At 48.6% G+C, this 69,069-nt stretch overlaps 4 protein-coding genes across 6 annotated transcripts; 3 read left to right on the forward strand and 1 right to left on the reverse strand.

Annotated features, from left to right (window-relative positions):
* Positions 1-1,808: 1,808 nt before the first annotated feature.
* Positions 1,809-8,363, reverse strand: SLC2A10 (solute carrier family 2 member 10). Its single transcript, XM_074888138.1, has 5 exons — positions 8,272-8,363; positions 4,660-6,036; positions 3,526-3,648; positions 2,850-2,985; positions 1,809-2,191 (listed from the first exon to the last, which is right to left on the reverse strand). The coding sequence occupies exons 1-5, from the start codon at positions 8,273-8,275 to the stop codon at positions 2,095-2,097; spliced, it is 1,737 nt and encodes a 578-aa protein (XP_074744239.1). The 5' UTR covers positions 8,276-8,363; the 3' UTR covers positions 1,809-2,094.
* A 5,963-nt stretch (positions 8,364-14,326) lies between these two features.
* TP53RK (TP53 regulating kinase) lies at positions 14,327-15,823 on the forward strand. Its single transcript, XM_074888218.1, has 2 exons — positions 14,327-14,683; positions 15,200-15,823. The coding sequence occupies exons 1-2, from the start codon at positions 14,335-14,337 to the stop codon at positions 15,676-15,678; spliced, it is 828 nt and encodes a 275-aa protein (XP_074744319.1). The 5' UTR covers positions 14,327-14,334; the 3' UTR covers positions 15,679-15,823.
* Positions 15,824-15,862: 39 nt separating this feature from the next.
* On the forward strand, positions 15,863-50,958 carry SLC13A3 (solute carrier family 13 member 3). 3 transcript variants are annotated; one of them, XM_074888217.1, is made up of 14 exons: positions 15,863-16,580; positions 17,790-18,023; positions 33,347-33,612; positions 33,976-34,139; positions 38,969-39,035; positions 39,759-39,944; positions 40,852-40,977; positions 43,306-43,401; positions 45,179-45,283; positions 46,285-46,382; positions 47,590-47,702; positions 48,061-48,222; positions 48,575-48,712; positions 49,327-50,958. In XM_074888217.1, exons 3-14 carry the CDS (start codon positions 33,377-33,379, stop codon positions 49,510-49,512), a joined length of 1,677 nt encoding a protein of 558 aa, XP_074744318.1. In that variant the 5' UTR covers positions 15,863-16,580; positions 17,790-18,023; positions 33,347-33,376; the 3' UTR covers positions 49,513-50,958. The 3 variants fall into 3 exon arrangements, with proteins under 3 accessions (XP_074744318.1, XP_074744317.1, XP_074744316.1); XM_074888216.1 differs by lacking the exon at positions 15,863-16,580 and adding an exon at positions 16,801-16,942; XM_074888215.1 differs by lacking the exons at positions 15,863-16,580; positions 17,790-18,023 and adding an exon at positions 22,659-22,827.
* Positions 50,959-56,042: 5,084 nt separating this feature from the next.
* Positions 56,043-59,449, forward strand: OCSTAMP (osteoclast stimulatory transmembrane protein). Its single transcript, XM_074888474.1, has 3 exons — positions 56,043-56,150; positions 57,064-58,108; positions 59,114-59,449. The coding sequence occupies exons 1-3, from the start codon at positions 56,107-56,109 to the stop codon at positions 59,447-59,449; spliced, it is 1,425 nt and encodes a 474-aa protein (XP_074744575.1). The 5' UTR covers positions 56,043-56,106.
* Positions 59,450-69,069: the final 9,620 nt, after the last annotated feature.

Genomic DNA, 69,069 nt, shown 5'->3' on the forward strand with positions numbered 1-69,069 from the left:
ACCCGCTCAAGAGGCCCAAGGGTCCCCATCCCTCCCCTTCCCCTTGCCCCCCCAGGGCAGCCCCAGCTGCCCGCCGCCCCCATGCCGGGGTGCCCCTCCATTCTATTCCCGTTCCCATTCCCGTTCCCTTTCCCATTCCCATTCCATCTCCCGCCCTTCCGGGCTCCATCAAGGGCAGGGGCACGGCACGGGGGGGCAGCGGCGCCCCTGCTCTGTGGAGCGGGGGGGTCCCTCTGGCTCAGACGCTGTGCTCAAGGGGTGAGGTGGGCTGAGATGTTGGTCACTGGGGGGGTGAGGGGTGTGTCTGTCTGTCTGTCCGTCTCCCCAGGGTGACACACCGGGGCCGGGGGTGCGGCGGGGGCCGGGCAGAGCTCCCAGTGGCGGAGCTGGGGGAGGCCGGTGCCGCGGTGCCGGGGTGTCCCCTCGCGGCAGACCGGGCGCGGTGCACCCCCGGCCCGCTCCTGGGGCCGGCCCGGTGCGGGGGGCTCAGTGCCCCCCGGCGATGCTGGGGAGGGCGGCAAATAGTCACAGCCCGTGAAGAGAAACTGCTTTTGAGCTCTGGTGCCCCTTCGCGGTACCCCGCGTCCAGCCAAACATACAGAGGGGTGCATGCAAGCATCCCCCCTCCGCCCCCACCCCCCCGGGCAGGCACCCCCCACCCAATATACCACCCTGTTACCAGCGGCCACAGTCTGCAGCCCTAATCTGGAGGCTGGCTTTAACTCCCAGAACAGCACTGATGCTTTTTTCCCAGGTAAATCAGAGTCACCCTGGTACAGCTCAGTATTGACGGGCTTTTTCTGCAGGAAGCGAGCATCCGTTTTCTGTTTTACAGGTGTCCTTGTGTGCCCTGAGGTGACAGCACCTGCAGTGCATGAGGGACTTCAGAAACACCAAATTCCAGCCACAGCAGAGGTGTGGCGGGGAGGCCAATGCAGAGGTGGGTGAGGAAGGCTGTGGGTGATCCCCGTTGCTCAGGGGGAAGAGGAAAGCACATCCCAAAGGTGATCCAGGCAGAGACCTGACAGCCACAGCCTGAATTACACCAAGAACAGATCATTTTCCCATGCTTTTGTGGCTTCTCTTTGAGACAGGGGTTTGGGCGACATGGCCACATCCTGTGTGTTTGTCCCTGTAGTACCAACCAGGTGGCCCGGTGTATCAGTCACTGGTCCCTAAGGAGCTGCATTTTCAGGGGAAAACCCCAAGCTTTGGGACTTAGTTCCTTCAGGGGTTCAAAAGAGTGTTCAGCAGGATACCTGCTCCTCCCCTCTCACAAGGTTTTGGGAGTGAGTGTGGTGTTAGTGGGTGGCTTTTTATAATGTATATGTGTCAGGGGAAAGGGGTGAATTAATCAAAGAATGTACATTTCTAAGAGGTGGAAAACTTGTTGAAGGTACCAGAATACTGCATGCATTTTTGTACATGCAAACCCTGGTCACAAATGCAAACCAGGCTCTGTGTACAAAAGAAAGAAGCCAAACATGCACACGAGATGTACTTCTACACTTGTGTAGGCCTGGGCCTTGGGCAATCAGGTGGGTGAGCTGCTGGACCTTGACCCTTTGGGAGACCGTGGGTGAGCCAGCACTCCTGCCTCCACTAAAACAGTGTTTATCTGCATTAGCTCCCACCTCAGACTGCAGGCTCCTACACAGGCATTATAGAGGGCAACAATATTAATGTATGCTGCTGAGTGTTTGACACATTCCTTCTGCAATACTGTGCTCTCTGTAAGGCATCAAGTATTTCAAAGGACTGGAAAATAATACACCTTGCTCACAAATGAACTGCACGGATGGAGAGCATTGTCAGACAAAGTTGTGCTTTAATTCCTGTGTACAAAACAATTAATCTCTTAAATGATAGGAGATACAAACCATGAAAAATAAAAGATATCAAAGAAAGGACATGTTCCCTGCCTGGGACCTACAATCCTCCAAGGACAGCTATTGGCATGTCCCAAGATCTAAGGCACTGTGGTGAGGACCCTCTCTGAGCAGAGGTCACCAGTTAAAGGCCATGGAAAAGACCTGTGCAGATGGCACAGCCTGCTCCTCTCCTCAGGGCGATGCTGCGGGCATGTCACTGGTTTCATTTGCTGTCAGCGTGCTCCACTCTCTGGTACTGCGCGAGTTTGCAGCTCGCTCCTCTTCCATGTCTCTGCTTCAACACGTTTCCTTCCCACACCCTGCCGGGCAATGGCGAAGGTCAGCTGCAGCCGCTGCTGCTTGTGGGGAGCCAGGAGCCAGGAAGGGGGTTACAGCAGTTACCCCTCCCTGGCCACCCGCCGTGGGGTGTGTGCTCCCTCCCCGTGGCCGCGTGGCTGCACAACCTCCCTCTGCTCCAGCGATGCTTGTCCTGCCACCTCCTTCACAACCAGGACTGCACAAGTACCACTCCCTCTTCCCTAGCCCATTACAGGCTTTGCATGGAAATTACCAGGTGAGAGCCCATGGCCTGTGTTACACCAGGAGATGTCTCTGCCCCAGAGGAGAAGGATCAGTCCAGGATTATTCTAAGGCCGTCACAGTCCTGACCTGCCTGTGCCATGCTCTGATCCTGCTCTCCTCCCTGCACCCACAAGCCCTGGTTTTTAGCCCTTTTCCTCCTGAGCATCGCTAGTGCCCTCCAGCAGCATGGCCGCAAGGCTCAGGGCAGTGACCTGCTGAAGACCCACGCTGCAGCTCGCACGCCCTGTCCCATAGGCCTGCACAAACCTGAGATATTCTCAGCTACACTGACCAGACTTTGCAACAGCCCTGAGCTGCCCGGTGCCATAGACCTTGGGGACTGCTGGTGGGAAGCACCCAAAGCCAGCACTCATGCTGGTACAACAGTCCACGTACCGTTTCCTGGAGAACTGCTGGTCTATCTCCTCTAAGGACTGTCCTTTCGTTTCCGGAACAAAAAGATAAATGAATATAACAGCCATCACTCCCATCAGTCCATAGAGAAGAAACATCCAAGAGAAACCAATAGCATCTGCAGAGAGATTGAAGTGCATGAAGGGTCTGTTGGAGGTAGGTCGCATCGTGGGATACAAAGGAAGCTCAGAGCTTACTGCGAGGTGGTCACTGGTGCCTGACAGGGGCATCTTATTTTGAGAAGCCTTCAAAAGGCAGGGAAGCTCCTTATCTGCAAGGCTTGGACCAGGAATCAGCAAGGGAGAAGGATGGTCCACACCAGGCTTTGCCAGAGCATCATAGTGGGAAGAAGGCAGCAGCTGAGCTGCGAGGCCCAGCAGCACCCATTGAGTGCTTCAGTCAAGAGCTCTGCTAGGAAGAAATGTCGTAAAGCTACTGGTATGGAAGCTGCAAACTCCATGGTTTCCTGATACTGCAGTACTACAGTACAGTCCAGTGGGGATAGATGATTTTTATGAAACCAGTGGCAGAGGGGCTCAGGCCAGTGTTCCTGTCAAGTCCCCAAGGCTCAAAATGCTACTTAATCTCTAAATGGCCTGCGGTGGTCACCTTCCTTAACCAGCTGTGAGAGATGAAGGGATGGGGGATGGCCACTTACCAATAAGGTCCAGGAAGGAGAGGCTGATCAGTAAATTAGCAGCCCAGTTAAAGCTATTACAGAAGGCAAAGGCTCTTCCTCTTATCCCAGCAGGGTAGATCTCACTGAGGACCAGCCAGGTCACTGCACAGATCAGAGAGATGAGAAAGACAGTTGTAGGGGTTAAGGAATTTACTTGGGAAATGGGCAAGGAAGATTTCAGCAGGGGTTTTAAACTCTGGCTTCACCCAGCACCCGCTGCTGGTGGTGTCAAACATTCATCGATCTCAGAGTCAGGTCACAGCAGAACACTTCAAAACCCCCACACTCAGCACTCCACAGAGGAATGACATACCAATGAACAAGCCCAGGGATCAAAGAAGAAAGCAAGGGAGTTGGTCATTCCGTTCAGGGGAGATGAAAAAGATCTGGCATACAAGTACATGCTCTTTGTGAAGAAATGAGAAAGGGGTAGGATTAGGAAGCTGATGTTGCGATTGAGCTAAAACAATATATATGTTAAAGTAGTCTCCCCTATCCCAGGGTTATTTTGCTTGAAATAATTTACAGGGTCACCGTCAAACCCATGAGACTTACTCACGTTTTTTCTTGAGTTAGACTCTGTTTTCTCCCATCAAGGCATTTAAAGCAATAAATGCCAGAAAACAGTAGAGCTCACATGGCTTCAAGAACTAATCTCTGTTTTCATCTGATGAATAAATAATGATTTCAGAAAAAGACCAACTGATATTGAAAAACTTTCAAAGAGGTTCCACTTCCAGTTCTGCACTGACTTTCTTTTTCATACAGCAGAAGCCCCTCAGCCCTCTATTTCCTCCTCGACAGGGAGCTAGGAAGATTAGGTAGTACTTGTGGGATGCTCTGATTTTCCAATAAGCTTCACAGAAAGAAAACATTACAAGGGTAGTGATACCATGGGAGAGAAAGTTATTCTAGTGCTGTACCAGCCCTATAGCTGACAGAGCTGCAACGCTAGAAAATGATTCAGTGGGCTGAAGGGGACATATTTCCAGTTCCCAGACACTGAGCTGCTTGGTAAAGCAGATATATAATGAATGTTTCAAGCAGACTATAACGATGAGCCCGAGTTTTATTCTCTGGGTTAGTGCAAGGATATATAAATATCATACTTACTTGGTCCAAATCCAACTGAGAAGGCACTCACGAAAGCCATCATGCTCAGCAGAGTAATCCAATTTAAAACGATATGTTCCGTCCAGGGAGTACCACCAAAAGGAGGCCCAGTGCTTCTCACTGTCTCTTCTCTGGCCTGACCTACCAAGTCCCTTTTCTGAGTAAGGAAAGAATCGGGAACAACCTCTCTGCTTTGAGAACTGGCAAAGGCTTTTGTAAGGCTCCTCGTAGCAGCAAACCCAGGGCCTGCCTGGCTTTTGCGAGCACCTAATGCTGGTGGGATGGGTGACACCACAGGCTGGGAGGATACAGGTATCAGGGGGTGCGGGGTGAGGCTGTGGGATGCACTGGGGACTCCAGCTGCTTTACAGTCCCTGGCCATGGCCAGCGGAGCAATGCGGCTGGTGAGGCCAATGGTGGTGACGGAGATGGCCATCACCACGCAGCCGGCCATGAGTAGCACTCTTCTGCCAGCCTTGTCTGCAAAGGCCATCGCCACGAGCGTGGCCACCACCTTTATCGCCCCCAGCCCAACAGAGGCCAGGATGGCTGAGGAGTTGCTCTGGAACCCCACTGAGTGGAAGATTTTTGAGGCATAGCCCAGCACATTGGGCTGCCCAGTGAACTGCTGGAAGAGCACCAGTCCCAGGCCCACCAGAGTCCGCCTTCTCATGTTGTCTCTGGTCCTGAAAAGGTCAAGAAATGAGTAATGCTTCTCCTTATAGGGATCCCGCTTTGCTGCTGCTCTGTCTTCAGTGTCCTGCAATTGAATGAGGCCCTTCTGGCAGTCTGAGTCCCACGAGCTTAACTTAACAGGGTTCACTGGGAGAAAGAGGATGCTGAGGAACTGCATGGCTGTTGGGGCAATGGCCAGCCCAAACATGTACCTCCACCCCTCATCCACATCCGCAAAGATGTAATTCAGCGCATAGGACAGTAGGATGCCTACAGTGATACCCGCTTCATAAAGAGACACCAGCAGCCCTCGCTGATGAGCAGCCACCATTTCTGAGACATAGATGCAGCAGGCCATGGATGAGACAGAGATGGCAAAGCCCACAGTCATGCGCCCAATGACCAGCCCAATAAATGACCTCACCAGTGTGAGAATAAGGCTGCCAACCAACAGGACCACGTTGCTGACCAGGATTGCTCTCCTCCGTCCATGGCGGTCAATGAGAATCCCTCCAACCAGAGAGGCAAGGAGAGCTCCGATAAGGAGGGAGCTCACAAGAACTTCTTGCTTGAAGCAGCTGAGGTGAAAGTCTATTTGCAACTGCAGCAGTGCACCGGAGATAATCCCCAGCTCGTATCCAAATATCAGCCCGCCCAGGAGAGAGACCGTTGCAGACAAGAGGAGGACCAGCAGTGTACGACCTGGAAAACAAGCAAGCAATGCTAGGTTCACTTTTCTGGTGCTAGCAGACAAGCTATCAGCATGCACAAGGTGAAAAAATCTCTCCCAGGACACCCAAAGTCTTCCATCTACAAAGCCATGATGCTGAATTTCCCCACAGGTCACTAGATCATGTGTAGAGAGGCACTTGCAGATAGTCACACAACCTACCAGGCCTGCACACCCTTCCACTAACTGCAGGGGCACTCATTTGGGGGGCAGAACTCTGAAAACGGGACTTTGTTACCAAAGTTAAGGCTTGTATTTAAGTGGCAGACAGTGATTTGTAGTGCCTGGAGTTGTAGGGGGGGATCCTCTGTGATCTCCCTTGATTCTAATTACAAAACCTGCTCTGGGCAGGAAACACAGCTTCTGCTATCTGGTTCTGAATTGTTCCGCATTACCATTTTCATGTTTCAGTGCACGTGGCACCATCAGCACTCACTGCAGGCTCTGCATTCTCACCCCCTACCTTATTGCTAAAAACACTGCTTGCAAAAGTTTATTTCTCCTACTTAATCTTGCACTCTCAGCATGACTTGGTGGGGGTGGCCCTGATTTTTTCACCTCTCCTTCTACAGCACACAGCATCCAGGATGCCCAATCCAGGCACAACCTTCTCAGGCTGGTCCAGGACTACAGGACAAACTTCTTCATGAGCCGAAAAGCTCACTGTTGCCCGCCCCAAATACGAAAAGCAATTCTTTGACCTCGCCCTTCCCATAGAGCTGGGCATGCAAGTTCAGTAAGTACGTAAGTTCAGCTAAAGTAAGAAAAAAGACAACAGCAAAAGCAAACCAAAACCAAACCAACCCGCCCCAAACAACCCTACAAAACCAAGGTGCTTGCTGCACACGCTTCTCGCCCTGGGGAGAGGATGAAAGGGTGGCCATGTGTGAATCATTAGTCATGTTACAGCAGGGCGGACTGCACATGGTGCGAGAGCAGAGCTGATGTACCCCTGGGGAGCAGCAGTGACAGCGACCTCCCCACCGCCAGTTACAGTTTTGAAGTCACAGGTAAAGTGCGTTAGCTCAGACGTTTGTGCTGGTTTCCAGCATAGAATACTATCTGTATTCTCACATTGGCTTTGTTTAATTAGAAATACTCACAGTTTCAGTAGAGTGTATGTGGAAAGAATGTGGCCACAACCACCAGACCATGGAAAACTTTCCTCACCCTGCCTAAGGGCTTTTTTTTCCCCCTCACAAGCTGTGTTTAATAGGAAGTGTCTCTATTCAGCCTTTAATTACAGCTAGCAATAAAGGTTATTTCTCAGTGATGGCTGTATTTATATTTGTATTTATTCTGTAACCCTCTGTGTTGCATTTGTGTTACTTATGCCATCCCAGCTACATGCCAGTCCCTCCCACCATGTTTTGTGTGACTACCTGCACTGCCTTCATCACTCCTTGTACACGTTATGCAGATAATTAGAAAAAATATTTGCTCACTGAGAACAAAAGGCTTTGCATAAAGTGGGCAGGCCATCAGTTTCAAGCCACAAACTCAAATGAGGCACAGGCAGCCCCACTGTAAATACCACAGCTGATTCCATCAGATTTTGCTGTATTTCCTGTTAAACTAAATGAGCAGTAATAGTTTATGAACTCTGATTGAAATCCAGCTTTGTATATAGTCTGTTCTGATGTAGCTAGGGAACCGGAGGACTCCTCAGACCCTCCCATGAGGACAGAGAGTCTGGCGGGTCCACCGGGGAGCTGTGCCCGGTCGTCGGGCCGTGCTCCGGGCACGGGCAGTGACCTGTGCCGCTGACCTGGCTGACACCGGGCTGACTTTTTTTGCTGCTGGAGTCCCTCTTTGCAGGCACCAGCGCCAAGAGGCGCCTCTGGCAAAAGCGCAGCGCTCCCCCCGCGCTCCCCGGGGCTCTGCTCCCGCCCCGCACGCTCCCGGGACGGCCCGGGGGGCTCTGCCACGGGAAGTTACTCGTCTTGCATGGTTGCTGCTGGAAGTGCTTAAAAAAATGGAAAGAAAGGGGATTGGGGGGCGAGAGATGCAGTCCCAGTCTTTAGGAAAAGTTGAAAACTTTTTTTTTTCTTTAAATCAACCTTTTTCCTGAGGCTGGACGTGCCCGTGGCCAGCCCGGCTGCCCCGTCCCGAGCGGGGCTCGGCGCCTCCCTCCCGCCGGCGTGGGGGCGGCCGCCGCCCCGCACCCCCGGGGAGCCCCCCGTGGCCCCCCCCAGCCCCGCACTCACCCATGGCGCGGCGGGGCAGCCCCCCCCCCGGCCCTCGGCGGCGGCGGGCGCGGCTCGGGGCGGAGCGGGGTCCGGCGGCCGGAGCGGGGCCGCGCCGCGCCACGTCGTCCCGCCCTGCCTCCCGGCCGGGCAGCCTGGGGCTTGTAGTCGCCCTGCCCGCCCCTCGGGGAGCCGGGGCGGGGGCTGGGGGGGTCCCTCGCCGGGATGTGCCGCTCGGGGCGCCGGCCGGGAGACCGCCTGCCGGCGGGCACCGCCCCGGGGAGCGGCTGCGAAGGGCCGGGGGGAAGGAGCGAGGCTCCGGAGGGGTGGAGGAGCGTGGCTCCGGGGGGGTGAAGGAGCGTGGCTCCGGGGGGGTGAAGGAGCGTGGCTCCGGAGGGGTGGAGGAGCGTGGCTCCGGGGGGGTGAAGGAACGTGGCTCCGGGGGGCTGAAGGAGCGTGGCTCCGGAGGGGTGGAGGAGCGTGGCTCCGGGGGGGTGAAGGAGCGTGGCTCCGGAGGCGTGGAGGAGCGTGGCTCCGGGGTGATGAAGGAACGTGGCTCCGGGGTGAGGAAGGAGCGTGGCTCCGGGGTGAGGAAGGAGCGTGGCTCCGGAGGGGTGGAGGAGCGTGGCTCCGGGGTGATGAAGGAGCGTGGCTCCGGGGGGTGAAGGAGCGTGGCTCCGGGGGGTGAAGGAGCGTGGCTCCGGGGTGATGAAGGAGCGTGGCTCCGGAGGCGTGGAGGAGCGTGGCGGGACGCGCTGCCGCTCGCCACACCGTAACCCCCGGCCGGGGCTGGACGTGCGGCCGCTCGGCGCAGCCGAGGTTTGCCCGCTCGGGGTGGCTGGGGACATTTCCCCTGGGGGATAGTGCTAACTGGCCTGGAATTGAGGATGGGGCAGGGTACGGCTTTGGCTGCTGGAATGACAGCTCTGTCCCCAGCCTGTCTCACTTGAGCCGGGAAGAGGGAGCTCCTGTCCGCGCTGGCTGCAGACCCTCGCCGATGCAGAGCTTCACTCCCTTAGACTAGAAAGCCTCTAGACAGCCCACAAGAGACTGACAGCTTATTATAGTTTTTAGGTAGCTCGGCTGGAAAGGAAAGACAGCCTGCTAGGAAAGGAGTGACCATTTCAAAGCTAAAAAATAAAAGGAGCATGGCTGACTTTGCACTCTTTAACTTTGCTGTGGGAAAGAAAGGATCAGTCTCTCCAGCTTATCTCCTTCCCCCTGCACTGTGCTCCACCAGGCAAAGCATTTCAGTATTCAACTTCCCTTGCAATTAACATTCCCTTTCTCTCGGCTGGAACAGAAACCTTCCTGCTGCCATAAAAGACACTGGGACTTGCACTTGGATGCAAGATTTTTGTCTGAGTCTGAGGCTAAACTCCCAAAGTCCAGCTTGTAAAACAAGGGTTTTACAAAACTGGATATGCCTAGAAGTGCTTTCAAAACAGTTTAACACAACACATGCACACTGCAGTTGCTGGGCAGGTTGCACTGTGACGAAGTACATGTGTTGTTCGGAAGTCTGCTGTAACCCGGCTGGTGTGGGGAGCAGCGCAGGGAAGATGTGCTGTCACGGGCTTGGGGGTGGGCTTGCACAGCCTTCCCAGAGCCATGCAACAGGGGCTGCTGCTGAAGGGTAAGTGCAGATGACCCTAAACCTGCATGGCCAGCTGGGATGGGACTGCAGGTAATATTTCATTTAATCACTCAGTTATAACAACACAATCATTATTCTTCCAAGTAGGGGGATACACGTCATGTCTCTGCTCTGCAGACCAGTGGTGCCAACTCTTTGCTCCAACCCATAGTTTTGGGATGCTTCAAATGTGCAATACTGGATCATGCATATCCTTTCAGCCTTAGTCTGTTGGATATCTTGACTCGCAATATGGGCAGCAGTTGATCAAATGTTTTGCTTTTGTTTCTTCTCAAAGTCATAGTGAATATTAAAAGTGTTTCAAATCACCTACGTGGTCTTTAGACTAAATAAATGCCCATTCATATGCTCTAATTTCAATGGAAATACAGTATGTAAAAATATCAGTTCTAAAACCTTGTACTTGATACAAACCAACAGCTGCACAGGGATCACACATGCAGTGAATAATGGCTTCAAACACTAACTCCAGCCAACAGAAACCAATGGTGCTCATGGAAGGGGCTTTTCAATAGGATTTGTAATTCATGTTGGAGTAGTTTAAACAGCTCTGAAATCACGGCTAGCTCTCATGACACTGAAAGGGAGAAATGACTGCAATTTTCTCTCTTCCTCAAGACCCTGCATATGAGGCCAGTTCGCGGTGGGCAGCACGCGCTACAGCTCTGTGTCTGGGCTCATATTCCAAGTTTTGGGAACATGGGCATGCTGGGGATGCAGTGTGATCTTGCCCATGATCTCTGGCCTCTGCAGCTTTCCCTGGAGCTCAAGCCTAAACATTTTCTGTGCATTGTGTTATGAACTGGGGGAGATGTCACCCACATGTCGTTCCCTACCATGCCAGGCAGAGAGCCAGAGGGGAGCTACAGTCCTCAGCAGCTGCTGGGCAAACCCGCTCCTGGCTACGTGATCTGCAATTTGCATGAATAATTTCTTTCTTCTTAAATGATTTCAGTGTGAGAAGGAAGAAATTATATTTTTCTCCATGGTCACTCACCATTCATTTATCTGCCACCCTATGATTTCTGGAGGCTTTCTGTTCTCTGGCAGGGCAATAAACATTATTAGCACAGACAGCAAGGAGGTGAGGTCCTGAGGAGTATAGGCAGAGCTTTATGGTATGTTTACAAAAGGCGGCCAAAAAGGTGACATCAGTATGTACAGAAATGCAGCTGCTGTGCTGGCGCTGCGTGTGGCTGGGGGTTATGGTCCTCTGAAAAAAAAATGAGAAAACCTGCTATGATATACAGCAGGGATAATTTTTTGGGGAAAAAAAAATCTTCATTTGTGGTTTTTAAAGTAAAGTTTCTTATCGTGCCATTTGTAGTTAATGGGTATTCTGGGTCTGCTGAAGCCAGTAGCTTTGTCCCTAAGCTCCACATGAAAAGGTCTGGAGGGGTTGAATCCACCAGGACTGGCTCACACTTCATGTCTGCCAGCATGTTTCTAACCTTGCTCCCTCCTGCGATGCTTTCCTCCTCCTCTCGAGACTGTGTGTCTTGGCAATACCATTTCCCCATCTGATCCTTATCTTGCTCTTGGCTGCTGGACTTGCGGGGCGCAAGGGCGCGTTCCTGCTTTGCAGCCGAACAACACATCTCCAGGGCTGAGCCGCAGGAATGTGCTTCCTGAAGAGCTTGGCGTTTGAAACAGCAGCCTGTGTTTGGTAACACAACTCTGCTGTGATTACTGAAAATGTTACTCTCTACCTCGGGACTGGAGCAGCTGAAAGAGGCTTTAAAATCACAAGTTAAAGTATAAATACAAGAGGAGAAAGAAGTCTATCCTGAAAAAATGAAGACACAGTGTTCAGCAATGTTCATCACACACTCGAGCACATTTTCTACAATTACAGTTGACCCTTAGGAAGGGATTCAGGCTACCAAACTGACCAAACACAATTCAGTTATTGATGAAAAGTATAATCCACGAGCAGGCACCAGTGTTACAGCTGGCTGGGACAGAGCCAGCTCGCCAGGCACCTGCATTTATTGCATGCTAGTTTACAGCCTAGAGAGCTTTCTCCATATGACGCCAGGCTGCACGCATTTTCTTTTATGTTATCCTAACCCTGGGGGGGTTCACTGGCAATGCTGGTCAGTACCGGTGGCTGCGCCATGGGTCCTGTTTCCTGCATATTTTAGGGATGCCTCCAGCGTGGCAGCCTGTGGCAACCCAGGGTGCTCCCCCATGTCCCCACGCCCCTCTTTTGGGTGGCTGGTCCCTATAGCCCACCCTGTCTGTAGCATCGTCTTGCTGGGGGAATTGGCCAAGATCTGTAGTTCTGAGCTGCGATGGGAGTCAGAGCTGTGAATTCACACTCAGGAGGGTTAATCCCCATGCCCACACTTTGCAGGTTGAGGACACCAACCTCAGAGCCATGAAGTGCCTTAGCGGGGCACAAGGAGCCACCTGAGCCCTGATGTAGACCAAATTCATCCCTTTTCCAGTCTGTCCAGCTCTGAGGATGACAGCCTCCATCCTTAAATAAGCTGCGGGGTGAGGGGAGAGCTGCCCACAGCACTGCAGCCTACCCGATGCCGAGGGATTGGCAGGACAGTGGGGAGGAGCCCACGGGATCTGCCTTGGTTTCCATTAGCTTGGTTTGCTGCGCTGCAATTTTGAACTCAATTACATTGTTTGTAAAAGGAGAGTTTATAAATGCTTGTCACCAGGAGAACGAGGTTACATAATTAAACAATTTACCAGAGTCTGTGGCTTCAGTGCAGTTCTCTGGGGTGATTCAATATTCCAATAAAAATACTGGGTGATACCATAAATATTGTAAATGGCTCTCGATGGTTTCCAAGGGCTATGTCAACTGTTTATTGCATTCAAAGAGAAAAGAATAAGTGAAATCACAGAGAAGATAAAAACTAAATAAATAAAATAATGAGGGAAATAAAGCAAAAATATTTTCTTTTGTATTTTGAAAGCTCTGGAGGATGTTTTTGGCCAGCATGAGAGAAGACCATCATATTTACCAGAATAAGGAACTGAGGACAACTGTGTGCACTTGCTCATAGGCTATATATGTATGTCTGTAGGGGCTGTGCACAGATACTTAGATAAAATCTGCCCACAACACAGAGAAAACCTCCTTGGTTTTTTGATTGTTTGTGATATTTGCAGATTCCATCCACAGAACCCAAGAACACATCTCTTTCCCTGGCCAAGCTGGCAGCTCCTGCAGCCCTGCCATGGTGAGGGCAGCTGAAGGAGGATGCCACGAGTGGGCAGAATTGCAGGATGGATTACCCATATCATTGAAAACTTGGGAAGGTTGTTTAAAAGTTGTTACTGAAGCAAGATAAATATTTGCCAGGCATGATCCCACCATGCAATGACAAGTAAGCTATAAGGAATGTGTTAATAAAATATAAATGTTCTGAAAAGGAAACAAATGTTGTGGATGAAAAACAAGGACAAAATGAACTCGTGGCACCTCCAAAGGCAACAACTGAAAACATATTTACATGGACTGGGCTGAAGTCTCTTCTGTCTTCTGAGGAACAGAAATTGCAGTATGTGCAGATCAGCCAGTTAAGAGTAGTGGGTTTTCAGTGTGCCATAAAAACCCAAATACCGCTTCCAAGATGGTTTGTCCATCTTTTACTAACGTGGAGATGTGGGGCTTGGCTGCTCGAGGAAGGGGGAGTTACCCAACCCACCACATGAGTGGCCTGTGCCAGCACCCAGCACAGAAACCTTGGTGCTGCCCAGCACGGGGGCCCGAGGTCACACCATGCCGTCGCAGGCTGGCAATCCCCTGTAGCTTACGGGCAAACCCCTTCTCCACCCCAGCCACAAACTGGGCAGCTGCGGTGGATCTGTGTGGGCTCCAGGGAAAGCTTTTGGCACATGAAGCGCCAAGAGCCAGCGGTGGAGCCCTGGTGGTGATGTCCTGGGGGTGGAGTCCCCGTGGTGACACCCCAGTGGTGGAGCACCCTGGGGGTGATGTTCTGGTGGTGGAGTCCCAGGGCTGACGCCCTGGCAGGCAGCTCGGAGGTGGCGGTGGGAGCACAAGGCCTCACCTGCCGCCTTGGGAAGATGCACATCCAGCAGATCGCTCGCAGGCCCAGGGGCTGCTGCGGGTCTCGCTCTTGCACTGGAGAAACACGAGAAAACACCCCGGATGGGGAAGGCTCAGGCACAAGTCCTACCATCCTGCAGCTACTCAGCGTCCCCCACCGCGGCAGAGGTAGGCAGAGGGCGACAGGGCTGCCGGGGGGAAGCACAAAGCCGGGCTTCGGCAGAGGCAGCAGCGGGATAAAGCGGGCGGGGCGCGCTATAGCGAGGGCGCCGGGGAGCGGTACCTGCGGGGAGGAGGCGGGGCTGGGGCAGTTCGGGTGCTCCCGGCAGCGGCTGCCGGACGTGGCCGAGGCGCAGGCGCGGGGCGCAGGCGCTGTGTGCCGGCGGGGCCTGGGATGGCGGCGGCCCAGGCGGAGACGGGCGGCCCGTGCGCTGGCATGGCCGGGGCCGCGGGCCCCGCGAGGGACGTGGTGGAGGGCGCGGGACCCGCCATGGACGAGCCTGAGGGCGAGGCGGGTGCCGCGGGCCCTGTGGTGGCCGAGGCGCCGCCGCCGCCGCTGCCGGGGCTGCAGCTGGTGCAGCAGGGCGCCGAGGCGCGCGTTTACCGGGGGCTCTTCCTGGGGCGGGCGGCGGTGGCCAAGCTCCGCATCCCGAAGCGGTACCGGCACCCGGCGCTGGAGGAGCGGCTGAGCCGGCGGCGCATGGCGCAGGAGGCGCGGTCGCTGCTGCGGTGCCGTCGGGCAGGTGGGCCCGGGGGCGGCGGGGCCGGGCCGGGGCGGCGGGAGGCGAGGCTGCCCCGACGGGACGGACACCCCCGGGCGCCTCCGTGCCCCCCGGCTGCCCCCCGGCTCCGCGCGTCGCTCACAGCAAACACCCGAGGGCCTTCCCGCTGCCTCCCGAAGGATGCAGCTGGCTTCGTCTCATCCCGGGGCTGCCCGCCCTGCTTTGTCAGAGTGCCCCCCTGAAACGCAGCTTGTCCTGAGCCAGAAAGCCCCTGCGCGTGTTTGAGCGGGGAGTCGCACCCCGGGAGGGGCCGAGCCTGTTACCACGCTCCAGCTGCCAACTGGCGTCGAGGCTGGAGCAGCACGGGTTGGAAAACGGGGGTTGGCGGGGGGCATGCCTAGATGTGCCTTATCGGCAGCTGGGGGTGCTGTCGACTGCCATTTCTGCTTAAGGGTTGTATTGGTTGCGTTTTGTTGTAAAAGTTTGAAAATCCTGTAAATTAACCGCTAGCGTTTCATTTGTTTTTCTTTTTAATAGGGATTCCAGCTCCAGTGGTCTACTTTGTGGATTATGTCACCAACTCCATATATCTTGAAGACATTGTAGACTCAATAACTGTTCAAGATCATATTAATTCTGTACAAAGGAGCGGAAATGATACCAGTAACCTCCTTATGTTAGCAGAGAAGATGGGTGAGCTGTTAGCAAGAATGCATGATGAAGATATTATACACGGGGATCTTACAACTGCCAATATACTTCTGCGGCCGCCCACAGAGAAGCTGGACTTGGTGCTGATAGACTTTGGACTCAGTTTTGTTTCAGGTCTTCCAGAGGATAAAGGAGTTGATTTGTATGTTCTGGAAAAAGTCTTCCTTAGCACTCATCCAGATACTGAAGTGGTGTTTAAGGCTCTGCTAAAGACCTATGCAGCTAAATCTAAAAAATCTGGTCCTGTGATCAAAAGGCTGGATGAAGTACGGCTAAGGGGAAGGAAGAGATCCATGATTGGGTAGAAGAGAGTGGGCTTAGGGATGGAGAAATGTCAGTACTTAAGTTCTGCAAATATGGTTATTTATATTTCCAGTTGGTTTTATTTCACAGATGGCTATTTTGATAACTGTCTTCAAATAAATATATTTGAATGAGTTGTGTCATAAAGTAAGCAAAGTCATTGTGAGATGGGAGCACAGACAAGAGAGAAAACAACCAGAAGTCACTTCTTTCCTAAATGTTAAGTGTTTCTTCTAAAAAGTAGTTTACAGTGTCATTCCACTCACCATCTTCTTTGTGTGGTTAGAATCAGACAGAGTACTATTTCTCAGCCTGTGGACTACAGGTTCATGGGAGGTAAGAGGGAGCTGGGGATACCAGAGCATCTACAAAAGGTAATTAAGAAAAACAAATGTCTTATTTTTCTCAGAAGACTTTACAACGGAGTGCTTAAATCCATTATAAATGGCTCTACACATCCTGAAAAATGTTAAGAGGACTGAATTCCAGGATACAGGCAATGCTGAAGTACAGTGCTAAACATAAGGAACATTTTCTTCCAGTAGTAATTTTGGTGTTTTTTCACTTTCAGTTGATGGTATTTCCTTAAGCAAATATAAAAGTCATTAATCAAGAACAGTTTTCTGCTGAGAAACTTCCACTTCAAGAAAGAAGTCTGTACATTTCCATTTTTGGAACTTTCTGAGAGGTACTGCTTGTATTGTGATTGCCTGGTTAGGTAGGCAGTAATACTGGGTTTTTTGGTAAAATTTTCTCTATATTACTTTACTATCTGGATTACCGTATCTAAGAGTGTGAATGTAACATGGCCTAGAGGAAAAACTTACAAACACCACAGTGGATGGGTTAGAAGCTATTCAGTCCTCTGCGTTACAAGCAGACTGGGATGCCAGTTGTGTGCTGGGTGAGTGCGTGAGCAGGTAATGATTTAAAAGAAACAGTGAACTTTCTCCCTGCGATTCGCTGTGTTGGCAGCCGCGTTGTCTGTCGGGGAGATCCTCTGTTCCTTTATGCTGTCCCTCGTGCTCTGTCTTGGGGAGCGCAGGGAAGAGCAAACCCTGCAGGACCCCCTTCCGCAGGGCGCGTTCCCCACCCGTTCCCGGCCGCGGACACGTCCCTTCGGGCGGCTCCTGCCAACCCCGAGGGGGAAGAGCCGCAGTGAAGCCGCGCGGGGGTGATGGGCGCAGCTCTGCCTGGCCGGGGAGGCGGGCTCTTCCTCCCCGCTTACAGCAAAGCAACCTGGGCAAACGCCCGCCTGGGGACACGGTAGGAGGGGACGGGGCAAGCGGGAGCCCCGGGGCCCCCGCCCGCAGGGTGCCGGTAGCCCGGGCTGGGGAGGGAGAGGGGCGCCAGCTCGGGGCTGCGCTGGGGGCGCTGCGGGCGGCGCCGAGAACCACAGTGCTCCGCCGCGCGAGGGTGTTTATTCCGCGCGGTGGCGCCGCCGCAGCGCCGCCGCCCCTGAGTCGCAGAGTGGCAGGTTCGCAGCCGCGCAAGTGTCCTAGCGCTGCGGGCTGCCCGTGCCCGGCGCGCATTCACCTCTTGCCAGAGGAGCCGCCTGGGCGAGTGCCCGGTCCCGGCGTGGGGCCCCGGGTTCCACCGCCCAGCCACAGCTTTGGCTGCGGGGCCGGAAGAGCCCCTGCTCGCTGCCCAGCCAGCACCGCCCGCCCCCCGTGTGTGTTTTGTTTTTACTGCGTGGGTGCCCCAGCGGTGCTCACCCCGCGTGGAGCGTGCTGCTGCCCGGGCTGGGGGCAAGAAGGAGGAGCCATATTTCCTTGCTGTGGGGCTTTAGGGGCTGCTGCACACTCTCCTGCCTGCTTGGAGGCCGAATGCAACAGCCCAAGCAGCACCCGGTCACTTACAACAGTGCACCCAGGGTGGCCTGTGGGCTGGAGCAGGTGGATGTGAGCTAATGAGTCCCCTAACGAGGCCTGATCTGAGCCCCGAATCCTGCACCCACTGAGGGGAGGCAGCACACCCAACCTCCCTGTCCGCCATCCCCCACCTGTACAAACACCGCTTTTACTGTCTCCTGGTGATGCCAGGACTGACTTGTGTTTGTAAAGCCCTTTGAAGAAGTCTGTTTCTAACTATCGTTATGTTTATTAAAATGCAGCTCTCCCTGCGGGACAGCGGAGTAGAAACAAAGCTGATCAACTGCAAGTTTTTATGGCCGGCACAGTGCTCTGAGATGAAGCCCCGCGGCGGAGCTGGGGTCAGCAGCCTGCGGAGAGGCCAGCCCTCTCGGGGCACTGGTGCGTGGGACTGGCCTTCTAGCAGGGACTCCTGAACTGGCCTCTGCTGAAATCTGCTCGGGGATGGAGCTTCAAAACAAAGCAGAACATTACTGGTAATGAAAAGTAAAATGTTTTGATTTTTCACCGCATGATAAAACTCCTCCTCGTTATGTAAGTGTTACTTTTTGCACATCTGTGTTACGGCTTGTTGATATTTCCTCTGGATCAGCCTGATGTGTCTGTATGGGTTGCTGTAGTGAATGCTGAGCTATTGCTGTTTGAGGGTGGAAAAATCACAGCAGGTGCATGTCCAGCAAAGAGGACACTATGGACCTGCAAAGTATCCACCGCACATCTTCTTGCAGCATCAGCTCTATCACTGGTTGTGCCTGTGGCAGCAGCTCCTTGGATGAAAACTGCTGATTCCCTGGCTGGTTCGCAAGGCACCTGCAGTTTCCAGTCCTGGTTTGGCTGAGGATAGCTTGGCTTGCTGCTGTGTTAGCTTTCAGTGCATCTGCATGGGTCATAAGCAACACTGAATTATTATTATTGATATAATTTGCCATTGCATTAATAATACTCAGGCTTTATGTCCAGTGTGCATGCATTCTCATAAGGAAAATAGGAGTCCCGTTTTCTTTTTTTACATTAATAATTTATCTGCTGCAAATACAGTTCCAAGCCACCAATATTCTTTCAGAGCTTGGTCTGACTTTTTACAAAGTCCTTTAGCTCGTTTGAGTTTAAAAGGAAAACCGATAAAATAAAAACCTACTCTGTTAAGTGAAATTGAAACAATAATCTTTAGAAAGACGTAAAAATGATCTTTTAGGCTAGAAACCCAAACTTCCTTTTAACTCGGAGTGACTGTTTGTCCTGTTCTGTACTTCCACCGCTGGCCGAAGCCGCCCAGCAGGCAGTCCCACCCCCTTCAGAGTACGGTCCGCACACGGAGCGCGGTCGCAGCTCCGTGTGTCACCGGGAGAAGCGGTGATGTCCTGCTCCGGCGCACCCGGAGGGGCTGTTCTCACCCGCCTTCGCCCCCCAGACCCTCCCGCCTGCCTCCGGGGGGCATCGAGCGGCGGGAGGGGGGGTGAGGGCGAGCGCGTATGTTGCACCCAGCCGCTGGGGGTCCCTCTGCCGCCATCGCTAGCGCTGGAAAAAATCTTTATTTTGGGAAAAATGTTCTTTCAACAGAAAATGTTTCTAATTACGGGCTGGATAGACACTTGCTCACTCTGGATCTTTCTACTGCTTGAATCTTCCTGCTGTTGAGAATGAATTGTCGCAGGGGACCAGCTCCAGGCCTGCCAAGAACAGCTTCATTTCCAGGGGCTTCCCGGCACCCGCCTGATCCTGCCTCACACCTGGGTATCACCCAAAGGGCCATGAACACAAGGGGTGTGCAAATAAGGTCTAAAGAGAGGAGTAAAAGGAAAGAGGGAAAGACAAATATAATGGAAATAGAGGCAGAATTTTCATCATTAGGATTTCCGAGGGAATCGCTGGTTGTTGATGGAGTTGCCTTTTTGTTTATTTTGGTGCCTGACCATCATCTGTGATTTCTCTCACAGGACTGCGGAGGCAGTTTGCAATCTCCGGGTTACAGCCTGCAGTTTGCAGTAGTAACGACAAGTTCTGTTTTGCCCCGTGATGCCATAAGTGCAGAAATGAAATAAGGGGACTTTTGGAGGTAGATGTGAGTTGTAGACCTATAGGAGCACTAAGAGGAAAAACAGACGTGAAAGAAAACACATACAAGTATGGCAAGAAACAGGAATGAAATTACGGTTGCATAATCTGGGTATGCTCTTACCATGACTTTTGGACAGTGGCTGCTCTGTGCAGGCAGTTACTGTGTGTATATGTAAAAACTGTGCATACAAGCTATAGGGTGTAGGTTTTTTGAGTGAACTTTTTTTAGTCTAGGCCTTGATGTCTGCAAGAAATTGATATTTTCCAGTTTTGCAAGATGCAAAACACTGATAACCTTTTGCAACTCTCCTCTCCCATCAGTGCTGATAGGAAACCAAGTTAGTGCAATAAAAGCATAAAAGCTCATTTGTAACCCAGAGTTCACTATGTGAGGGTCACTACAGATAAATAAAGCCTCTCCCTGGCCCAAGAACAAGCTCTGTCACACAGTGGTCCCTTTGGGCACTACGCAGTACCTCTTTCTTTTGTGCTAAGCTACACTTACTCTGTGAGTAATGGCCCAGGAGTGGAGAGAGGTCTGGTCCCAGTGACGGCCATGAAGCATGGGGAGGGTGGCTGCTGCTGGCACTGGAAATGGGGGTGGTAGAGACAGAGTTTACAAGGAAATAAATGAATTAAACGTTAATTCCCAGCTGAAGTCCTGGAAGGCCGAGTGAACCAGCATGTAGCCCCTGCACAATGCTCTCAGCTGGGAAGCGCTGAGGCCAGCATCCGCCCAGAGGGGCCGGGTGGGATGGGAGAAGGGGCTGTCCGGGCAGAGACGTGACTCACGTCTTGGAGGGGGAATGTGCTCCCGTTTCCCTCACCTTCTGCACTGGCAGAAGTTTGTGTCTTTTTAGGAGAAAGAACAGACTGTGGCACTGATGGCTTATTATTCTTCTGAAGCTTTTTTCAATTTACAAGGTTGATTTTGAGAGAAAAAGCTTTGCAGAGCTCCTTTGGTCCAGCATGTGGCACACCCTCATACACGTGCTCCCAGTCTCTGGCTGGTGGGTATACTGGGTAAACTGGATCTGTTTTAAGCAATTGTGATGTTCGGATGGCCTGAATTTTGCTTTCACATCTTCAGTCACCCACTGCCCATCCTCTCCATCATGCACCACTACCCGAGTGATAAAGCAGCTTTTGCTACCATAGCCCACCATGGTGGCAATAAGGTGGCACAGGAATCTCCTACTCTTTTTATCATGACAAATTTTTATTCATGTTGTTTAGCAGTTAAAGAAAAGCTAGATAAAAATCCCCATAGCTTTCTCTCAGCCAGCTCTGTGCTTTCTTTTGGGCCCCAAGAGAAGGTGCATTTGCCAGCGGGGCTGGGCAGCCGCGGGGCCGGGCGCCAGGAGGATGCCGGATCCTCGCTTTGCCAGCGGCCTCCGGCAGTGCCCAGCAAAAGCTTTTGTGTCCGTTCTGCTATTAAAAACAGCCGCAATGGTGGTGCTGTCACCCTTTAGCCCCTGCCCGGGATGGGTGTGGGGATTAACTGATTTGTTACTATTTGTGCAAAATTATATATATGTGTGCTGTTAAGGAGAGGGAGGGGAACAGAGGAGGGGGATCCAGGGGTACAGTCCTGCCTCTAATGCTGGTTGTATCACCACACTCTTCCTCTCTAATTTCTTGTTCCTTCTGTGCCAGTGATTCATGGTTTTTATAAGCTGGAGAGAGCTTTCTTCAGTGGAGTCTGCTTTTTCATCCAGTGCATTTGACTCCCAACTTCTTTGATGCTCTAGGAGTGACCTGCCTGGAGGTAGTAATTCTCCAGAGAGATGGTTATTTGTGAAAAGGGAAAGGTTTCTCTACTGAACATGATTTTTATACATCTTTCATATATATGGGGCCAACTCACCCAGGTTTTGAATATGTTTTAAAGCACTCAAAGGATGTTGGTGAAGTACTAAATCAGGGTGTTATTTTGCTTTCCCTTTTTTCTCCTCACTACTCAGCTTCATTTAGCCTCCAATTGCGAGAATCCAGGCAATGCAAAAAGCAGAGAGAAAATCCAGCTCCCTTGACTTTGATCTCTTGCTCATCTTGATAGTGCATCAGCTCGGTCTGCTGTGATGTTGCCTCTCGCTTGGGCTCCCTGCAGTCAGATGGAGACTGGCAACCTCTGCAGCGCTCGCTGAGATTTACCTTGGTCCAGGCGAGGGGATCCTGTCCTGCCCCACATCCTCTCCCATTTTATTTCTGATGACCCTGACACATGGCAGAGCTGGCAGGAAAATCTGCCCTCAGAGTTAGCAGGGCAGCTTTTGTGTTTTCTCTTTGACTCATGATTGTAGCATCCTTGTTTGCATGGGTCTGGCCTGATTATGTTAAGGGCAGGCAGGGTATAGTCATATGCTACTCACTCGCTTGCTGGGGCTCGCACTTGTGTGAGCCAAGTTTGCCTCCTGCTTTCCTGGTAGTTCCCATGGCTCTATCCTGCTCCGCACCACTGGCCTTTTGTTTGCTTGTGTTCACTTATTTTTAATGGAAAAGAAAAAAAGTGTTTCACATGGCATTGCAAACAAATTGTCAAACTTCTGAGTCACTGGTTAAATTGAATTGTCAAAAGCAATTGCAGCTCCCTGTTTTTCTCCTGCTTTTGAGTTTTTAATGATTTGTGTCCACAGAGGGGAAATGTTTGAGAACTAAACCAGGTATTTAAACTGCTGGATTTGGATTTTTTTTTTTTTTTCTAGCAATCACTTGTACCATTTCTTTATATTTAGATGCACTGAGCCCGAGTTATTAGCACAACCAGATGCTATTCCATGGCCTGCAATACACAGATGGTCAAACTGAGTGCGCTCGGGCGATGCCAGAGTTCTGGAACCGCTTTCGGGACGCCTCCGCTGCCGACCCCCTCCGGCTGCCAAAGCTGCGCGGCCGGGGGTGCGGGAAGGTGGTGCGGGGGGGGGAGACGGACGCGGTACCGGGGGGGGCTGTGCGGCAGGACGGCCGGGGGGCGGTTTAGGGGGGCGAAGGGCGGTATGGCGGGGGCGGGGCGGTATAGCGGGGCCCCTCCCGGCGGGCGGGGCGGCGGCGCTGCCCCCCCCCCGCGGGATAAAGCGGCGGCGGTGGCGGTGCCGGGGGCGGTGGGGCGGGATGGCGGCGCTGGGCGCGCTGGTGAAGAAGGCGTGGAGCGTCCGGCGGTTCGTGGTGCTGCTGTGCGCGCCGCTGGCGCTGGTGCCCGTGCTGCTCAGCCTGCCCCCCAAGGTACCCGCACCCACCTCCCCACACCCCCCCCGGCCCCGGCGGAGGGCACGGCGCGGATGGAGACCACCGGCCGTGGAGCGGGGGGCAGGCGCGGCGGCTTGGGGCTGCCCCCCGGGGTTGCAGATTGGGGACACCCGCGGGGATGGGGGGGGGGGAGGCACTGAGCAGGGGACCCTGACTGGGGTGCACTGACCAGGGATGCGGATTGGGGGGACTGCAGACAGGGACACAGGCTGGGGGGACACCAGTGAGGGTGCACCAACTAACTGGGTGAGGGTACACCAACTAACTGGGGGGCAGCAGCGAGGGTACACCAACTAACTGGGGACACCAGTGAGGGTACACCAACTAACTGGGGGCAGCAGTGAGGGTACACCAACTGGGGGGCACCAAGGGGGGCCACGGACCAGGAGCACAGACTGAGGACACTGATTCGGGGCATGGGCCAAGGGTATGGAGCAGCGTTACAGACTGGAGGTGCAAATTGTGGGGCACAGCCCTGGGGACACGGCCTGGGACACAGCCTTGGTGCTCTGTCCCACCTCGCTGCTCACCTCTTGCCCCGGCCCCTGCAGTATTTGGCCCTCATGAGGGTCACCTTGCTACCTGCCAGGGTCTCCTGGAGGGAGGGGACCACCGAAGGCTGTGGTCTGCCACAGCTCCTCACCCTTCTGCAGCCACCTGCAAGTGTGAAGGGAGCATCCTGGGGTCATCTTAACTTGTTAGGAGAAAGAAGGGACCGATAGCATGAACTGTATTTATGTTGCTTCTATAGACATGAGGAGTTCTAAGGAACCTATGGTTCAGAATCAGCTGGAACTAAGTGGCACTAACTAGTACTCCTTGCTGATACCTAGCTGCATTATTGTAGTTTTCATCAGTCGTGCTCAAAGGAGAGCTGGGGAAACTGAGGTAAAGCAGGTCCATGGCCAGCATCACCCAGCCAGGAGTTCGTAGAGCTGGGGTGGAAGGAAGTGCCCAGGGCTCTGAGGCTGCCTGGCATTGTCCAGTCCCCTTCGCTGTGGGGATTGCCCCCGGTAGCAGTGTGGGCAGGGGGAGAGGGATGCTGCAGGGCTGGAGGTGGCTGTGCAGCGGGGTTCGTGCAGCCGGGTTCGTGCTGCAGGGCTGGGCAGTGCCGGGGAGCTGCGAGTGCCGCCTGTGCCGCTGTGGGCAATTCTTGGGGGACCTTTGGTGCCGTGTCTGAAAAGGCTTTGTGGGTAAGATATTTGTGGTGTTCCGTAGATGTGGAAAAACTGGTCTTCTGGTAAGGTTTGGGCTTTGGCACGTGTGTTAGGCTGCACATTAAGCAACCTGTGGCAAAATTTTGGAGTCTGGAGGGTTTTTGCAGCTGTCCCATGTATGTAGCTCTCATGTACCAAGAGGTCCAACCCGTGGGTGGAAATCCACAGGACAGTGAAGTCACTGGGAAATTTTGTGCCATTGAGTTCAGTATGGGCAGGATTTCACTCTTCCATTCTGACTCAGATCCATTTGAGAATTACTTTGTTTACATCAGAGAATAAGTGATGTTTGTACCTGGTGATTATAGAGTGATTGAGATGCTGTGAGGACATGAAGGTGGCATTTACTTCTGTCTGTATTGTGCTTGTCGGGTGAAACCTTTATGTTCGAGACAGCAAAGAAATCTCCTAAATTTAAAAAAAAGAAAATAGAATGACCATTGCTTTATTTAGTGACACAATAAGTTAAAAAAGAAAATTCTTTGGATTTAATCTCCCTTTTTTGTATTTTGCATTATTGGGTGAGTTCTTAATAGGAATATACTAAATGTCTGCCTCAAAGAGCGGAAGCACATTGCACAACAGGTGCTTAATTCTTTGCAGATTCATAAGTAGATAATATATTTGTACATTCATTTACAGTAGCTGAACACGTGACTTCAATTATATTTAATAGTATCTTGTTAGACTTTGTGAAATTGTGAGATATGGTTAGAGGGTGAGGAGATGCACTGTACGCTCAGTGCAAGCTTGTGCCTGAACCGCACAGTGGTTAATTGTGAGAATGAATCACAGATGAACGTGGTGCTGCGCTGCGGGAAGGCCTCGATCTAGATGCTCTGTGTACTGGTAGAAGCGTATAGTGTTACACAGGCTGTGCAAAGAGTTGGGTGTTCAGGAAAGGGATTTCTCCACATGTACAGAAGAAAAAAAGTCTCTGCTGGTGTAATGGCGCTGTTCACACCCGCTCGACTCTTGCAGTGTGCTGGTAGCATGCTCCTGGGTGCGACCCATGGGGGACCTCATGCACAGTCCAGTCTGATCAACGCTATTTTACTGAAGAGAAGCTGGTGGTGGGAAAGTGGAAGTGTTTGCAGCTGAGAGGGTGAAGAAAAAGCGGGGCAACTACGGGCAGGGAGGGAGAGGCCCTGGCAGAGCTGACTGGTCTGCCCGCTCGCCTTAGCGATCTGCTCTTCATTTTCCACGGGCGCTAAATGCATTACAGTTGGTAGCAGTGAGACTGGCTGGTACCTGCACTGGTTGCTGTCAAAACTCGGATGCTCGCGTGGCTGTTAACCAGTGCAATGTTTCAAGCAAGCCCAACTGCAGCTTCACCAGGTTCTTCCTGAGTTTGGCATAGGGGTGAAGCTGTAGCTGTGAGCTACCACACAAAATTTTATCTATTTGTGTTCAAGGGTCAGTGATTCATCTACATTTTCAACACTGAATTCTCTCCCTTGTTCAGCAAGAAATGAAACTTGCTGTTGCATCAACAAGGGATTAAGTTCTGACGTCTGAGGCTTGCTTGAGCTGCCCTCCGCAGCCCAAGCCACAGGGGGCTGCAGAAAAGGAAAGGAGCAGGTTATGCTTTTAACCACGGTGTGAAAACACCAAGACAGGGGAACAGGCGAGGGCTCAGCAGGCGAGGGATCTGGGGTGGTAGAGTTTGGAAGTTATCCTGTCGCGTGATGGAAAATGTGTGCCCTCAGCTGCACTGCTCGGGTCAGATGGTTTATCCTAACACGGGATGCGAGTCCAGCCTCACACTCTCCTGGGCAGCCAGGTAGCAAGAGCTGCTGCAGGTGTTCAGCAAGCTCCACCTCAGAAGGAATTCAACTGACTGGGCTGCTGCTGGTGTTACTAGGATGCTGTCCCAGGCAGGGCACCCGTGGGAAGCATGCTGGGGCAGGAGGAGCTCCTGGGTATGGTGCAGTCGTTGTAACAGCCTTGATGCTACTGAGTACTTGCACATCTGGAGCATGGGAGAGTTGGATGGGCTGGAGAACCCCATGTTCCTGCTGGGATGGTTGGTGTGCTGCCTTGCAGGGTGTTATGGAAAACTGGTGAGGAGTTGAGAAGCAGTGAGGCTCAAGCAGTGATCCTTGCTAGTCTCAGGATGAGGCTTCCCTTGTGAGAAGCTGTCTTACAGGCACCTCTGCAGTACTTTCCTGCTCTGGGGATGCTAAAATCCCACTTCATGTCACCATTTACCTTCTCCCCACTGGGATGCTCATAAATTTTAATCTCCCAAGGGATTGGAGGGTAAAAAGCCACCTGAGCTTTGGCTTCAAGGGCAGCGTTTCACTTGGATCTGGAGACCAAGAAATCATGACCTAAAGCTGACATAAGAGAGAACCACAAATAGAATGTAGCTTCTTGAATTAATGTGTACTTCTGAGTGACACCCTGTGGTCTGGGTGCAGTGGGTTTTCCAGTAAAATCTACACCTAGATGACATCTTCCTGGAGACAAAATCCTTTGAGAAAAATCATCCATCAAGCCTGGCCTTGCTTTTTGCTGATGAACTCCAGCATCCATATCTGCAAGCTGCTATTAAAGCTCTCAGCTGTCACCCTGCAGTGGTTGTTCTCCAGATCTCTGTGTAAGTCCCTTCACCAAGGGACAATGTCAGGGCTGGCACTGGTGCTGACATTGCATTGATAGCCCTTGTTTTTATTTGATGCCCTTTGTAGGTTGCAGTCATTGAGAGGGAGACTTGAATAAGTGGTTTTGTCTGCAATATCCTTTCTCTTAAATAAGAGAAATGAAATTTCTGCTTTGTGGGTGAGTTTGCTGAGACCTCAGGGTGTGCTCCCCAAACTGTGGCTGGAAGAGTGTCTTGTGTCGATCACATAAAACAGCAGAAGAAAATGCTCTGTGTGGAGCTGCTTCCCGAGAACCAGTTCTCGGGACAAGGGTCTGTGTCGCCTCCCGCGCTGGTTGCTGCTGAAATGGCTGAATATTTGTCCCGTGAGTGGAAATGCCTGCGACCCCCCTGCGCGGAGGCTGTGAATGATTGCAAAGAGCTCGGGCAGGGCAGGAGGGGCTGGAGAAACTGTTCTGCTGGAAGGGGCATGGGGGGCACTTTTAATGAGCTGTGCAAAGAGCTTGTTCCAACAGCTTCTAATGAACTCAATGTCTACAGCCTCTTGGCTTGGTAACAGCTGAGGCAGCCAAATCTGCTAAAAGGAGCTCTGAGCAGGCAAATAGGGCCCAATGCCTTCAGAAAACAGACTTGACTTCCTCAGTGGCCATAGAGCAATTTAAAATTAACTTGGACGTAATGAGTCCTCCTGATTAGAACAAGGAGACTTTAAGAACTTCCAGAAGAAAAATGACATTGCTTGCACTCGAAAGCAAAGCAAAGAACATGAACGAAGGCATTGTGGGGAAAGGGGGTGATGCCAATGGAGGCGAGTGGGGTGGTGGGCTGGGAGTGGAGCGTCCTGGGAGGTGGTGGGGAGCTGAATCCTGGGCTAGAGAGCACAGCAGGAACACGGGCAGGCAAAGAGGTAGCAGTCAGGAGAGCAGCCTGGCAGGTGAAATGAGTGATTGTAGCCTGGTTATGCATTTCATGCACAAAGTCCATCTGTTATGTATGTGCTTGGTGATGAGAAAAGCCAGTGGCACAAAACTGGAAGCAATGGTCAGTTAAAAGAGATGAGAGGAAGAGCTTCAGTGAGGAAAGAGGGGTGGTAACTGGAAGTAGGATGACTACCTTTTACCACATTCACTGTGAGCTTCAGTCTGGCAAGAGAGCAAGCCTGGTGAAGAGCAGACTGTCACAAGAGAGGAAGTGAAAGCAGCCATACTAGGGGGAAAAGGGAAGTTGAGAAGAGTCAATATTAACTGGAAGCTAAGAACCATAGAGAACATGAAAAGGGATGTGAAAGCATTGAGGAAGAAATCCCTGGGCAGGGTATGAGGGTGATGAGCAGCGTTTCAGGTGCATGGCACAAAAGGAATGTGACCCGTGGTATTCTGCTGCCAGCTAGACAATGCAGAAAAGCCATATTCAGTGAAGCATGTTTGTTCTGTACTCAGGAGAGTGCTCGTAGTACAATCCTATATCATAAGAAGTTGGCTGTTAATGAAATGTTTTTATTGTGACAGTAACTAAAAGGAAATTAAAATACTTGCATCCAACCCTGGCTACTTTAAAATCTACAGGTTTAGACAACTTCTATGTAAGAATTTTATAAGAGCTGCCTGAGGAGCTTTGTGAACCAATAATGATGGAGATCACCAGAACTACTGGCTGCAGGTCAGGGTGATCTGGAGTCCCTCTTGGGAAGCAGATTCCAAAAAAGGGCTTGAGATGGCAACATGTAATTAGTTGAACATGGCTACCAGACTGGCTACCCACAGCCAAGAGGGTTAATGTGATATTTGTGTGTATGGACATGTGAAAGTTCAGCAAAAGCAGTGGGGATCTCCCAGGCTATTTGCTGAGGTTGTGGCTTTCACCAGAACGTCCTTCGAGTCTGGCTTCTACAACTCGGAAATGGCTTTGACAAATTGGAGAAAACTCCAAATGAGTAAAGGGCTGAAAACCAGGCCATGTGATGAAAGGCTGTGGGAGTTCAACTATTTCTTTCAAAGAATAAAAAGGCAAGGAGTAACTTGATTGCTACCTTGAAGGCACACCCATCACAATCGGAGTTTGGATAATGGTAGCCTAGGCTAAGACGTAAAGGAGGAGCATATAAGAAGATGCAGAGGGTTGAAGCTGGCAGATTCTGATTATCACAACATAATTTTAACAGGGAGGTTAATTAATCATAGGAACAGCTTACTAAACTTGTGGTGGGTTCACCATCACTGAAAATGTTTCTGTTTTTCTAATCAGATGTGGTGGATTTGTCGTAAAACCAAAACCAAACCCTGATGCTGAAATGAAGATTCAAAGGGGCGCCCTGTTAACCTTACACAGGGTGTCAAATCATTACACTGTGTTGTTTTAGCTTCACAGTCCATGAATGTTTGAAGATGTAGGATCTATTGCTGCCTCCAAGAGGTGTGAGCCTCAGACCTCTGAGCCAGGGAAGATTTTTCTCTGAGATGCCCATTTCGTTTTTGTCATTAATTTCCTACGTGATCTTGGTCAATTTGCTCACTTTCTCTGAGCTTCAGCTGTCCTGTTTGTAAAATAGAGAAAATGATTCTGTTTTTCTGCCAACTACAAAATACTTGAAGAAGTTTAAATAAAAGCATTTAATAAGCTTTATGTCTTTTTAGCATAACTCCAGAGCAAAATATCTTCCTTGAAGCTCTTACAGCTTGTGCCCCTGTGTTACTGGACCCTTTCTAGCCACTCTACAAATACCCAGCGGAGCAAAACAACTCTGCTGGCAGGGAGGCTGGTAAACAGGGCTTGGTTTATGTCCAGATTACATAATGTTTGCAAGAGCTGGGTTTAGTAGAAATCATTCACATATCCATCCCACTGGAGAACAGGCAGTGTGACCAAGATAGCCAGTAGCAATCACAGCTGCGAAGTGAGAACAGTTTGCGAGCGAGATGCTAAAAGCCACTGGTATTTTTTTGTACTGAGTAGTTCTGAGTATCGCAGATAGGATGTTCCTCTGTGATAGCAGTAAGATAAAAGGGCTTGAAAAGCTCCAGTTCTGCCAGAATATCTCTTGGTATTGGGATTGAGGTCCTGGAGGAGCCCTGTCACCTGTATGCCTCTAGTTTGCCTGGTCATAGGATGGAAGGGTGATGTGGAACCTGGTGTAGGGGTGATGAAGCTGTGATGACCATGTAATGTGTGAAGGTTGACGGAGAAAAAACGCAGCTTGGCAGTGCCAGGGTAGGGCTTCTTTGAGTGCTGGGTCTGTCTGGTGAGGAGGCTGTGGGCACTGGGCAGGTGGCACTGGGCTGCCCAGGAGCCACCTGTGGCTTGTGGAGAACAAGGTCCAGCTGAAGTTCCTGATGTCCCCTTCCAGGTTGGCAGTGGGGACTGATGGCTTGTGTATGCCTGGGCGAGCCAGTTCGCCTTATCTGACCCGCATTCCCTGCCAGCACACCTCCTTTCCCTGGGGCACCTCATCTGCCCTTCCAGGAGACTTCGTGCTCTCTCCAGCTCTCCTGCCCATGGGAGACTACCCCACAGCTTGGCATCCTCTGCTGTAGCTGAGCAGGTCCCCCAGCATGGAAAATCACTGGTGTTTTCAGTGCAGCGAAGACAGGATCTGTGTCTGGAGGGGCAGAGGTTGTTCCCAAGGCTCTTGAGCAACAGGAAGGAGAGCTGCTGCAGTCCATAGCCACCGAGCACTTCCCTGGAAATCATTAAATGGTTATAAAATTAACCCAATCACAAGACCCATTTTAAAGTTTGTATGTGCTACCATTTTTCCCCCTGAACTTTGATAGACTTATTTTGAAAAAAATAAAACCATAGCTGCGGAGAGGTGAGAGAAGTAGAAGTCTGACAGTGACACAGCAGAGGGATCGAAGGATAAAGATCATGTGGGGGTGATGGTGCCACACACAACAGTGGATGCAGCCCAGTCCATCCCTGGGCAGCCGTGGCCATTTGCTAGAAGACCATTCTTCTGACATTTATTAGCATTTATTGTTTCCATACTAACCAAACTTGCTGGGCACTGGGAGCATTAATTAATTAACATTTGCAAGGTATCTTGAAACCAAAAACCTTTCAATTTTATGTAGAGTTTGGTTCAATTTTATTAATGGTTTTAAATTTTTTTTTATTCTGGGAGTGCTTGCTCCAAATCAAAGTTAGTCTGAAGTGGTCGTGTTCCTTTTTTGTTCAATGGTGGTGCTATCTTAAGTGAAAAACTTGTTTAATATAAATGTAATTTGTCCTCTGTTGGGGTAGAATAAATTGGATAAACAATACTACAGCTTTCTTTTTCAAGTGGCTTGCTGTTGATCCATATAGGTTTCAAAATTTCAGGAGAACCCTCCATATAGCAGTTCTTTCTGTCCTGTTTCGGTTTTACCTCTTGGCTTTTGATCTTGCAATGAAGATTAGTTATTAGATTCATGCTGTGTTTCACTGCAATCTTTTCCAGAGCATTTTCCATACACCAGAGAATAAATATGTCTTATAATTAGTTTTCTAGATTGTACTTCATCTATTTCATCAAGTCAATTAAAGCCTTCACTAATATGCTCTTATATCAAGGCATTGTTAAATATTTTCAGTTGCTCTATCCCTGTAAGAGATAAAGTGGCTTTATTTGGAAGTTGACTTTGGTGCAACTTTTCTTGCAGAAAATTGAAGAATATTTTGCCAGTGGGAGAAAAAAACAATTTATACAACCTTTAGAGATCAAATGGAAAAGGGCTTAATGAGAGCAAAGCTATTTCTTCGGTTTATAAAAAGAACCAGAGTAAAGAGAAATTATCAGTTGCCATGGGAATGAAATCACTAATCTAGTGTGCAAACATTTAAAAACATGATTCTTTATTTTTGCAGAATTTAGCACTTCCAGGTTTGTTGCTCTGCTCCTGCTGGTTTGGAGGAAATAAAGCCATGGGGAGCTCATGGAAGCTGCCAGGTGCCAGGGCTGATCTGGGAACATAAAGGTTTTACTTCACACTATCTCATATGTCATTTTACTGGGATCTAAAATTAGGACTGGAAGTGCTCTTTATTTCCAGATCTTGGGAACTTCACATGACATGTTGGCTCCACTGCGATGAATGTATTAAAAAAAAAATATCAAAGCAAATTACTCTCAGTTCTGCGGTATTTGTGTTTCCACGTGCACTGAAGCACTGGAGCTTTACTAGCAGAACTGCTTGTGAAATGCAAAGCTTGAGGGCTAAAAGCAAATCAGAAATTCTATCATTCTTGCCACTTTCCAAACATTCACTACAGATGTATTGGACAATAAATCCATGTTGGTTTCAGTTCACTTGGATTTGTGCACCCAGCTGGATGTCAGGATAGATTCTGCTCTTTGGCTTTCTCAATAACTGTGGTTATTTTTTATTCTCAGTTTGTGGGTGTGTTACTGGGCTGGTGTCTGCTCTAGCAGCTTGGGATGACCACGTTCAGCTAAGGCCTGGAGTGAATTTTTTGCAGGTGGCCAGGCAAGTTGTAGCTCTGCTGTACCTGCACTGCTGTCTTGCTGAACACTCAAATGCTGCAGCTGAGGCCACATTAACCCCAAAACGCAGCTCCACACAGTTCCCAGCCTGCACTGGTCCTGACCTGGCCACGCCAGGGAGCAGAGCCATCGTCTCCCTCCCAAAAGCCCCAGGAAGCCCATCCCCGGGTGCTGGGGAGGAAGGTCCAAGAGGAGGGACAGAGGTGCCTTTGAGCAACAATTCAACCTGTTCAACAAGCTGGAAAAGAGTGGTAAAATAAATAGCTATGTGGCTTCCAAATGACTCTCGGCTGTTATTTATAGTGCTGTGGGCACTCTGCCCTGTGGTTCCTGACAATATCTCCGTTCAGCCCTGCCGTGACCGAGCACAGCTCCGCGCTGGGCTCCCCCCTGCCCCCCCAGGGCTCTCCCCTCCTGGGCTTGGAACCGTCCTCCTGACTTCTTTCTGTCGCTTGTTATTTCGGCTGTGGCTGTCATGACAAATGGCTTTGGTCTAGTTTGTGCCTCCTGGGTGGATGAATGAATTCACACCATGGCACAGGGGCACTGGGTTTCTGCCAGCCTTGGCGGAGGCTGGAGTGATGCTGGTCATGGGCGAGCTCCCTGCCCGTAGGAAGTGGTGTGACACCAGGGCACTTGATTTACTGATTTCCGTAGGGACTGGGGTGGGTTGCCGTGGAATGGTTTCTCACAGATCTCTCAGGAGACTCTGATCCAAGAAAAGAAACCTTTCTCTGTGGCTCCTGTTGCAAATGTGGGGCCTCAATGCATCCATCTCAAAGCTTCCATAGACATGCAAAGCACGGTCAGTGGAAGTTGAAGAGAAAGCACAAACATATTAAGTGTAGCAGGGTCAGATATTGGGACACCTAAGGATGTTAGCAGCAGTGCTTGCTGAGGTTTAGCACCCTAATTCAACATGAAGGGGCAGTTCCTACGCTCCAGAGCTTCCTCCTAGGAAGCTCAGGCAATGGAGGAGGATTTGGATTTTGCTGTGTTCTCAGAGGATCAGTGTCAGTCCTGAACCCGTCCACAATGTAGGGGGGAAGATGTTGCATTTGATGGAAATGCTTTGAAGAAATACTGTATCCCTGAAGGAGTAATTGGTGCATTTTGCTTGTCCAAGTGTCTCCAAGTGAAAAGATGTCTCTGTAATGCCACATGTCTTACTTTTCCTCTCTCCTCCTTTTGCAGGAAGGAAGATGTCTCTATGTGATCCTGCTAATGGCCCTGTACTGGTGCACGGAGGCGCTGCCCTTGGCCGTGACAGCTCTGCTGCCCATTGTCCTCTTTCCCTTCCTGGGGATCCTTCCATCTAACAAAGTTTGCCCGCAGTATTTTTTAGACACCAACTTCCTCTTCCTCAGTGGTTTAATCATGGCCTCGGCCATTGAGGAGTGGAATTTACACCGCAGGATCGCGCTCAGAGTCCTCATGTTGGTGGGAGTCCAGCCAGCCAGGTGACTAGGGGAGCAGGGGGATCTCCGTGGGGGACGTGAGCTGCAGGAGCTCGGGAAGTGGCTCTGCTGTGGTGGGCCGTGATGCGAGTGTCTCCCATACCAGGGGACTGTCCACACCCCCTTTTCCCAGCTTGTTGAGTTTATTCAGCTGTTTGCCTTTGTGCAGAGGCCAGTGGAGCACGAGGAGAATCATTTGGTTCAGCCCCATAATTGTGCTCCATCGAGTTACAGGATAGTCACAGAAGTCCTTCTTCCTATTAGTTTTGTTATCCCTGCACATGAGCTTTTCTTCTTATAGCTATGATATGTCAGAGAACTTGCCAAACTGAAGAAATTCAGCTTTTCCTTTTTTCTCTCTTGCAGACTAATTTTAGGGATGATGTTGACAACGTCTTTCCTGTCCATGTGGTTAAGTAATACTGCCTCCACTGCTATGATGCTTCCAATTGCAAATGCAATTTTAAAAAGCCTGTTTGGGGAGAAAGACACATCTAAGGATATGAACAGGGAAAATGAAGAAAACCAAGGTAATTGAGACAGGGCAGTAGTATAAGCCAGCTGAGGTCTGCCCTGCTGCTGTCAAATATGCCCCATTTTATTGACTTCACTGGCACAAGTACCAGGTTTCTTAGCTGCAACCTGATCTTAGTGCTGGTCCCATTTTAATACAGACTTTATTGCCACGATGGAAGAGTATTGGCATAAAACTCCCTTTTATCCTGCCCCTTCCTCATGTCATGCAGCAGGCAATGCTTATGTGTTGTCTGGAAAAACCAAGAAATGGTGATGTCCAGCCAACCTGCTCCATAAACCTGCTGCTGGCACAAGTGACAGTCCAGCTCTGTGGGCAGGGTGGTGATGGGATTCATAGGGATGCCTTGCTGTGGGGCTAGGCTGAGCCAGGGAGGGCTGTAGAGTGTACGTAATGGTGCGTTGCTGCAGGGACAGGCAAGGGACCGGCTGGGCAGTGAGACCAGGGCGATGACCCCTCCATGGCAGCACACAGGGCTGCCATGTGCTCGCAGACAGGTGGGTTCTCCTCTGGGTTTTGCTCTTCTCCCATGAAACTGGAGCCTGAGCTGGATGAGAAAGGGAGGGTGAAAGGGAGGGCTGGCAGGTTAAACACCTATTTATAAAGTGCTTTGTGATTTCCCAGCTTGATGGTACTGCTTGGTGTTGTTCCCGAGCGGGTCACGGACAGGCTGGGTCAGGGGTATGCAGTCAGATATGGTCTTCCTCCAGCCCTCTCTTCACAAGTCATTTACCACGGGTTTGGGGTTCTGGCAGACAGTGATGAGAAACAGCAAAACAGAAATGAAGTCATGAAGTCCCCTTTGCAGCTATTACTGATAGTTGGAGCAGTAGCCACGGCTTCTCTTTCTTGCACTAATTAGTAATTCTTCTGCCCCTATGATTTAAGAGTAATGGCTTTTTGGTTTCCAGTGAGTCCTAATGCAGAAAAATGAGTCCCCAGAAGAAGACTCAAACATGTGCATACTCTAATAAAGATATAATTAATCATTCATCATTAATGTCTAGCAGTTGTGAGATATTTGCACTCCAGGTTGCTTTATCACATTTGCTTTATGAATTTTTGACCATTCACATCTATTAAAATCAACCCCACTGACCTTCTTGCTATAATTTCTTCTTCTGTAGAAGCATTGTGTTTTGTCATTCTACCTTTAACCTTCTTGACCCCATCCTTTGAAATTATTTGACTATGTAGTTGTGACTGTAAATACAGTAGAGTTTGGGAACACATAAAATCAAGACCCCATTGTCCTAGCATTGGCAAGCACAAAATTAACATCCTTGGCTCACAACGCTTACAGTGGAGAGAGAAGCCAGAAAAGGCAAAGGTAGAGGCGTGCAAGTAGAAGAATGAATAAAGTGATGCTTTGCAAATATCATGTGATGGCGTGATGATGTATTTTTCTTTTGAGGTAGAGACATCTAAAAGTAATAAATACAAGCAAAGGAGAAGCATCTGTAAAATGTACAACATCAAAATGCAGGTTTTCTGGTAGACTTTTTATTTGAACTTTAGTGTCCCAAAGTAGACTCATCCTTTTCTTAATCTTTCTGAATGGATGAGAAAAACTGAGTTCCTTGAAGGAAGCCCTAAACCTGAAGTCAGTCAAAAGGGATGAATCTGATGTTACAGCTAGGAGCAGAGACGTGCAGGGGAGCTTTCTGCAGCGGGTTCCTGTTGGTTGAGTGTCATCTGCAGTCAGGGCTGGTTGCACATCTCCGATAGAGTTGTTGCAGTTAGTTTTTCAGAAAAATGTATACTCATTTTTATAGTCTAACTGAAGTATAATCTGTGTGCCAGAAATTACAGGCAGATTTATTTGCAAAGGGGACTGTATGTGGAAGCAAACTTGTACAATGGCATATGATAAGATCAGTTTGCAAATCTGCTTGGATGTGCTTTAATAACACTAGTAGTGCCCAGGAGGCTAAAAAATACTTGGGTGGCTAAAAGAAAATTAAAAATATGTTAAAGAATATATACCATGTAAAAGCATTTGATTTTCTGAAGAAATCTCAACAAGTGAATGAACCGAGTTTTGTGAAGCTTTGGCTTACACCCACAGTGCTAGAATTAAAGTGATGTCTCTGATCAGTTGGTCACACATTTTTGCTGATGAGAGAACCTCAGGGTTGCAATCACTTATGTCCATGCTCAGCCATGTGGGCAGCATGTTCTAGATCAGTAAATATTTGCATGCTTGTGTCATTGATAGCTAAAATTTGGTGTAGTGTTTTGTTCATTTTGATGCTATTGGCTACTGATGCAGTTAGATGAGCATTGGTGGCTGAAGTCTCATCTGATTCTGGTTGATCAAAGCAGGCTTTTTTTGACTTCCAGAACTTTCCTTTTGGAGGTGGGTTACTGATTCCCTGCAACTCCGTCTGACATCGCCAGCCTTAAGCCCAAACCATGTGATAGGTGTGTGACAAGCTGGAAACCACTGTGCTAGGGAGACTGACCTGCTCTCTGCCCACTAACCCATCATTGGCAATATTTAATTTCTCTGAGCAGCCTCAGTATCTCCAGTAAAAATCATGAGAAAATATTTCCATCCTTTTTTTCCTGCATAGAAGATATCTTCTGCAAATTCAAGATAAACTGCAGTCAGTGCTTGAGGTGTTTTGCTGGGTTGCAGACCTGGAAATGATGTCTCTAAAGGGGCATGTGGGAAATGTGCATTTTTGGGCACTGCTGCCTGGTTTGGCTGCCTAACCCCAGCCCGTGCTGGCAGGGTGCAGCCCCAGAGCTGCTGCCTGCACCCCTCAGTGGGTGGAAATATTCCTTTTCAGCCTTTTCAACTTTTTAGAAGCGATAAAACTGTCATTAAAGCCAAACTTATCTAGGACAAGCCTTTCTGCCTCTAAGGTATATGAGGTATTTGGGTGAAATGGCCACTGAATCCTTCTTATACTGCTCCATGAGAGGTGTGTGCAGCCAGGTCCTACCTCAGGGGTCTTTGGCCCCTTCTGACTTATGGACCTGCAACAATTTCCAACTCCTTTTTACAAGTTTCATAGGAAAAGTTTGCTCTGCAGCAGCTCTGGCTTTCCTTTGCGTGGTTGCCTTTTGCAAACGTTCCTTGAGAGATAACTCACAGATGGTCCTGGCAAGATGGGATGGGAGTCTGGGCTTAGAAAAGAAAAAATTTGAAAAATGTTAAGAGGTGGAATGAAATATGTCTCTTTGCAGAGCCAGCACTAGGCTTGAGTGGGACGGCACTGATAAGAGGCCTTGGGCTAAATGTGTTGGGGGATCAACAGTCAGCCGTGGGTTAATGTTCGTCCTTCTAATTACATCCCTCCATCATGTCATCATTGGGATGAAAGCTCAGCATGTGTGTGTCAAAGCCAATTAACTCCAATTCGGTAAATTAGCAATGTGTAAAACATGACTTTGCAAAACTCCTTGGTTCACTGACCTGGAATGAGCTCCATGTCTTCAGCACACACGTGAGTGAGTCCAGAGACTTTGACCACTGGCCCCTCTCCATGCACTGCTTTCAGTCTCCAGTGCATATACGGGCAGAAGAGGATCATGGTTTGGGCTGAGGAGGGGTGCAAGGAAATCTGGGGACTGATGGGGTGGCACTGACAGGAAATGGGCTCTGCACACAGTGGTCTGCAGACCCCAGGGAGGTGCAGGAACACAGGCCTCTGGAACCCAAAACGTACAAAGAACCCTAGGAAAGGCAGCAGAGCCAATGGTGATGGGGAAGGGCCACCTGGGCTGAAGGTGAATAAAACTCACAAGTGCTCCAATCCTGAGGAGGGCTATGGAAAATGGGGTTTAATGGCACACCTCTACTCCCAACCTCAGGAGGTCAAGCCAGGAGCCAGGGATACAAATGCCTCAAGCCTTAGTGTGAGATCTGGTAAAAAAGAGTGATTGTATTGCATTTCTGTCTTTTGATTTCCTCTATTTGTATGTGTGTGGTAGAGTGGTGTGCACCTCGCAGTTTACTGCCAAAGACAACACTGGTCATTCTGGTCAATATAGACCCTTTCCCCAAGAGCTCCTGTCCTGCTCATGTTCCCTGTATGGTGATAAGCAGGGCAATGAGGCAGAGCCTGTGTGAAATATGCAGGAGGGTCCCTGGGAATCGGGTATGCAACAGAGTTCCCCCTGGGGTGGCCCTAAACTTGCATTGAGGACCAGTCTCTCAGCCTGCAGGGTCTGTCATTTATGGAGGGGATGATGGGCTTGGGAATGGTCCTTGCTGTTGGGGTGGATTTCAGAGGACCTGGTATGAAGCCTAATCCACAAGTGTGCCCCACTCTTATCTTTAAAGAGTGAATTAATTACATCTTTACAGTGACTTTACACTAGGTGTCTGCAGGGGGTAAAAGTCTTATCCCTTGGGAACAGAGCTCTGCAGCAGGGAGTGCTCCTGCTGTCCCTTGGGAACGTTCCTTACAGATATATCAGGCCCAACAGTTTTTCTTCACAAGCATGAGCTATGGTTACCCCCCAAAACAACCCCACCCCAAACCCATGACTTGATAAGGTACAACCTGAAACTCCTGGTCATGGCAGAGGATCCCAGAGTCCAACCAGTTGCAGTAGCAAAAGGACCAAGCACCTCTGGGTGTTGGAGGAGAAACTGGGTGCTGCGGTGGGACCGGAGTGGTGGCAGGAGGAGACAGGCTCATTCATTCCCACTGTGCACTCCTAACCTCCTCCCTGTGGCATGAGCTCACCCTTCCTTTGCACAGGCCCTTCTCTGTAAATGGCAGTTGTTTCCTCAATTCCTCTGTTTGGTTCAAGGAGAATTTTCTAGATGCTTTGAACTGTTTTAAAGTCCTAATCTTTCTTTTTCAGCATCTTTACAGCAGAATAAACTTTACACTGTACCAACTGAGATGCAGTTTCTGGCAAGTACTGAGGAGTAAGTTAACTATAAAGTTTGTATTAGAGAGTTAAGAGAGAGAGAATTATCCCCTGAGCTAGACCAAGTTTTAGGAATTTGAAATTCAATCATTGAAATGTTTTGATTATACCAAGCATCCCAATCACTAGCAGCCTGATGATAGAAACCCTCCTCTGTGTGTCCAGTGTCCCTCTGCATGTCCAAATAATTGCAGAGATTTTCCAGCCACTCTGAAATGTTAACCAGAGGTGTCTCCTCCTGGGGAATTGTGCCTTGGTTTTCTCAGGAACATCAAACATGTGAAGCCAGTGATGTAAAACCCACCAGGGTTTACTGGTGATGGTCCTACTTTGATAACCATGATGGGAAGGAGGCATCTTATGAGGAACAGATGTTTCTTTCCTCTCAGTGCTATCAATTTTTTTTTTTTTTTTCCATTTAGCAGTCCTGTGGACTTTATGCTGAGTATTACAAGTTGCTGAGTGGCTGGGCAAGGCACGTGCACCCTCAGCTCCTACAGATGGGTGCCGAGGGTGCTCTGCCCTCTGTAAGGCTGCTGGTCCCGTGTGGCAGTTCACCGAGCAGACCCCTCTGCTGCTCTGAGCTGCTTAGGTGTCCTTGAGGACAGCGTTAGCTTGGATTTCTAAAAACTGGGAATTTTCCTTCTGTCAAGGCTCTGAAGTGGTTGCACTGTATTTAAACCAGGGCTTTCACCGGATTCTCTTTTGGACTATTTTAAAGCAAAGATCTGACGGAGGAGAAGGAGGTTGCCAGCGATGTGCTCTCAGACTTAAAGAAGGAGGAGGAATACAAAACAAATATATGGAAAGGTTTCCTCATCTCAATCCCATACGCAGCCAGCATCGGAGGTACAGCAACACTGACAGGAACTGCACCAAACCTCATCCTTCTGGGGCAGCTGAAGAGGTATGGGAGGCCATCCCAGAGAACTCTGTAAATCCTGGAAAAAGAGACGTGTTCTCCATCCCTATAGGAAATTTCCTTCTGTGCTGAGAACTAGTTTGAAAAATGTATGCCCTTCCAGAACACTTTGGGAAACTTTGTGAGCAGTTGCAAGCAGAGAGTGCTTGCATCAGCCTTAGCTGTAATAAGCAGGTTTCCAGCATAGCCTGCCGGGCTGTCAGCCAAACCGGTGCATGTGTGCTTCACCTTACTGATGCTCTTAATCCCATTGAATTTAATGGGGCTTGACTACATGCTTACAATTAATGTGGTAACTGTTTTGATGAAACAGGCCGTGTAGAGTTTTGTGAACAGTTATATCTACTACCGTATGGTAGAAAGGAAAACAAGGAACCCACTACTTCTGGCCTGTTTTCTTAGTCATAGAAGATGCCTGCTATGTGCATAGGAACAGAGATATGTACCATCCTAAGTGTCCACAGGTGTTTCTTTGCTGGCCTCTACAAGTAGAATGTTCAGTCTCTCCCAGGCATGTACAGCATCCCTATGAGGTTCATGTTCAGGCTCTTCAGCAGTTATTGTAGCAGGGTTTAATCCTCGGTGCTCCGGAGCATCAGTATGTGAGCATCAGCCCATCTGGAGAGAGATTTTCAGATCTTCCCTTGCAGGCTTGCACTGCTGGGCTGGGTGAGCTGTGGGTGGCAGGGTGGCTTGGAAGGGTTGTCCCAACACAACGCTCCCCAAATCTCTTGGTGCCCAGATAACTGCTAATGCACACAGAGAAATAGTTTTTAAATGCACACTGACAAGTTTGTAGGATGTTTTGCTGCTGATTTCAGATGTTTGTTTACCCTTAAATTGAAGGGTTGTTTCCCTTCTTGCATTAACTTGATTTTTCCCGTTTGCTTAGTTATTTTCCAGAATGTGATGTGGTGAACTTTGGTTCTTGGTTTATGTTTGCATTTCCTTTAATGCTGATTTTTCTTCTCCTGGGATGGCTATGGATCTCCATCCTGTATGGAGGAATTAACCTGAGGTACGTTTATGCTCACTATACATATACGTAGTCTGGGTATACCAGCATTGTGAAATACGTGTTCATCACGATTCTCGTACTAAATCTACTGATAACACCCAGGATCATCTGGACAGTGGGGGGGTTTCATAACTAACTTCAGGATGCTCATGCTATAACAAGTCATCTATTTTTAAGAAGCTGATATGCAACAGGAAGGTTTTAAAGATATCTCATAGTTACATATATTTTATCTAACTGAATTACATGTGTACAGAGTATGTATTATATATTCATTCAGTTAAACATACAATTTTTAAAGATTGTTTTACTGCCTGACCTGGACCTGTAAAGGCCAGTGGCAGATTTTCATTGACAGAAGGGAAAGCAGAATCAAACTTTGGAATTAGTAGCAAAAATCTCCTAGGACATAAAAGAGCCAGGTTTTGTTCCTGGGGCAGAAACTTTGGTTTGGAACAGATTACTTCACAACAGGGCTTAATTTTACAACAATGTGTTAATCTGTAACTGAGGATAACATGTTTTTCCAGTAAATCTTTGCTGGATACACGCAACCTCTAGTGTCCACTACTTAAAATGGTTGCGGCATTGCCATGCTGGTTCATTTGGAGCCCTTTTTTCCCCTGCACACTCTCATATGTGATAGTAACAAACTCACAGTCCTGCTTCCTCCAGGGACCATACAGAATTTCTAATATTTAGAAAAGTCTTTAATTGTTATTTTGAGAAAAATGCAAATAGAAGAAGGGGAAAAAAAGAGAACAGGTGTCCAAATATTTACATTGTCTCAAAGACAGGAAAAAATCAATGGGAAAGTTTCAGTCCAGAAAATGCCAAACGCCGGTCCTTAAATTGCTCATGGGGCTTCATGGGAGACTCTGCGTGCTGCTGTGGGATGCTCTGCTGGGTTGCAGCCGCCCAGGCCTGTGCTGCTCTGCATCGCGTGCCCGGGGCTTGTGTGCTGTGGGGCCTGAATTCCCCGGCCCTTCGGTGAGAGTTGGGGCACAGCCCCGGCATCCTGCCAGCATGGCCCCGGACAATCAGGTGAGGGAAGAGGTAGCTGTGCTGGCCAAAGCCCCTGGTGAAATGCAAAACTGCTCTTGTGCTCAGAGAACGTGATGCTTTTTGTTTTGTTTGGCTCGTCTCTGTCAGCACAAAGCCCGGCTTTATTGGGATAGCTGGGCCAGTGCAGATACCAGTATTCCCCAGAGGCGAGGTGCCTCGGAAGAGACATTGCAAAGCTGCACAAGTACAGCCGAGGTTCTGCAGGAGTCTGGTGGGCTGCTTTGACTGTAATGGCTCGGGGGTAGTGGCTGGACTTTCGATGTGGGCAAGTCCTTGGTGTCTGCAGCACAGTACAGGCAGATGGACATCGCTCCAATCGCAGGTCAGCTTCGCTGGGTCCAAAAGACATTAAAAGGCTTAGGTATGGGCTGGCTGAGCTGAAGCTCCTGTTAATAACACCCCCCCAAATAATAAGAAATGGAAGGGACAGCTATTTGAGGTTCAGGAACTTCTGAAAGATCAACTGTTCATCCATATAGAAGACCCAGCTACGATACCCCTTTGAAACAGTGAATGAATTAAGGAAGAGCAGGCACCGTGGGGCAGGATGGATGCATCTGATGCAGTAAGTTGGGTCTGTAGGTTTAATCAAGGCCACAGGCAGGCTTAGAAGTGAGGTTCAGCATCATGGGATGTGATGGGAGATGCAGTGTGAGATATGAATATGTCATTTGTATGCACATACTACAAAGGAGCAAACAGTGTGTGCAGTCAGCATGGCTGGGCTAAGAGGCTTAGCCAGGAGCACATTAACATTCCTGGCCAGTTAGAAATGCCTCACATTTTTGCTGATCCTCAGCAGCATCCTGGGATCACCCAGGAAATTTCAAGTGACTTGAGAAATGAAGGGACAGATTAATTTTCTATGTCACCCTCTTCCAAGTTGTTCTGCCCAAGTAGGTAACTGCTAGAGATGTGGAAATCCTGCAGTGCTGGGACTTACTTTTGGCAATCACAGCCCATGCTGGAGGAAGCAGTTCAGAATATAAATGAGAGGAAACTTCCTAACCTCTGCAGGGTCTCCTTTGTATGAATGCATAGAGAAAGAATATATAAAATGGGGCCTTATTGCCTTTATCTGCACCAGAGACCTTCATCATTAGTCTTCATAATCTGAAGAGAATGCAGAGCTGCCAGAGATGCACAGCTCTTTGAAACTTGCAGAGCAGGCACTGGAGAAGTACACCAAGTCATGCATATGCAGCATTTACTATATGTCAGTTATGTTAGAGACATGTTAAAATGTAACTGTGTTCTTGGCAGGGGCTGGAGAACAAAAAAGTCAAATATAAGAGTGGATGCAGAAGCCCGAGCCAGAGAAGTGATAAAGGAGGACTATCAGAAACTGGGTCCGACAAAGTAAGTCATAAAGGTGGGACTGAAATGAAAAAGAAATCAAGTGGGTTTGCAAATGTCCTGTCTTAAGAGTGGAGGACTGGGGGAAACGCAGTTTTTTAGAAGAAAATGAAATATATCTTTGCACTCAGCGTGTTCGTAACCTGCTGAAGTTTGCTTTTTGAATGCTCCAGTTTCTTCACCTTTACTAACATGAATAATTGCAAATAGCAGCTTGTACGCAAATCTTCTCAAGAACAAAGTTCATATTATATAGTGAATTCATGCTGGGTTGTTTAATTATTGTTTGTAATTTTTCTACTCCAGGGACAAATACAATCCTGTGTGCATTATGTACTAACCAACACAGGCTGAATTTTGAAGGTTTGCGCATACTTGTTCTGCAAAGCAGGAAGCATTTGCTGAGAAGGCTGGTGAATCATATGACAGATATGAATCATGTGGATTGTGGATATACCTTAAGAAATCTTAATAGCTGCTCAAAGACAGTATATGGAAAGAAGTCAGATCCATGTCATGGAATACATTATTTTTTCTGACTATCTCCTTCAACTGTATTAGTTGGGTGAAGAAAGAACAAGAGACTTTTAGCTTCTTATTGTAGTTCCTCAAAGGTCTTGTCTTCTGGTAAAAGCTTGGTGCAAATTGCAGTGATGGGGATCATATTTTGGAGAAAGGAACCAGCAGAAAGAAACATGAATTTTAGACTTATGAGAAATGCCAGAAAAGGGTGAAGCTGGAGGCATTCAGTATCTCTAGAAATCAAACCCTAGGTATGTCCAACCAGCCACCGATGTTCTGGGCAACCAGGGCTAGAGAAGGTTTTTGAAACTGTAGGTCTTAACCTTAAATGGTTTGTGTTGTTCCATCTGTAAAATAATATTTTCATACTCATGGCAATGCTGTGAAGATTCAGTGATGTTTGTGTCATGCTATCGATATTGTAATTATTGCTGTTGTGTGGAAAATGGAGTGGTTCTTCAAAGACAATTGTCTGTGCCTGTGCTGTAAGTGAAAGAAATTGGTTTATTTGTTCCATTCAGTACATTATCGAGCAGCCTGCAAAATGTCTCTGAAAGAATCAAAGTCCCCCTTTGAGGTCTAGGAGTGAGAAAGTCCATTAAGCTGTGCTCTACCAATTTGATTAGCAACCCCATAACTTAAAATCAGTGCAAGCGGCCTCTTCCCAATGGTTTAGATGCCCTTCCCTGTGCTCGGAGAGGTTTTAAACAGTGTTTTGAGGCATTGTCTTGGTTAACTCTTGACTCCACTAGATGCTTTAGTGAATATTGCCATTTACTTACATTATTGTGGTTTGTCGTGTGTCTAAGGGATACTGTTTAGGTTTTGACCTTGAAGAAGTTTGTTCCTGCTGTCTCATATATGATTTGAATCTCAGCCATCTTTTTACATCACATGAACTGGAGTGAAGCCATCCCTAGCTGATGTGTCTTAGGGACATCTCAGAGGGCAGTGGTAAGAGGCATGACCATGAGAAGCTGCTTGGCTCTTCTCTGCCCCAGCCAGAGGGTCACCTTGCGTACACCTGTTGTGTACACCTCTCCTTAATGTCTCCCAATAAGAGATAATTGCTGGCAAATATCAGTATTTGCAAATAGATTTACAATCTATCCCAATCTTTCACTGTAGTTGTTTTTAGATATTTTAGAGAAGCCTAGCTTCTCACCCAAGCTGCTGCAGCCTGAGCTCAATACTTGTGCTAGCTTGGATCCACCCCTTTAGCACTTCAGCATTTTAACTGCGTTTCTTTTCATTTTAGGTTTGCAGAACAGGCAATTTTCTTCTTCTTCTGCATGTTTGCGATCATGCTTTTTTCCAGGGATCCCAAATTCATTCCAGGTTGGGCAAGCTTGTTTGCACCAGGGTAAGATTTCATTTTCATTCCACTGTCACATTTTTCAATAGCATTTCCAACTCTTTGAGATTCCTGGGTTTCTGATTGTATTGCTTAACACTATTACTCAGGTTTCCTGGAATAAACTGCGCTTCAAGTAGCAGAGCCAATTTTATTGTTTCTGTCCCCTGGAGGAGGTACATGAAGCCCGGTGGGAAGTTGGCATGTGTCTATCTGAGGCCATCCCTAGGGTTTTAATGTTGCGAACACTGTTTATAGGTACATTTACAGTGAAATACTGAATTCTTTATGCAATCCACTGATTTCACTGGAGGTCTGCAGACTGAAGAGACGTGGCAGGAGCTGACCCTGAGTGCTATCCTGTTGGTTTGGCAAGTTTGTCTCCCCTGTGACTTCCTTACCTTGGGAAGACGAACAGATAGAGCAGCTAAGGAATGCTAAAGCTCAGAGAGGGTGTTGTTATTTCTTAACAGAAGACCTTCAGAAGTTGTTTTTTTTAAAAAATTAAGTCCTAGCTTAATAAATGATTCCTTAATACTACAAAGTAGTTAGGGACTTTCTCCTCATCACTTAATAGCTCCTTACAGTCAAACACATGCTCTTTACTGGATGGACCCTGCCTTTCACTTTAGAGTCTGAGCATTTTTGCAAAGAGCTCATGTAAATAAGATGGTCTGGGCTCTGCCTCTCTTCTTCCCTGTAATGAGCTGAGGAAACTTGTCCTCACAACCCCTCATGGACTGACCCTGACTCTGCAGTCAGAACAACCAGAGCATCAGTGTGGTGGGGATTAGACCTTGGTTTTTATATTTGTAGGGCAGATTTTCTAGGGGGTTCACAGCCCATCATAGAAATGTGGCTCGACGGGGAATTAAAAAGAACTGTGAACAACAAGTGTTGTTCAAACCTGATGGAAACTTATAATCTTCTTTGGTAAATCCCTGTTCTCATAAACTTTGTAATTCTACAAGCTTGTGCTTCTTACACGTGTTTCTGCTGCTTTTGGACAGGTTTATCTCAGATGCGGTTACAGGAATCACCATTGTGATTATACTGTTCTTCTTCCCTTCACAAAAACCTTCCTTCAGGTGGTGGTTTGACTTGAAAGGTGAGTAGGAGACCCCTCTGGGCAGGGACTCTGCCCTTGCCTGTGCTCTGGCAGGGCAGGCATGGAGCAAGAGCCAAGACTATCCCTTGGACCTGCACCAGCCCACAGCAGCTGCACTGGCCATCTGGAGCAGCGTGGCTTGAAGGTGTGATTTGATCCTACAGAGGCTTTTTTTCTGAAGTGCCAGAAGAGGTTTAGGAGTTGCTGCCCTGCTTCTGATTGCAGGAATGACTCAGTTGCTCATGTAGCTGTCAGAGATGATGCCAGGGTGGGTTGAAGCAAGCTGAAATTGGTGTTGATTTACCATAGCAGACCTGATTGTGAAACAACAGAGGTTTGGTTGCTGAGTCCCAAACAGCTCCGGTCCCTCAGGGAAGAACATGAACCTCTGACAGGACAGAGCTGGGTGAATTGGCCATGCTCAGAAATAGGGGCCCTTCCTCAGTTCCTAGAATGATTAGAATTTAAACTCCTAAAGCCCAAAATCTCCAGCAGGTTTTGGTACCAGGAGTCTTTTGAGGTCTTGGGTCTGTCCTCTTGAGTAGCAATGAGAGAAAAATTTTAATTCATAAGCCACTTGGTCTTAATGTGGAGATGCAGCTGATGAAGACCTTCATGGATGGTGCAGCACTGCCTGGGGTCTATGGGAACAAAATACGGGCTTCTCTGAGTCATACACATTTGTTGTGTTGTCCATATGCAGGAAGATGTTTAATCAAGCCTCCTCTAGATAAAGTATGTGTGCCCTTGTTCAACAGAAAATCACAGTCCCGTTAGTGCATCCTTCCATATGACAGAGCTCACTTCGTCATGTATTAAGAGATGGCCTTTAGGGGAGATGAGCTCTTTGCTATAAAACTCACCAGCTGTTGAATGGCAAGTGGAAAATTAATAACATCTTCATAATTCAAATGGTAGAAAATGTCTTCCTTCCATGGACTCCCATCTGTTGAAGACAATGTTTATGTCTGTTACAGAGAGAAAATTAACCTGATATTAAATGTTCCCTCAAGAAAGCCTCAAAGAAAACTTTAAGTGCTAGAATTTCTAAAATTATCTTTTAATTGTTCAGCTTAAGACACTCCATATGTATATTTTATCAGCAACTCATGGTTAGTGAGCTTCAGCTCATGATATTCTGTCAGATGATGACTGATGTGCTCCTCTTTGGGTGTGTGTTTGACATGGGGGTTTTCTCTTCGTTTAGCACCAAACACTGAGACGCAGCCCTTGCTGACTTGGAGGAAGGCCCAAGAGACAGTGCCCTGGAACATCATCTTGCTGCTTGGAGGAGGCTTTGCCATGGCGAAGGGCTGTGAGGTGAGGCTCACCGCAGATGCAACGTTGCAGTCATCCTGCCCAACAGAGTTGGATTTTATTAGGGTGTCACTTGGGGTTCTCATTTGGCTCTGGGCAATTTGCATCTTTGGAGTCACAACACTTGAAGGACATGTTTCTCAACTCCAAGTGACAATGCACAGCAGATAACTAAGGAGGTTAAGAGATCTTGCAACTCCTTTCAAACTGCTTGCTGTTAAATACCCTGAGGACACTGCACGTAGGTACTTGTGTGGGTTGGTGAAGGTCGTATGTAATGTGTAGTTCTAGGAGAGGATCTGTTCACCTGCAGAGGAACAGGAACACTGCTCTCCAGCTTGTTTGCTCTCCCCGTCTACAGGAGTCTGGTTTGTCTGTCTGGATAGGAGGCCGTCTGCATCCCTTGGAGGGCGTACCACCGCCTGTGGCTGTCATCCTCATCACGATTGTCATCGCCTTATTCACAGAGTTTGCCAGCAACACAGCCACTATTATCATCTTTCTGCCTGTCTTGGCAGAGCTGGTAAGGTAGTCCCATGGCAAGACCAGCTGCTCCTCTGCTCCCCTCCTCGCCCTGCCCCTTGGATGAGCAGGTCTGTGTTGTGTCTGTGTTGGGACAGGCACTGTGTGGTTCTCCTGCTCCTGGGCTTCAGGCACTTTGGAATCCTTGGGAGCAACAAAGCAAATGCCTGTAGTGTAACATGGGCACTGAAGGATAATAATCCTTCAGACGTTGTTGGTGAGATACGTGATTGTTTATCACAGAGTGTGGGATAGGGTTCTGCATGGTGCACTAGCTGTTTGCATTCTTTGATATATCTGCTTATGACTCCTAATCCCCAAGGTGCAATTTCTCTTCCTTTCTGTTTTTCAAGGCCATTCGTCTGAAAGTAAATCCCCTCTACTTAATGATACCAGGAACTATAGGATGCTCCTACGCATTTATGCTGCCAGTCTCAACACCTCCTAACTCAATTGCATTTTCTTCTGGACACTTGATGGTCAAGGATATGGTGAGTTCTTTTAGATATGGAAAATGATGAAAATAATCAGCCTGAGTGGAGTATTTAAAAAAGGAATTTTTTGTGTTGTTATTAGTTCAGTATGTAGCAAAGTGAAAAGACAGAAGTCTGATACTGTTCTCAACAGTGTTTGAAGGCACAGGGATATGGAAGGAGCCTGTATGAAGTCTGTCCCTCTGAAATTTGGAGCCACCAAACTGGCTCCAAATGGTGACAAAGATGGTCTTGAATGTGTTCAGCACCTCCCAGACACTGCTCCTGTTTCTGCTAATGTCAGCAGCTCAACTTTCATAGGTTTCTGGATGCAGGAAAAGTTCCCCAGCTCAGTGAAATAAAGCTTATGAGTAAAATTAGGCTCAGTCCCAGTTCCTGCTCACATTCCTGAAGCAGGAACAGAAGCTAAACAGATGTTAATATTTTTGATGGATCAAAGCTTGGTAAGCATCTGCAGAATGGCCTTTGTGGCTTAAGAAAGCCTGCTTAAGATGTTGCTAATATTAACGGCAATTAAGCCTTCCATTTTTATAATGTTTATATTCCAATAGCTTCACATGCTGTGGATGTCCAGTCTAAACTCAACAGTTGTCTTTGTATTTCTTTTGTAGGCAAGAACTGGGTTGCTCATGAATCTTATGGGAGTTCTGCTTCTTAGCTTGGCTATGAACACATGGGCCAAGAGCATCTTTCAGCTGGGGACCTTCCCTGCATGGGCCAACATCCATGCAGAAAATGCCACCTCACTCTCGACAGCTGTAGAAAATGTCACTTTAAGTGCACTAAATAAAATATGAACAAAGCCACCCCTGGGGAAGGACTCACTCACTTAGGACTTGGGCACTGGAATTGTCAGAGTACGCACAGGAGGAAAGCCACATGGCTGCTCACACTGTGTGGGACCCTCTAGTTTAATTTTATTTTTAGAAATACTGGTCAGTGTCACAACATCCATTTGTTATTTTCTCTGGAGATCTTTCCCCACCTTCCACGGGTACAAATCAGACTCTCCCAGAGTCCATCTGTCGTAGGTGGTTGTTAACTGGGCAACCCTGTAAGTGTCGAGCACCTTTGGGTAAATGCCTCTCCCCCCGTGAAAGCTAGTGAGCTTTGCTGCTCTAGCTTCTGATACCCTGCCTTGTTTTGGAGAGTAGCTCTGGGAACAGGGTGGAGGCAACTGGATTATTTAAATCCAACCCGATGTGAGTGAGTGTATCAGAATCTGGCCAGAGGGAAGGTGGTGTGACTGGGTGCTTCTAGCAGGATGTGAAGGATGGGGTCTCATTACCATCTTGTGAGTAATTCTCCCGTGGAGGATGAAGACTATTTCTTCAGGTTTGTGTGTGAAGGGATGATTCAGGACATGTATTGCTAGGACTTGGTGCATTACTCCAAGCTTTGGAAACAGGAAAGCAACAGTTTGTTTCCAAACATGTTCCGTGTTTTGAAAACCTGGGACAGTAATTGCTGCCTGGTTCTTTGCACTGAGTACACAGGTGGGGGTTTGGGACCAAATTAATTTCTGACGTAACTTTGGACATCAGTGGTGTTTCACTGTTGGTTAATGTGGCCAGTCTTAGGTTTGTGAGGTTGACTCACTCATGAGTGACCCACTGAGTCACAGGTCAGTGGACAAGTTGCATTGTAATATTATAGACATTTCTGAAAAATAGGCTTTGATTCTTAACATCTTTTAAAATCAGATTGCTTGAGTACTTTCAATGAAAGCATTGCAAATTGACTGTGATTTTAATCACCATTTTATCTGATTTTTTTTATTTTCTGTAAGAATCTAAAATATTTAATTTAGAAGATCAGTCATTGAAATAGATGGATTGAAAGGTGAAGGATATGATTCTTGGTTTAGAGAAGGTGAGTGACTGGATCCCTGTGCTGGGACAGATTTCTCTGATGATGGAAACTGGTGGAGCTAGCAGGGCAGACTGGCCCGGGGTTAGGGGTCCCACGCATTCCCCCCTGCTCCTGTGCTGCTGATAAACCCTGGGACTGGGTGGGAGAGCTGACAGGGCGATGCTCACCAGCCACAGCGACTGCTGCGGGACATTATCCCAGGGTTGCATGGTAGGTGGGGACTTGTGGGGGTTGAACCGAAACTGCTAAAACCAGTTGAATGTGGAACTTTGATCAAGTTCAAAAAAATCCTTAATGTTCAACAAAATTCTTCAGTTCATCAAAATCCTTAATGATTGTGGAAAATGTACAATAAAGCACATTTGTTAGCATGTCACATCGTCCTGTTTGCTCTGTAGATTGGGAGGAGAAAAGCAAAGCCTGAGCCTCCCCCTCCCATAGCTTCACCCCCTGATTTGGGCAGTGGTTCCCCAGGAGGGCAGTGAGGTGTGAGCAAAACGGAGCCCTGTTAAACAGAGGAGCAATGAGACTGGGAAGGCTTCTGGCCCAGTGTCTCAGGGCTCCTGTCCTAAAGAAGTGCAGCCCCAGCAGCTGCTTTTGCTGGGGATACCCCGTATCACTGTCCCACTTCCCTGGGGCAGCTTCGCGCTGGCTGCACCCTGGGTTTGGGCACCGTTGTTCTGCATGGATGCTCCTCGTTATGCTTGAGCAAAGATGGACTGAACAGAGAAGGGAAAATCGCTCCCTGCAGTTCCCTTTCCCAGCCGGCTGTCCCCTGCACAGCCTGGCGTGGCTGTCCCAGGGCCAGGGAACGGGCTGTACCCTGCGTGGCCGGGCACCGCAGGAAGGAGCCCTGTGTCCCACTGCCCTGCCACGGCTGGAGCTGCTGCTGGAGGGGATCAGAGCGGTCACTGGAACAGAGCTGCCTCTGTCCCTGCAGCCTGGCGTACAGGCAGCGAGGGCCTTTGGATCATCTAATTTTGAGGCTCAAAGGGTAACATCCCGTCCAGCTCTGCTGCATATGTCGGGGTCGCAGGGTTTACTTATGGTCTCGGCTCTGGCATGGTGCGTCCTAGCTGAATCCAGGAGGATGGTTTTACTTGGGCATGAAAGTAGAACTGAGACCACAAAATTTGTGTAGAAGTCTCCAAAAATCAATCCCAGTGTCCTGGAACGTCTGTGGCACTGTCTCTCCAGAGATCAGAAGGTATTTCACAAATGCAGCCAGGGAAGGTTTATTATCTCTGTGCTGGCATGGGAAACTGAGGCAGAGGGGGGACTAGTGACTTACCCAAGGTCACACAATGGGGTCTTGGCAGACCTGGGAAAAGTGTGAGGAGCACCTGGATCCTAAACCTCTTCTTTAATCAAAGACCTGGCTTCTGCCAGCTCTATCAGCAGCCTCTGCATTTCCCAGGGCTCCCCTATAGGATCTGGTTTAAGGCTTGTGCACGACAGCATTACCTAATTCTGCATTTTCATATCCAGGCATCTGTGAGAGCAGGACTGGTCTGGCATGCTTGATTTTTAATTTTTTTTTTTTAAACAAAGAGTTTAAGATTTAGTATTTCTGGGGTTCAAGGGTGAACTGGCCTGCATGACTAATTTCTGATTCCATTTGCTGCTCCTAGTACTAAAATTTGCCAAAAGCAGCTTTTAATGGTAAGTCAACCCCATTATTCTTGAAGGGTCTGTGATGTGAGTAGAGATATGAAAATTCCCAGGAAAGGGCATTCCAAGTGTTATACTAACCTTCTATAACTTCAACTCTGTTATTTTAAAGGAATTTTGCCCATCTATGTGCTGTTTCTCCAGGAATGTAGAAATCCAACAACCATCACAAAAGCCATTCACATTAGCAGCCTGCTTGTGAATTTTAATTAACAGGAAATGCCACTCACGCATTGAAATACAACATCCAGAATATCTCTGCTTTACTGCTTTGATGTTCCCCATCCAATCCTGGACCAACATGCACATGTTCTCCTGAGACACTTGGAGGAAAATAATTCTGGTTTATTTACAGTAGGAAAGCATTTTGTAGTATCTTTTATCCCAGAAGCGTTCAAGTTGCTTTACAAACTGTTCACACAGAAGAGCTGCTCTAGGGGTCTTTACAGCGGGGAGGGATTCTGGGGCTCAGCTGATTTGCACCCAGCAGCAATGCTGGAAGTTCAGGAAAGGGAAAGATTCCTGAAGCAAATGAAAGCCGGGCATGATAGGGGAAATTCAGCTATTGTAAGTTAGATAGCCTTGGTTCCCTTATCACATTTATCCCTCATCAGTCACTGAAAGGATATTGCTGGGATTTTTCTATATTTCTATAGTAGAAACATAAGAAGACATGACCTGGCTCTGTATCACCATAAATTGTTCATTTGCATGTGATTTTAACAAGCAAAGAATCACCACTAATGGACTAATCTTTCCCATACCTCCAATTTCTTGAATTGGCAGAATAACGTGATCAACAGGTGCTGATGATATTGCCATGGAGAAATATCTTCAGCCTTAAATCATCCTATTTTTAGCCCTCCATTTATCTTCTTTTCCCAGTCGTTTTCTTAAGCCGTATCGTTCATGTACCCCATGCTCCACCTGTGATACAGCTGCTCCTTTACGGTGCACCCCCTCCCATCATCTTCACCAGCGCGGGGTTACCCTGTCACTACAGGTTGAACTTGCAGGTGTCTTGGCAAGAGACTCTTGTTCAGACTGCCCCGAGACCCACCCTGTGAGCACTGCAGTCGGCAAAGCAGAAATGGATTTAAAATCCCTGTCCTGGTTGGTACAGGCTCAGTCACCATCCCTAATCAGAGCAAAGCCAGGCTATGCTTCCTGGCTACGATACAAATGAAACCCCCTCTTGTCTTATAGTTACATCAAGCTACTTGCAGGCCTGTGGATCTCTTTGTATCCTATTGTAGTACTGAAAAGTCTAAATCAGGGATGTTAGAAAAATCTAGAGCTTGAGCTCTACAGAGACTGGAGCTTGTCAAGAAAGCAAAGCTCCTTTATACCACCTGGGAGCTGGGCCACAAGATCCCCAGCGACACAGGGTGGGAAAAGGCACCTCGGAGCATCCCGGGGCAACACAGCGTACACATCCCTGATACCAGCTCGTCAGCCTCCCGTTTCTCCTTCACTTCCTCAGTTTTCCCTAAAACTCTCCCACCCACAGACTTCCTTAGTTTCTGAGCTGGAATGAAGACAGACCTTGAGGTACTTTAGCAGAATGTGACCACAAGATGTCACAGCTGCTTTGCGGAGCTGCGTGGTCCTACCCATGTCCTGCTCCCCAGCCTTCGCCCACAGTTCTTCCTGTATCTGTATAAACACACACACTTTTAACTGGGTTTTTTTGTTGTGTTTTTTTTTTTTTTTTTCCCCAGAACAAGCTTGTTCATTGTGTCCTAGGGAAAGTTAGACATTGGTGGTTCAAGCTCATTCAGAGTTTATCAGTTCAGGGTATAAAATAGAAAGTGTCCTAGATTTAGGATAGTCCAGCCTGCAGAGATCTACTTTTTTTTGTTGGAGTTGAGTCAAAGTCTTCATTTGACTTTGCATACAAACACTTCTTGGTGCTGCCTGGAGTTACTGGTCAAGCACAGCTCCCCCACAGACTTCAGCTCCCCTTTTCCAGATGATTCTGCAGGCTCAGAAAACACTCATCACTATGTTATGAACTTGAGGTTTTCTTGTTCTTTATTGCTAACATTTTTTTGCAGCCCAGAAAACTACCTGCTGAGCCTGGATGGGGTCCCGGGGTCTGATGAAATCCATTAGCTCAGAAATACAGTGAGAAAGAAGTTTAATCTTAGAATAGCATCTAAGGAGAACCTGATGAGTTTTGCAGAATACAGCTATGGGCCTTTTAGGGTGGTCCTTTATAGTCTGCGAACTGAATTCAGGACCTAATTCATGGCCTGTCCAAGCAATTGCTATGGATGCTCCAAACAAATGGCACTTTCTTTCAGGCCCGCCTGGCTGGTGCCTCTTCCCGGCTGGAGCCAGTCAGAGTTCCTCATTTGGTGTCTGTGCTCCAGGGCACCAGGAGAAAACCTTTGCTCTAACAGCCATGTGGGAAAAAGAAAAACTCTAGCAATACAGCAGAGCTGTTGAGTGGAGCAGCAAGAGCAGAAAGGACTTTGTCTAGTACCTGCAAGAAGGGCTGAGGAAGCAGACAGAGGTTTGCCCTGCCTGCCTGTGCTCATGACTGCTTGTCCTCCAATGACTGCCGCTGCCGTGGGGTCTGGCCACGTCCCCAGGGGAAGGTACTGCTCTCCCACCGCTCCCTGGAGAGCAGAGCCCCGCGCGCTCCGTCCCCGGGGGTGGCCGGGACAGGGCTGACCTCCAGCCCTTTGCCCTCTCCCGCCCAGGGGAGCATGAGAACATCCCGGGGACCTGGCAGTTCCCACCCGACAGTTCCCACCCGGAGTGGGCTCAGTGGTGGCTGGGTGAGCTGTGTCACCTTTGCCCACAAGCAGCGTCTTTGTGTGAAAGAGTCTGGCAAAGGGGCAGGTTTGGTGGGAGCCAGGGAAGGCTCCCGTAACCCACAAGCTCAGTGCCAGGGGTAGGCAGTGGTGATACGGGTTTCTTGTGCAAGCTGATCCAAGGAGGGGGAATCATCTTCTTTGGAAACATAACTGAGGAGCAAACACCACAGGCTGGTCCTTGTCTCGTGGCAAGTGGGTTTGGTGGCTGGATCTCTGTGCCCTGCACATCCCAGGGGTCATCCCATGGGGACCACACATCCTGGCTTGCGCATCTGGGAGCTTCTCAGCACTTTGGGAATCCTGCCTGTGGCAGGGCTTTCTTTGCAGTGGATTTACTGGCTATAAGGAATTGGAAAAGGTTCAACTTTGAAGCTTCATGTTCCTCTTCTAGGACTATGAGATGACCCTTAAGCAGTTTTTGTACCCTGCACATGAGCTCATGGTTTCAGCAGGGAGCAGCAGCCTGCGAGTAAAGGTAAACAATTATCAGCACGTGGTTTGCTGGATCCTACCATATCCTTTGTGCCATGACTGATGTCTAAAAGAGGAAAAGCTTCCCTTCTCTCTGAGAGAAATCCCAACCTTGCTGCTCACTGGTGGGCAGTGGGAGGGGAAGTCAGCTGGGGTGAGACAGCTGATTTCCCCACAAAGGATGGTGACACCCTGTGTTCCACGTGATGCTTGTTCCATCTTTGTCAGTCCATATGTCATTGACTCACTTTTTTCAGCTATGTGTCATGAAGATAAGCCTTCTCTGCAACAACAATAGGATGAGAAGTGTAAAGCCCAAGCAGTGCTGTGCATCCCGGCTCCGTCCTGTAGTGGGTTTATTCCCTGGGCTTCATACACCAGGTTTGCCCACTCACTTCAGGAATTGCCAGCATTGCTGATCTGAACTGCCTGGTTTGTTTTGTTAGTTTTGGGGTTTTTTTGAGTCCTGGCTTTCTGGTGCCAGCTGCCTTGGTTTCCTATCCTGCATCTCCCAGCAGCTGCATCCAGGATCCTCTCTGAGAGCACTGGAGCATGGAAAATTTTCGAGCAAGACTGGGGCACCTCTCTGCTGCTGGGTATGTAGTGTCTCTTTAACCCCTCTCCCTCCCTCTGTCTTGATAACTGTTAAATGGCCTTTTTCCACTGAAAAAACTCCTTTTCTAGTCAAAATTCTCCTTCAAACTGAGGGTGCTGTTGGGCAGGGACAGATGGGAATCGCCTGGCTGGGTTTAATCCTGGGGAGAGGCTCCTTCTCCCTACCAGGTTTTCTGATCTCTGTAGAGTCACTCCAGATGTGAGGCCTGAGAAATTATATTCCTTCCCAAGCATTTGTTTTCATTAGACATTTAAATAGCTTTATGGGACATTTCATCCTGTCTGCAGTAGCCAGATTCTTATCCTTGGAGATTTCCTCTGGCACTGGAGCTTCAGTGTGAAACTGTTTTCTCTGATCAGTTCTGCATTCGTCACCTTTAAACCTGGAGATTTTTGTTTGGTCTCCTCTTAAGAGGCAGGGAGATCGGAAACTCCTACTCAACTGCCTCTTATCCATTGAACAGCTTGTAATTACAGAGCTGATCTAACAATTTCCACAGCAGTCAGGAGCCTTCTTTTTCTCCCTCCAGCATCCTCTAAATAACCACTAAAGTCACTCTTAGCCACTGCCAACGAGTTCACCCCTCTGAATGACTTTATTATGATTTTTATAGATTAATACAATGCTTTCCTGTGCTTGCATTAGAGGAGAAACAGTTGCATTGTGCTTGGTATTTGATCTTTCAAGAAATACCTTGAACTTCCCTGTCCTGCGTGCTTCAGGGAAGATCTCAGTCCCAGCTACTCAGGTTAGCAGAGAAGCAGAAAAGAGTGATACCAGAGGCACTCAGAGAAGGATATTATAAAGACCCATAAGTGATCATCTCAAGAAAGTCTAATTAGCATGTTTCTGTACTTTCTCTGCTGACACCCAGGTACTTGTTCTTTTTACAGTATGAGAGCCCGTGTCTACTGTGAAGACCTTCTGTTCCCAAAGGTGTGCAGGACCATGGCAGACCTATGGTCGGTTTACTCCAAGCCTGTCCCAGCAGACAGCAGAGAGCTGTGGACCTTGTTCCTGCAGTGTTCCTGCATCACAATGGTGATAGGAGGCCTCTTTTACAACTGGATGTTTGCCTCCCTGGAGTACTCCTGGCACGTCGCCGTTGCAATGGCTGTCTCCTTCAGTCTGCTCCTTCTCCTGACTCTTTTCTTGGTGCATCCTGCCCGTTGTGTCTTCAGTATGATCATGCCTACATTAGGTACCAAACAAGGCCGGAAGCTTCTCTTGTCAACCTGCATCATGATAGTAGTGGCTAACATAATACCCAACATTATAAGCAACATTAAAACGATACTGCAGATTATTAAGTGCATCAGCAAGAATTCCTCTGAGAGTCTTTTGAACTCAACTGCTCTGCTAGAGACAGCTTCCTGGGAGTTTGGGGATGCAATCCAAGAAACTGCTCATTCCATTGATATTTATAGGCCTATGAATGGACATTTTCAGGTTTCATTGCTTAAGAACAGCTCCTTGATTTACCAACAAATGCACCTTGCTAGTGAGAAAATTGGGAGGGACTTTTTGATTGTTGAGGTATGGGTCAAAGACTCTGTGCGAGTAGGCAACAAGCTGTTTGCTGGCTTCTCCATGTTCTATCTCTGTTTTGAGTCCACTTGGTATTTGAAAAATTATCTCACCAACCTCCGCTTTGACAATTTTTACATCACCAAGAAGCTGGAGTGTTTAGCTGTGGACAGAAAAGCAGCTCATCTGCTGGTGGGCTCATCCAAAAACCTCATTCGACCAACAGGCTTGAAGTTGTCCCGGGAAGAAGTGATGCTGTGCCTTGTGCAAGCCATGCTCCTCACTGTGGCCTTGATGCTGATGCTGGTGGTTGTGACAATGGACCACTTTGCATTCAGTGTGGCAGACACCGCAGTGAGAAAGGCAGCTCAGTTCTCCATGGTGCCTGTCGCTCTCAGCATCAAATACAGTGTAAGTGCTGGGGTCTCCTGTCCTTCCTCGTGCGGGCACCCCGCTGTATCAGATCATAGGAGAGCAGTGGGGATTGCAGTCTTTGTAGCCTTAGGTACACAACCCTTAGTTCCCTCCCCAGCAGCCAGCTGGACAAGAAACTGAACAAGTTTTGGGGGAGGAGGTAGAGGCACAACCTCAGTTGCTCCTTCAAGTCAAATATACCCACTCCAAATTACAGCCCCTTGGGAGTGAGAAGGGGAGCAAATAGTGCCTCAGGCTGCAAAGATGCTGCTAGCACATGGCAGTCAGATGTCCCCGTATCTCCAGGTCCCTTCACTATGCAGGGTGAGGAACTGGCATCCCTGCGGCACCGTCCCCCCACTGCAGAGTGGGTGCAAGCACAAAAGGAAAGGGGAAGTAGATGAATACACGTCTCAGCAGTTAGGATGTCTCCTCACCTTCATACACTGGCCAGTCCTTAAGGAGAATGCCCTGCTTTGTTGTCATCCTGTGCAATCCTTTTCACAAACCTCCTCAGTTTCTAACTATTTTAATATCCTTTATCTGACTAGTTCTGGTTTAGTTTTTTAGCTCTCCTCTTTTACCACGCAGCCTGTCTCCCTCCGCAGCCCCAGAGCTCCTTAGTGCAGATGCCTGCTTATGATGAATTTACAGTAAAATAGTCAGGGCTTAGAAAAAACCTCTAATATTCAAATATGCAGCCACTAATACTGCTGTCTGGATTATGTCTTTCATTGTAAATCTCACACAGTGAATACCTGTTATGATATCTGTAACAGCAGGTAAAGATCACAGATAGGACTGGGTCTCCCATGTCAAGTACTCAGCGTCTACACATCATGCTGTTATCCTTGCTCAGCCTGAAGTGTATATATACTCCAAGGTCCTTCTCTTAATGCAGCCAAACAAGCTGTAATGGAGATTATACACTCCAGACTGATGTTTTTGTAACCAGTTGATTTTGGTTTGTTCATACCCTATTTAAGTCTCTTTTTTTTTCAGGCTAAAATAGAGGTCCTGCCCTTTCTTTTGAAACTTTTACGTTATGAAGAATTACCACTTCAGAACTTTGAAAGAACCTACCACCATTATCTGACCTTCAGCTCTGCCCACTGCAGGATCAGCCCTCCAACGCCTCCCAACCCCTCTGTGCTGCTTGTTGTGGGGCTGCTCTTCTGCATCCTCTACACCACCGTATTCCTGGAAACCTATGCACACCGCCTGTGCAGAAAAATCGCAGGCTCCTTCTTCAAGAGCTGGGAGGAGAAGCGAGCACTTTACCTCTACAAGAAGCTCTCCAGGAAGCACAAGGAGGAGCAAAGCTGCCTGAGAAACTAGGGTACTTTTGGAAATACAGGGGATGCCTGAGACCCGTGGTAGTAGCTGGGCACAGGCTTCTGCAATGGGATCACACATTTAATTTTTCAGAGTCAGAGAAGTGTTTGGTGTCTGGGGAAAAATATTTCCCAAAAAAAGAAAAAGGTGAAATGTCACATTTTGCATTAATTTGAGAAAAATGGGCTAAATTTTTTTGTTGTTGTTGTTAATCTAGAAGGTCTGGAGTCAGCTGTTCCAGGAATGGTGATGACTTTGAGGATATCCCCATTAGGCATAGATAGCTGGGAAATATGTGGGAGTCAACGTGGGGGAAGAGCCCCACCACATCCATGCTGGAAGAAGTACATGCTTCCTTTCTTTCTCAAGTTATGCCTTCAGGCTGCAAGAAAGGAAACTCATTTGACTTGATAAATTTCATTTTCAGGGAGTTTTTCTTTCAGGATTCATGCACAGAAACCTAGGTAGACTGGATAAATATTAGCCTTTAGAAGATAGTTTATTCACCTAAAAAAGTGTCATTTCAGCCCACTGAAATAAATTCAAGACCAATATGACCACGAGATGCACATCCTGGGCATGGATGGTGGTGGAAATCAACACATGAGGACTTTATAAAATCACTTCACAATAGGTCTTCAAAATAAAATATAAATAAAATAGCTGAAGGACCTCAGAAGAGGATGAGACCAGCCAGTAAAGGCCAGTTTGGATGTTGGTCTCTTTTCTCAAGTGACAAGTGATAGGATGAGAGGAAACAGCCTCAAGTTGTGCCAGGGGAGGTTTGTATTGGATATTAGGAAAAAATTCTTCACTGAAAGGGTTGTCAGGCATTGGAACAGGCTGCCCAGGGAAGTGGTGGAGTCACCATCGCTGGAGGTATTTAAAAGAGTGTAGATTTGACACTTAAGGACATGGTTTAGTGGTGGACTTGGCAGTGTTGGGTTAATGGTTGGACTTGGATGATCTTAAAGGTCTTTTCCGACCTAAATGATTCTATGATTCTAACTTAGGCCAACATCCTGGGGGACTTCAAAAGTGGTAGACAGAAGTTTGACAGTTGAGTCAGTGCTCTGCAGGGAACAGGGAAGTAGCAGCACTTGGAGGGTTGGACTTGCCTGAACCAAGAGCTGGTTTTACATGTTGGGTGGTTTCAAACTCAGAAACTATAGTATTGTATCTGAGATGCAAAAATCCATCACTGTGCAGCATCTGAAACATGTTACTTTTGAAAGAGAGGCAGACTGGACACCTCTGTAAGGTCAAGAGCCAGAGGAAGGGGAGATAAATCAGTGCCAGGTTAAAAACAAAGCAACTTCGCAGCTTCGTTTCTTCAAAGCATCTATTATTTCCCTCCCTTCTCCCATTAGAGTATTCATTAAGGTAATTATTTGACATAATGCACCTCAATGAGATTAAATTACAGAAGTGAAGTGGCTGCAGCCAGATGCACTGAATTCTCTCAGCTTCTGAGATGCTTGAAACAAAGTAGGTCTGGATTTTTTTTTTTTTTTAAGCATCTATCTCACAAAACCCTGGTGCATTCATCTCCCCAGGTTTCTTAATTCCCTGCTGTTCTGATGATTAATCCAAGCACCTTTCTGCCTCTACAGAATCTAGGGGGCTTTGTCATGGGGTTTCTGTAGAAAATGCCTTGTGCTGTTCTGTTTGGGGAAAGCAAAAAGATTTTCACGTGCTCACTGAGTAGCCAAAATTATCTGGAGTCAGGTGTTAAAATAGCTGGGAGGAGAACAGAGGAGCCCCTTCAGCCAGGAAACCATCGCAGCAGCCTGTTGCCTTCCAACAACCACATCTTTAAAAGAAGTTTTTCCTTCAGAAGAGACAAGAGATATGAATTAATCTTTAAGAAATATTTTTTTTATGGCCAGCAGCATTTGGGGAACCCTCCCTGAGCAATATTCAGTTCCTCTCCCTGCCTTCTGAGAGGAGTCTTCAGAGGAGATTGGGGCATGGGGAGAGAAGGCTGAAATGGTGAAGTGCTGGGAACAAGCATGGGGATAGGCTTTCATTTAGAGATGGGCTCTACAGGTTCAGATGGGCATTTGGAGTGGATGAGACCACAGAGATGGACTAAGAGGACTAAGTACCACCCTGCGTGTCCTATTGGATCCTTTGGACAGGCACTGCCCAGCTCCCAGCCAGGGCAGCTGAGCAGCTGAGCTCCTGAAACACCCCTTTCCAGTCTCAAAAATCATATTTATTGGGAAAAACTGACCTCAGTCCAGAGCAGTTCTCCCTGTCTTCTCGAGAGTTTCCTTCAGCTCCCACTAAATTTTAACCACTAAAGACTCACCCAGGGAACTTTGCACTTCTAGACTGTAAAATCTGGCATCAGACAAGCCTTGATTAGTGTAATTACATCTGCTTGAAAGGATAATAATCAGTGCAAGGTACTGCCACTCTGCCTCTGCCCCCAGAGTCACAGCCTTCATAAACCCTTCATGAGGCAGAGATGTGCTCCCATTTCCATTTTGCAGAAGAGACTAAGGATGGGATTTTTATGATGTTCTTTGGAGTGTATCACACCAGTCTTAGTGGTTTCAGTGGCAGGGAACCATGGGCAGCAGAGCCCCTGTTGCCTGCCTGCATCTAGGGGTCAATTCTCCTGCCCATGTCTGGACATCTGCCCTAGGAGGCAATGGATCATGCCCCATGTGCCATCCATCTCCTCAGCCTCGTGACTCTCACACATGTTTTTTTAATAGACATGTAGAAATCAGCAAGGGAAGAATTTGGGTTTGGAAGGTGAACACGTTATGAAGTGCTGGTGAGGGTTGGGTGATAGCTGAAAAACTAGCTTTTATCATATTGATGCTGAGGTTTGTTACTTAGAAAGGAGGGTAATAAATGCTGTGAAGTGTTACACTGTGCTGTGAAGTGTCATCTCATTAGTGTCAGAAGGGTTTTTTAAATATAGGAAGGAAAAAGTCACTTTGATACCCATTATGATTATTTTAGAGGTGAAGTTGTATTGATGTTAAAACATGTGTGTGCTGAAGGCTGATGTACTTGAGTATCACTGAGAAATCAATGCCCGTGAAAAGGTGTTAACACAAGAGTACTGGTGCTTGAGTTGATGTCATCAAATATGGATTTGTATAGTATGTAGCTAAGTGATGAATCTATTTTGAGGAGAAAGGGGATGTTGAAAGCTTGCTCTTTGCCATTATGCCACTTAACCCAGAGCCCAGATTTTCATGTGAGAAACTAAACCCAGGGAACTGTGGCAAATGTGACACTTGAGTGCGAGACTCAGGGAAGGAGAGCTCTGAGTAGTTTCCAGCCTGAGGGACCAGTGAAGAGAGTCATGGGGAGACCACAGGTATGGAGGTATGAAGAAGTGTGTGTTGCAGAGGTGAGAACTGGGGCAGCCTGCGTGGGGGAAGCAGAGGGGACCTGCCAGCATGGCTGGAAAGAGCTTAATCCCTTCAGTAGCTTGCTTTTTTACCACCTTGGGGGTATCAACATGGCCCCAGAAACAGAAATGGGAAAGGAGGCCCTAAGGAGCTGAGGATGTTCTGACAGTCCCTGCTTTGTCAGGAACAGCTTGTGCAGCACATCAGTCACGTTGTCCCTGGTGCCAGATTGGGCTGTGATGCTTTCCCTGGGCAGGGGACTGGTGGGAGGCAGAGCTGCTGGAAATTGCTTTGCTCTCCTGCGAGGTGGTGTTCCTCAGCAAGATAAAGGCATTACAAAATAAAAAATGTTACCCATTATAGAGTCATATTATGTGCTCGAGAAGTAAGCTGCCTTGCCAGAGTTTGCTTAATGGTGCAACAGAGAAATACTGAGTAGATTTAACCAGCAGGCAAAGTTAATTTATTCACATATTTTTATTAAGCAGGACTAATTTACAAGCCTTGGTATTTACTAAAGGATCTTCATCCCTCAGAGCCCCTCCATGCTCCCACCCTCACTTCTGCTCATCGCGGCTCTCATTGCCTTCATTTTCACCCAGCACCACCCTCCCATCTCGAAGGCAGGAGGAGGCATGGAGTGAGGCTTTGGTTCCACCTGCGAGCCCCCAGTGCTGTCCATGCCTAGAGCCCACGGGGCAGGTCCTGCATGTCCACCTCCTCCACGGGGGAAGTACCTGCTGGGCAATGCTGCTTCTACACTAGCACAGTGGCTTATTTACTGTCTCTAACTGTTTTCTGCAGGGAAGGATTTCATCACATCTAGCTTCTAGGTTTGGAATTTCGTCAAGTTGAAAGTTCAGGGTCAGATGTTTGTGTTTGATGAGGCAGAGGCAAGGCTGGGATGCTCTGGCGGGGCTGGGGAGCATTTGGTGATGGGAACCAAACTTCCTTGCTGTTGCTCATCAGTGCCAATGCCAGCTCACACCCTTTCTGATGCCAGGCTTGACCCTGTTGTCATGACTTGTCATTGTAACTCAAATTTGCTTCAGCCGTGGAAATGTCGCCATTGATTTTGGGGGAGCCAGAGCAGCCCGCTGTATCTGCAGTTGCCCTTCCCTGCTGCTGTTACAGAGCTGGGTGTTGCCGTAACCCATCGAGGACGTGGGAACCAGAGGGGTTTCTGGAGGTCTGGGCAAGAGAGGGAACTTCCAACTGCAACTGTCATCTCTCCCTGGAGCTCCCGTTGCAGTGGGGCTCACTGCTGGGCGAGAATTCCTTTATTTTTGCCTTGGCACAGGGGTGACCCTGTCCAGAGTCCTTTCCCCAGCCGGGTTAAGTGGAGGCCACTTTTCCTCAGGAGTTACCATCACACACTGCCTGTGGAGCTGTCTGTTTGTCTGAACTCAATGCCTCACATTTTGCAACAGAAAATTTCCAAATTATTTGTAACAGGCCTTCAGCATGCAAAAAGAGTGGAAATGAGTAAGAAGTAACACTGGTTACCCCAGAAGGCTGCTAAAAAGCAGGATGTTGATACAGAAGCCCTTCCTCCAAGCACCTTTCTTAGCCCCCTGATTTCCAGAACTCTGTGCACATCACTGATTTTTGAAGGTGATGGGAGATTTGACCACCAGCTCACTCTTCAGGCACTCAGAGAAGCCCCAGGATGTGTGATTTCAGCCAGCAACTCCAGTGGTTTGCAGGAGACATGAGATGTCATGGTATGTTGAGGAGATGCTGAGGAATTTGAGTTAGTCAGAGGTTTGCCTCCATCACTTCACAGCCCTTCCCAAGGACCAGGGCAGAAGCAGTTCTGAGTTTCTTTGCAGATGAGCAACCAAGGAAATAAAATCACCAGAAGAGATGTTTTCAACATGCAAATATAAGGTGGAAAAAAGTACCCTGTTTCCACACATTTCTTATTTATACGCTGTTCCAGTTGAACCTTCTGTAATTCCTCATCCTACCTGGAAACAGCTGGTGAGATGCTTTCATATCTGAGAGGAAGAGAAGCCAATTCTCTTAATTTATTTCCCAAGAGGTTAAAAAAAAAAAAAGCACAGTGGTCTAACTAGTCAGGGGTGATCTACAGCTTGGATAGGAGGTTTTACTTTGAAGTAGTTTGAGAAAATGAAATGACCAAGTTCAAAGGCTGAAAGCTTCCTCTTGCATTAGCTGGAAATATGCCGTGGCTGTTCAGACAAGAAAGAGTTAACTCGGCAAATTACAGGAAGGAGCAGGTCGTAGCCAAGGGCTTGCCTGGGCTGAGCTGAGTCACATTTTCCCTTTACCAGGGAAGAGAAAAAATTGCACCATGTGCCTGATGCTTCATGCTTTGCACTACCAGGGCATCAGCAACACCAAGTTTACAACCCCAGTTAGGTGGGTGTGCAGGGTGGGGGAACTTGGGTCCCATCTAGCCCTATCCTAAAAGAAAAAGGTGCCTAAACCCAGCGTGGGTTTTGCGCTCTCAGGAGCAGCTGATGTTGCATGTGACATCCTGGGCTCTGCAGGAAGTGAGCACAGTGCTCCTGATGGGGCTGATAGGAGGAAGGAGCTTTCTCTGGCATTAAAACAAATTAATCTCAGAGCAGGGAGAGCTTTTTTCTCTGGCTGGACACTGCAACGAGCAGTGCCCGCAGGAAGAACTGAAAAATGATCAGACCCCACAATCAGCTCTTTGAAATCTTTGAAATCACTAACTAGGTGGAGGAGGCTGCTTAGCAGCAAGAGCTGCTGTAATTTCACCTGCTGTGCTTTGGCACTAGCCATATGGAGGAATTAGTGGGTAAGGCATGATCCATGTAGCCCTCAAGGTGTGAAGGCGGGCAGATTAGAGACATGTGTTCGGGGGCAGCACCTGCAACAGCAGGATCAGAGAGGTGAGCTTCAGACAGATATTTTTCTGCAGTTTCATGCCCTAGAGAGTTAGGCAGGGGAACAGTGATGGAGTTCAGTGATGGAGAACCCTATGGACACCAGTTCAAGTGGGTTCCTTGGGAACTTGAGTCCCTAAGGACTCAGAGCATTTTGCCACCCCCATGGTGGATGTACTGTCACTGCCCGGGCATTTCTGCTGGGAAAGGTGAAAGGCACACTGCTTGGTGTGACCCCCAGCTCACGGCGTGACCCCCCTGGACCTGGATGCCAAATGAGGGTGGCCTTGTGTCTCTTGATGCATGTTGTGGCTCTGTGCCCAGGTGGAAGGGGAGCGGGAGCAGAGCTAAGGGCTACTGTGCCTCCCCCGGGGCTGTGCTCATCAGGCGTGCAGTGCAGTGCTGTACAAGTGCTGTTGTTACAGCAGTACGGGGTTGACATTTAGATGTCACAGAATATGAAATAACCTGTAATTACAGCCTAATTATTCTGCCTGGGTTTTCTTCTTTCATAATATTGCATGCAGTGCTTTTGTCTCCTCTCAGCATTATCACTGCTATTATCTCCCCAGGATGCTGCTGCAGCACTTCATCCACCCTGATTACTGGATTTGGGACCTGCCTATTTCTGTCCCTACCCCAGGTGTATCCCACCCCACATGTTGTCCTCAGAATGAGCACTGGGGTGGGTGATTCAGGTCAGATGTGATGCAGCTGGTGCCCAAAAGGCACATTGGAAGATAAGTAATTTTTCACACCTGGCACAGCTTCAAGCCTTGCTGGTTCTGGCAAGGGCTCAGCTTTAGTTACCTAAACAACAGTTTCCTCTTACAGCCATCAGTTTCCGCACTGAGTGGGAGACTGGGGAAAGACCAGGACTCTCGAGGCTTCCCCTTCATTGTGCTGTCCTGAAAGCCAACGCTTCCACCTGCTCCTCTGGCTTTTGCTCGCTCAGACCTAGTTCCTGGTGGATTGGGCACACTGGAGCAGGTGGCAGAGCTTATCAGTGGCAGCAAGGGTTGTGAACTCCGGGTTTGTGCTGTGGGTGATGCCTCAAGCCCTGAGGGGCCACGGGGTGTGCGGGTGATGCCATGGGTGCTGGGCTCAGCAGGAGGGGAAGGGGCACTTTGGGCTCCTTCTCCCCTGGATGAATTGCATCCAGGTGCCCACAGCTGGCCTGGAGCCAGCACTGCTGGTGATGCGGGACAGGGCAGGGAATCCCTTGGCATGCAGGATGACAACATTTGTTTTCACAGGCTTTGTAAAGACACACTGTGCCCTATTCTTGCTTGGCTTTGCTCAAGCCAAACACCTGCAGCAATGGGGGTTTAAGTGATACCCCAAGAGCTGCACGAAGCATCCTTTCCCATGGCGTTATTCTCTGCAGAGCTGCATAAATCCCCACAGTTTGGTTCATTGCACATATCAAATCAGTCCAATGCATATTACTGCACAGTGATATTTTTACTATTCGGGCTGCATATCTAAGACTTCAGCCCTACTAGGAGCTACTTGGAACAGTGTCTGAAGGATGTACCTATTAAAATGTTAATAGGGACAGTTGACAAATAAGGTATACTCAGAAAAGATGTCTTAATTTGGGATGGTCCTGGCTGTATGAGGCAGCTGCTGGATGTGGGGGACTGAGACTGCAGCACAGGGAGACAACATCCATCACACTTACAGCTCCAAAGAAGAGCAGCCTAATTCCTCTTTTGTTATTAAAAATTTACCCCTGCCACCCAAAGCTGACCTCCTCAAGCTCTTCTGCATCAGCAAATGACTGCTGCATTGGTCTATCTGTGCAACGTTTTGTTTAAAAGCCAGCTGCATAATGCTGGCACAGAGAAGGTGATGTGGTCGCTGCTCTGAGGGGTAACAGGTTACCTCCTTCTAGTTTTACAGTGACTCTGTGGTGATATTTCTGGGGAAAGATCAGCAAATATCACCTATTATTGTATTAAAAATTCTTGCCTTTTTATTCTTCGGTGGGTAAAGCCTAGCACTGTTGGCAGAAGGATGCCTCCTGAAGTCTGCTCCCCATTCCCCACGACATCAGTGGGACAATTTACTCTGACAGAAGCTCCTTGCTTCAGAAATTCAGGTTTTTACACTGAAGCTGGGGCGGGTGGGGGGGAAGCAGAGCCAGAACTTACCCATCTGCATGCACTCATGCCCCAGCTGCATCTCTGTGGGGAGCTTTGCCACGGAGCTGAACCACTGCAAATACCTGGCGTGAGCCCTTTCAGGTACCTACCACTAGTGAGAGGCTGGCCCTGGCCAAGCTCCTCATTTGCGATATCTGTTTTCATCTGTTTGTTCACCTCTGCACACTGAGCGGCTTTTTCCTTGAGGACTCAGGCTCTGAACACAGCAGGGAAGCAGGGGAAGGGAGAAGGGATTTCCCCACCCCCACCCCCCCACCCCCCGCCCCAAGTTTGTGAAAGTGGCCTCACTTTGCTTTCTTTAAAAGCTCACATTATACTTATTAGCTGAAGAAAAATCACCAAATTTCTCTGTGCCCCAAAGGCATTTCCAAGACAGCTTATCATAGATTTCACAAAATATCTTTAGAAAAGATTATACAAACCAGAGAGAAAACTACTCAAAAGCCAGAAGGCAACTCTGTGCCAGACAGGCAGGGCAGAGAGAAGCCTGAGACGACCCATAGAGCTGCCTGTGCCCACTGAGCCTGGAAATAAAGCATCCCTGCCCTCATTTGGGGCTGGGAAAATATAATTTCCCTGTGACAGTGTTGCCCCAAGCTTGGTGCTACAGTAAGTGGTCAGAGTTCCTTAAGCCTGGTGTCAGCAGGGAGGTTTTCCAGGCCATCCATCAGGCACCCACTGCCCCGATGGGAGATGCTGCCTGCCCCATTCCTGGATCTAAGAACCTAAAGATATTCTTCATTGTATTCAAGCCTGAACTGGTTTTCATCCACAGAAAACTGTATCACTGCCTTCCTCTTCATCTTTTTCCATTCCCTCAGTCTTCTTTTCAACCACAAGGTTTTCCAGAGGGACCATATGCTCTTCCCTTCCACATCACTGGTACAGATGTGATGCAGACCTGGTTGGTAAGCTGGTCCCTGTGGGGCTCTCCAGGAGCTGCATCCCTCCAGAGTTGCTTCCCTTCTTGCAGGAATCATTCGAAAACCACCAGCTAATTCATTTTTATGTGCATGTAGTCCATACCCAGGCCGATATTGCATCTTTTGAATTTCTTGACAGCTGCCTCTTCACTTGGGTTTGATCTCTGAGGGTATTAACCCATAGACACCCTGTGGTGCTTTGAGCTCAGAGGGCATCTGAGCACCACACAGATGTTCACTTCTCCCTTCCCCCCTAGTGCAGACAAGAGGAAAATA

The sequence above is a fragment of the Strix uralensis genome, chromosome 18, assembly GCF_047716275.1.
Source record: "Strix uralensis isolate ZFMK-TIS-50842 chromosome 18, bStrUra1, whole genome shotgun sequence".
Taxonomy (NCBI): Eukaryota; Metazoa; Chordata; class Aves; order Strigiformes; family Strigidae; genus Strix; species Strix uralensis.

What these genes read in the sequence shown, in the direction of transcription:
- SLC2A10 (XM_074888138.1), bottom strand. An exon ending in CTCAGTTGGATTTGGACCAA is followed by an intron (nt 3,649 to 4,659) that starts GTAAGTATGATA and finishes TGATCTGTGCAG; the next exon opens with TGACCTGGCTGGTCCTCAGT. An exon ending in CTCCTTCCTGGACCTTATTG is followed by an intron (nt 2,986 to 3,525) that starts GTAAGTGGCCAT and finishes ATCTCTCTGCAG; the next exon opens with ATGCTATTGGTTTCTCTTGG.
- TP53RK (XM_074888218.1), top strand. Translation starts at nt 14,335, where the DNA reads ATGGCGGCGGCCCAGGCGGAGACGGGCGGCCCGTGCGCTGGCATGGCC. An exon ending in GCTGCGGTGCCGTCGGGCAG is followed by an intron (nt 14,684 to 15,199) that starts GTGGGCCCGGGG and finishes TCTTTTTAATAG; the next exon opens with GGATTCCAGCTCCAGTGGTC.
- SLC13A3 (XM_074888215.1), top strand. Translation starts at nt 22,717, where the DNA reads ATGGCGGCGCTGGGCGCGCTGGTGAAGAAGGCGTGGAGCGTCCGGCGG. An exon ending in TGCTCAGCCTGCCCCCCAAG is followed by an intron (nt 22,828 to 33,346) that starts GTACCCGCACCC and finishes CTCCTTTTGCAG; the next exon opens with GAAGGAAGATGTCTCTATGT. An exon ending in CAGAAACTGGGTCCGACAAA is followed by an intron (nt 43,402 to 45,178) that starts GTAAGTCATAAA and finishes TTTTCATTTTAG; the next exon opens with GTTTGCAGAACAGGCAATTT.
- OCSTAMP (XM_074888474.1), top strand. Translation starts at nt 56,107, where the DNA reads ATGGAAAATTTTCGAGCAAGACTGGGGCACCTCTCTGCTGCTGG. An exon ending in GGGCACCTCTCTGCTGCTGG is followed by an intron (nt 56,151 to 57,063) that starts GTATGTAGTGTC and finishes TTCTTTTTACAG; the next exon opens with TATGAGAGCCCGTGTCTACT. An exon ending in CTCTCAGCATCAAATACAGT is followed by an intron (nt 58,109 to 59,113) that starts GTAAGTGCTGGG and finishes TTTTTTTTTCAG; the next exon opens with GCTAAAATAGAGGTCCTGCC.